Source organism: Pyrgilauda ruficollis, unplaced genomic scaffold (assembly GCF_017590135.1).
Source record: "Pyrgilauda ruficollis isolate IOZ18807 unplaced genomic scaffold, ASM1759013v1 scaffold201, whole genome shotgun sequence".
NCBI lineage: Eukaryota > Metazoa > Chordata > Aves > Passeriformes > Passeridae > Pyrgilauda > Pyrgilauda ruficollis.
Genome location: NW_024519319.1, coordinates 184,535 through 256,219, shown reverse-complemented (window position 1 = coordinate 256,219; position 71,685 = coordinate 184,535). Strand labels below are relative to the sequence as shown.

Here is a 71,685-nt window from a genome sequence, read left to right as displayed (position 1 = left end):
TGAAAAAACACAAGTCAGCTATCTTAGAAGAAAGCCACAGGAACCAAGCCAACCAAATGCACGGTCCAAGGACATAGGGTTAAAGGGAACACAAATAAGAGAACACCGGTAAAATAAATAAATTATGAACCAAAAAGGTCTGCCTTGGCACCTGGTATCTATGCACTTACACCTTTTTCCTAGCAAACTTTAGATAGCCACTACCCTGAAGCATCTGCTACTTTTCACACACTAGCAGTAAGACTCATCTGAAAACAGAGCTAGAGACACATTCAATTATTCAGCAACAGCTGTTTAAAACACTGTATCACAATAAACAACTGAACAAAAAAACAGATGGGAACGTGTTCATGTTGTATTCACTACATGGAACAGGCCTGTACATTATGGGAAAGCATTATGTCCATTTTTCATGGATTAGTGAATACAATAAACTTTAAATTATTATTATGCTCATAATTTAAAGAAAAAGTAACTGATCTTTTGGTACTTATCTGTTAATTTACTGCCTCAATTCAGAAAGAGTATTGACATTTTCCAAACAGTTACAAAATGTATGTCGATGGTACTGAAGCTTCATTTGAGGCAACAGGATGTGTGTCCTTAAAGTGGCTGCAATCTTCTGCTTAATTTCTTATCCCTGCTCCACAGGCTCTGGCTGGGGAAGAGGCAGGAAGAGATGAATATTCTGTTCTCAGGGCTGTCTTAGCATCTCTTGTCAAGTATTTAGCAAGGATCAGGCACATCCAGATACTTTTTCTTCTAACTCTACTCATTACCATTTCCCTGGCTTATTTACAATTTTCTGTCTATTGTTGCTGCTCAAACACACTCTTCAGTCTGTCTTGCACACATTCACTTTTAACTAATGCTGAGACTTTGCTCCCACAGGCCACCCTCTGCTTTGCCTGTAGCAATCAGATTTTCAGGAGTGTTTGGGATCACATGGATCCCTGCAAAAGCACAGCTGATATGGTAAATAACATGGAAAATCTCCAGTACTTTTATGTTCCCTTGTATAATATTGGCCATCTTCAATCAGAGCTTCAGAACTATGACCTTTACAGCATTAGAGAAACTCAATAAAACATATACATGTCACTGGGAGCTTTTCACAACTAACCCAGAGCTAGCAGCCTGTACTGGCTGGACTGTTGTCAGGAAATTACAGGTGTTCTACCAAGGATGTTTGCATTGGCTATAAAAAAGTACCACAAACTGTGCTTGTTAATTTTGACTTTATTTTAAGACAGAAATCAAAGTTTTCTATTTCCTGTGTCCTTGTTCTAAACACCTGTGCAGCTGAGTCAATTCACTTTGTTATGAGTACCACAAAAACTTGGACATCTCTGTTCCTGGTTTTCACTTCTTTTTTTTATTAACAAGTCTCATTATTATTGCAAAGCCCTGTGCCTGATTTATTTACACAGGGTAAATTATACTATGTTCAGATCCACAGATAAAATTTTCATGTTAAACATCTGCATGTTAATTATAATATAAAAATCTCCACAAGCTCCAATGGGTTCCATGGGAGGCTGTGATGCCTCGGAGATGTTTTCAGCCTCTTCTGTTAAAAAGACACCTGGAGGATGGGGAGGATATGAAGAAAATAAAGCAAGCAACCAGCTTTAAACAGTTCAGGGAAACTGTCTCTGGTTTTGCAGGAAAAACAAAAAAAAAAAAAAAAAAAAAAGTTTTAAATTTCTCCAGCATGGAAATTTTCTTTAAAGGAAAAGGATTTCAATGAGCACTGGTTCAAAATATACTGGGAACAAAAGACACTCATACTTCTCTAGAACTTGAGGCCCCAAATTGTGAATGAAAACTGCTAGGACACAGAAGAAGAAAGGAAGGTAAGAATGAAATAAGTGAAAACCAACCTGAAATGCGGAACGATAAAAAATATTTAATTACCTCTTTTTGCAAAAAGGTTCCCATAGCTACCTTACGAAAAGCTGGCTTATGAAGGAGGAATTGTGTAGCCAGCAACTCCCTCTTAAGAGGATGCTGCTCATTTCCCCCACTCCCTCCCACTGTCCACTCATATGCTGTTATTGGACATAACTGCTTTTATAATTTACACCAAGGCAACTACTACAGTGAGAGAAACCTGCACCTGAAGAGCCTGAGGCTCTTCACTGCTTTAGAACAGCCATCCTTGTGACAAGCTAGGGACATTTTCTTGGTTATTTAAAAAATTTATTCATTATTGAATAATTGCTGCAACCAAGAAACAAAAGGCCCTCTTGGCGATGTATTAGCAGTGCTTGAGTTCTCCATATGGATCACCCAGCCGCAAACAGGGTGCTCCAAAGCACTGGCAAGACAATTACTACTCACAGTCCTTCATTAAGGATTAAGAAGTGCTTCAAATGGTGCCATGACTTTGACAGCACTTTAGTAAAGGAAAAACATCATGCCTGGCTAAGCCAGAAAGCTTGTAAAATGGCCACACAGACAAGACCTGTAAGGTGACTGTACCTCCACAGTTCCCTGATGACACCACTCATCTCACTGGGATGAGCTCAGCACCGCCAGGTGAAATACCTGGCCCAGTCCTCAGCTGGGCAAAACATGGGGACAAATCCTGGGAGTGTGGACAGGGACTTCAATCTCATGTTGAACCTGTACCTGCATTACAGAATTAAAGTTCCTCTCGAGCTCTGCAGCTTTCCTTAGATCACACAGATTTATGAGCCCCACTAAGAAGGTGATGAACAATTGCTTTTTACTTCCTAGAGGCAAGCTCTTTTCTGGATATGAACCTAGTGACTTGAATCATGCATGTTGCTGTAACTGGCACTGCTGATGTCACACTTCACTTTCTGATGCTTCCTCCCTATTATTCTGAAGAGGAAGGGCAGGGGAAATCCTGTTCACATGTATATTTCAGGATGATCTTTGCCTGCCTGAACTCACATACTCAACATCAAATTCTAACATTTTAATGCGGTGGCTCAGCCATGTTTGTTGTAATTAAAGTTTAACGAGTTTTTAAAGCAAGATTTTAAGTTCTACATTAATATTTCACAACATGCTGCATTACCTTGTGCCATGCCCTACCAAATACTTTATGCAACTTGCAAAAGCCTTCTGCTCAGCCAGATACTGCAGTTCTCCAAGACACAGCAAAGCAGTGACCTGTCTCCTGCCCTAGGAGAATGCACTCCTTCACACGGCCCCTTAGAGCCTCTACTGGCCTTATATTACAGCCAAAAGGTTTGTCCTTGTAAACTGAAGCCTTGGAAAACAAACTACAAGATGACATTAAAAAGACACGTCAACTTATGTTTTATACCATAAGGATATTTAATCAGTGATGACTGGGCCAGGATCTGCTACTCAGAAATCATACCCAGCATCCAGACCCAGCCATGCCATGTGCTCACACAACTTCCATGGAGATTTCCCACCCACCTCTTTTCTTCCACAAAATTGATGAAAACAACCACCACAGACAGTGGGACCTTAAACTTTACATAAATAGCCAAATTACTCCATATCCCCTTTGTGAGGAGAGTTTTGGCAAGAGGACTTTCTGCCTCCTCTGTCCCACAGATACTGCACACCAATTATGATGAGGAGGCAGTGTTTTAGTATCACTACCCCTCTTGAGGGCCAGCTCAGGAATGCTGCCTAAAAAGCAGAAGGGAAGGGCAGGGAAGAGCACACAGCCTGGGAACAGGACTCCGGAGGGGAGCCCTGCCAAACCTTTATCAGCCTCTGCCACTCTTCCCAGGTGCTCAGAGGTGAAGATCTGCTGAACCCTTGGCCAACCACAACACAAACCCACAAATTAAAATGGGACCTAGAGGCCCTTTTAGCTCTTGCCAGAAGGATTCTGGGGACCCTATGAGGAATTTTCTATAGGCAAGCCCAAATTAGAGGTCTATAAAAAACCACATGCATATTTCATCGGCAGACATGCAAAAAACACCAATAAAAACTAAGCTTTGCCATACCAAGCTGCTTCCTGTAAGACTGAGACTGTCTGGTGAGAAAAGCTGCATAATAAATGAACTGGATAAAATGATCATCAAAGATCAACATATTGATGGACTCATTTGGAAATTAATTAAATCCATACTGATGAGTCCAGCACTTTGTTTCAGCCAGTTTTGTGGAGGAGGGCAGCTTTGATTAATGCAATGATTACACTGAACTTCAACCTGCTTAATATTTTATTTCTTCATATTCTTGCCTCTGTTTGAAGGCAATGGCTTGTTAAGCATGGGTAATCACGCACTGAGGGACTGCTGCACCACTTGAGACAGGTTTCCAAGAGAACAGGTTACACCAACTCCCTTTTGGGGCAATCCACACCTGCTGCTACAGTTTATTAGACTACTGGAGAGGTACAGCATCTTCCTGAGCTGGAACAGTTTCCTAATATTGTGTAAAAGAGCAGTAAGCATTTTCTTCAAAAATGCCAAATCTACCTGCTTTAGGAGTCTTCCGAAAGTTAATCTGGCAGTCTCAAGGAAGCAATCCAAATAACATCCTCCACTCTTTCACTTCCAAAAATATTATCAGCTCTGTTGTTTTCCTCCGCCTCTAAACTGACTAAACCATTTCCTAAAATAAGGCTACAACTTCCAATAGAGAGGTTCATACAGTCACGGGGATAAACCTCCTCCATCAAACAAACTGAACAAAGTTATACATTAATTATTTCACATGCTGGAGATCATCAGGAAGATAAGAACTCAAGTACACATAGGACAGCAAAACAAAACCTGACTGATTACAACAGAGAATGAAAAGCCATTGCCCATGTCTGCCGTCACAACATACTGAGCTCAGCAGAGAGATGCACGTGCACACACACACACACACACACACACACACACACACACAAGTCCCCTACTATTTCAGTATGGAAATCAACCTTTCCAAAGGGTTACCATGAAGATGTGTTCCCTGCAGGGGGTTATTTCATAACACTGTCCATGAATCACACCCCACAGCAACAGCACATACTGGCTATTCGATAAGATGGACAATACACCTGACCAGGACAGGAATTCCCACATAAGAGTTAGCCACCATTAGGGGATGACAGAAAGCACTCTGAACCATCTCTGGCATGAGGCTGACTCTTTGGCAATCTACACAGACATTGATATGCAGCATAGAACAGCATCTGTAGCTCGAGCTACCTAATAAACACATGGGATTGCTTGAGTGAGACATCTTAGTTTTCAATTCAGCCTTCCAACAGAATTTAACCCAGTGATACAACATATGGCCACAACTACAATGAATTGTCTTGCATTAAATTGGTACGTGTCAAAAAGTAAACTACTTTTCTTCAGAGATGTAGCAAGGTAAAAGAGAAGGCAAAGAGAGTGGTAAGACCTTTCTGGGTTAAGTATTGTGAAGACGAATTTCACATAGAAGTTCTCTTCTGAAAGGTATCTACTGTCAGAGCAAGTCCTTGGAAGCCTCTTCCACCACACCTCTCCTTGCAAAACAAGCTTAGAGACCCTGAGATAAATACCTCCTTTTTGTTAATACTCCAATACAAGAGCCAAAGATTGGAGGATAAGAAACCTTCTTTTAAAAATTGTTTTTGAAAGAAAGAATTTCAGAGACCGGTGAATGGACAAAGATTTTGAGAATTGTCAAAATCTGCTCCATGCTCCCTGTCAGATTTTCAGCACACTAGTTTGGCTAAGTCTTTTTGTGCAGTTAAGTGTCCCCAGATAGGACAGTCACAATCAAGTCATACATCTTCCCAGAATTTGCCATGAACAGTTGCAGCTCTCCTGTTCCAGCAGCCAGTGCTTGTCAATGCTGCAGTAACCATCACCACTGCCAACTCAATCCTCACTCACTGCTCCAGCAGCAGGACAGCTTGTGCAGCCTGTTCCAGAAGCCATCCATCACCTTGCAGAACTGTGTGGTATCTGCAATGCATCGACAAAGATGACGCAGCCCTGAAAACCACCACCTTGGCTGACAAGACTCTGCCTGCTTGGATGCTTCAAAGAGAAAGGAGAAAGCACTGCTGTCTCCCATGAGCTGCTTCTAATTTCACTGAACGTTTCACAGAACTTGGATGTAGGATGTAACTGAGCTCATGCTTCTACAGCTTTCTGAATAAGATTGGGAAAATGACTCCCCATCAGAGCCATATCACAAGAAAAATGTAAATGCTGTACCCATTTAAGAAATACTGTGATTTTGTCTGTCAGAGGTTTAACATTAGTCCATCTCATAGAACAAAATGAGGTAATCCTTATGTGTCATCTATCTCAACAAATCCTCTTAGAAACATATATCGAAAGCACTTCCCATTTATGTCTTTTTACTTCTTACCTCAGATTTTGAGGTATGGATTTTATATTCAGAGCCTTAAGAAAGTTAAGAACATTAACTTGACTTATCATGAGCATACATAGAAACAGACAGACAAGATAGACACACACAAAAAGACTGATTTCTTGTTTCACATTTCCACAACTTTCTGTTAGTGGACCAAAAGACAGAGTGAGGGAAAAAGATGCCAAAATTTCTCCTAGTAGCAAAAGTGAAAAGTTTGGAGAGATTTAGAAGATCACTCCTAGTGGAACATTACGACCTGTGGAACAATGAGGCTCTTCCACAAGCATTAGAATTGATTGTTACAATAAACAAAAAAGTGCCACTGCATATTCTTCATGTGCAAGAGCGCTGGCACCAAATGAAGCAAGCTCCTTCGCTCCGATCACTGACTGGACACCTTATGCAGAAGATTACTACAGTTCTCTCATCTGGTGCAGAAAAAATGCACACAAGAAGCTATCAGGATTCCTCTTGAAGCTGTGCCTATTGGCCATCAAGGTCATTGTCTCTCACTTAGGACAGTCAGAAATATTCAGTGAGTTGCCATTAGCGAGTGGAAAAGGGTCCCAGAGAGCTGGGAGCCTGCAGAAACTTCCTTTTCTAACAAACCAGGTTACCTGGGGCTCTTCTGTGATGGGAAAGAGTAACTTGGTCTGCACATGCATCTGTACAGACACACACAGAGTTCCCCAGTGATTTGGAGAAAGAACAGCCACCACCACCCTCAGCTTCCCAGGCACTGTGCATCTTTGCTTTGACTTTCAGCACCCCTAACTCATTACTTCTGTTTGATAATCTTTCTTGCCTTATAACATAAAAAAAAAGCTATCAGGTCTCTTGCTGGTTTTGCTTATGGCTTAAGCTACAGACTTGTTCTCTACAAATTTCTACAACTTAGCTTTTCCAAACAGCAGTCCATATTCCAGCTTTAGTGTGCATTTTTACCTCAAGCTTTGTATCTGGGCTATTCTAGTACAGAGCATCAAATAAAAGTGAAACTTACCTTAAGTTAGAAAAAGACTTCTGCTCATTGCCTTCTATTCTTCACACACACCCAACACCATTCAATTCACTTGAAAGTAATTTCCTCTGTGTCCAACAGAAGCACACACCGTCACCCTTAATCCAGGGCACAAATCACACACACCCACAGGGGCACACCCACAACCACAGATAAGCTACATCACACTTCCTCTTGCTGCATTAAAGTCCTCCTTTTTGTTAGGACATCTTACTAATCAGCATTTCAGCACAAACAGAAAGCTCTCATTCCAGGACTGGGAAAACAAACCCAGCAGAGAGTCTGTCTGTTTTCACAAGGAAGTGACAGTCTTCTGTCTTGCTCAGCTGGTGGAAACTGGGCTTGCTTTTCAGAGGCATCTCAAATGTATTCAAATACTATATTCAAATATACCTGAAAAACTGAGTTCTTGGCCTTTTTTACCTTAAGAACTATGAAGAGCTGGCATTTACCCTGAACCAGAGCAGCATGCATTTGACAAGGTTATTAAAACAATCTTCCTGCTCAGGCTTGAGCCTGTGCCCTCCAATTTCCTTCTCCACCTCAATTTATCTTCCTCCAATTGAAATAATTGTTACAGCAGATGAGGCTTATCAAATTTATCAAACAAAAACAGCAGCTCCTACATCCACATGAACTCAAATGGAAGGCATTCATTTGCATGCCACTCCTCTCCTTCCCAATTCAAGAGGAGAAAGATCTCCTGGCCATTTATTTCAAGTAACAACTAATTTGGTAGGATGTGAGCTCCCCACTATCTCACCAGGCAGGCTGGGACTGCTCATCACTGAACTGGTTCAGAACCATCCATTTGTGTGTGCAAATGACTGCAGCCTCCATAGCCAATGCTTTCATTGCCTGTACAAATAACACATTTTTTCCAGTAGACTGCAGGAATGAGAGAACATAAAGCTCCTCAGGACCTATGGTCAGTGCCACATCAGGACTTCAATTTAGGATTTAGGCTCCTCCACTATAACCCCTATGCTTCCAGACAAAAGTAATGCTCCTTTGCAATGATATGTAAAAACTCCTGCTTTCCTCCTGCAGCTCCCAACTGATCTGAGTTTTCCTCCTCCACATGCTCAGATCAGATGCATTCTCCAGAGCACAGCTTGTCTTGCACAGGCATCCCCCCAGGACAGTGCTGAGTGCACACACAGACCTCTGCAGGGAAGAGAATCCCTGCAGAACACAACTCATTTTTGTGTGTTGGACACATGCCAAATGTCCCAAATTGACTCAGGAGGAGGAAATGACCATCACCACCAGGTCAAGAAGGTATTTCAGCGCTGACTTTCCAGTTCACACAGCATTTGCTCGGCATTTTTCATCACTTCTCTGCAGCTCTGCATGCTGCTGACTAGCAAAGGCAGGGGTTGAAACTGCTATGCCAGGGCTTGTTCCAGCTTGGCAAATTCAATTAAGTACAGCAGAAAAAGTTCTCCTCTGATAGAGCCAAAGATTCTTTGGCTAAGCTGGCTAAATCAACTGCTGTTTCTACAAATTACAATCCCACCATTTTCGTCCTCACTCTTCAGAAGTTTATTCCCTGCAACTCACCCCTTTTTATTTATTTTTTTAAGGTGTAGAAAATACAAAGACTACACAAAAAAGATACTGAGGGTCCTACACCTACCACGTCAGTAAATCTGATAGCTCCAAATCTGCAGTATATACACACTGCCAAAAACCTGGAGTCCACAAATGGACTATAAAGAACTTGGCTTCTCAAACTCAATACTCATTTTAGATATAATCATAACACAGCTACCTAAAAGTACTTGATGCAAATTTTTCTTAAACAAAAACCTTTCAATTTTTATCTGATCCTCTTAAGCTAATGACTGCACTTCTGTGAAGCTTCTGTGTCATTTTGTATTTTAGTGAGAATCAAGAAAGTCTCAGCTTTGGAAATTTAAAATTAACTGAATGAAAATCATGGGCTTCCTCAAGCATATTTCCAAGGGTCCCATATAGGTGTTGGGACTTGACACCATGGCACTGCTGCACCTAAAAGGAGACAGAAGTTTTTCTGCTGCTTGAAAGGAGTTTAGAGGTAGCTGGATGAGCTCACTCCTGGGACATACATTTGATGATTGAACCATCGAGAAAATCATCAGCATCAGCTATTCAAAGCTGAGTAGATTACGTATCTGGACATGACAAGCCCTTCCTTGGCAAACTATTTAAATTCCATTAAACAGCCAGGTAGAGGACCTAGGAGCCTGAATCAGAAGAAGCAGCCTGTGTTTAGACTGCCTACTGTGGATCAGCTCTCATCTTCATAAAAGAACTGGGTACCCCCTCATTTAAATTAATCCTATTGACCAGGAGTGCCATTTTTCTGGGCCTCAGATCTTTGTCAGTAGTGTTTTCTACCCTTCAGAGGAAAATCTGGCAAAGGGACAGACTATCAGCTCCTGCAGCAGAAAGCTCAGAACAGAACCAGGCCACCACATCACAGACAGTCATTTACTCCTTTAATTCCCTCCAAAAAAAAAAAAAAAGAAATCCTCTTTTCACTGCTGCCTGCACAGCACTGGCTCAGGCACAGTGCTGCGAGGAGAGCCAGGGCAGGGAAGCAGAGCTGGTTGTGTTGCTTGCCAGCTAACGACTGTGTTTCCTTCTGCCCAGCAGGGCAGGGAAGCCAGCAAGCCCCTTCTCCCATGCCAGCCCCCAGCACCGAGCCACTTGCCAGGGCTGGGAGCAAGTCTGGAAAACAGGTTAATTCCAGGAACAGCCCAAAACACAGCACTTCAGCAGTAGGAGTGCCAGTGCAGCCTGCCAGCTCTCTGCCAGTGGCTGGCAAACGCTGGTTTGCTGGAGAGTGACAAGATGCCTGGGATGTCTGCAAAGGCAAGCCCTGGGCTGCTGTGTGTGGGGGCAAAGGGAAGGCGCTAGCTTCCTTTGGCTGCCACCACAGCCTTTAATATAGCATTCAGCAGCAGCATATTAACTCACTTGTCACAATACAGCACTTTCAGCCCCATTTCTAGTGATGCTTCTGTGTACCTACACAGCTACAGCAGCACACCAGTCACTCCCCTTAACAAAATAGAAAAATGCACTGTAAGAGTGTTAGGAAGGACTGCACACCAGGAGAGCAATGCGCTAAACAAATGGGCAGGACCAGAATCCAGGATCTCTTTATAGTGCTGGAGATCCTGTTCATCTCCAGCTGTAAACAAGAAAACTGCAGTTTTTCAGGTATATTTGAATATAATATTTGAATACATTCAAGATGCCTCTGAAAAGCAGAGGCTTTACTAGTGACATTTGCTAAGTCCTGCAGCAGGACGCCTTCCTGCCCTCCAGACCTGGATTATGCAGCTCTGTGCTTCCTCCAGTAGTTATACATAGAAATAACCCACTAACAGGTTAACAAACAGCACATAAATAGACCATATTTGCCAGTGTGTCTAAGCCCTACAGGTCGACTGGTCACTTCATTTAAGAGACTCTGCAGCAGGCTCACTGCAGGAAAGCAGGAATTTCCACTCTGGATTGTAGGGGCAGAATATGTTCAGCTGTTTTTCTGCTGTTTTTAAGGGAGCATAAGACAAAACTTCAGCACAAGAGAAAAATCAAACGAAAGCTGAACATTATTTCTTCTCCTATCTGTGCCTTATATGCTGATGTAGCAGAATAAAGGCAAACAACCTGAATGCAGCCAGATGTTGCATTTCAGAGTTTGGGTGGGGGCTGAAGAAAAGAATAGAACCCACTCTAGGGATCAGCGCATGCGTTCTGAAATACAAATATTTTAGAAGACGCCAACACATCACTAATGCTATTTGGATGCTCAGCTTGCCTGAGGGAGGGCAAAAGGGAGTCCTGCTATTAATAAACTGTGCTTAGTTTTGAAATTTAGACCTCAAATATAAGGACACAGCAGTTTTCAAGAAAAAGACCCCAACTCTTTCAGCATGCAAGCTGCATCACTTCTCTACCAAAACTTGCTTTTAGAAACAGATGGCAGCCTGCAAGACCTACAAATCCTTTGTCTGGAGTGGCAAACTAGACCCTATTGCCCATCAAAGTCAACCGTCACATTGTGAAGCACTGACCCTAACAAATCCATTATGTTTCTTTCTACCACAACGCTAAACCAAACAAAATGAGTCAGACTTACTAAGAAAGGGTGAGGGATTTTAAATCCCTTTCCCCACCATCCCTGCAAAAATAAAGACAAAGGGGAGAGTCTGCATTGACCCTCCACTGATGAGCCCTGCCATGAGAGCTGCCCCCTTGGGCCAGGCTGTCCGAAGGAGGATGGATTTGGGGTTGGAGCATTTATATGGCACAGTGCAATGGCTTTGGGATCACCAGGCTCTGAGAGTCAAACTACCCACACAGGCAAAAGTGAATATCCCAAGCAGGAAAGAAAAGCCTTTATGCTGGCTGAATAATTAGGTCTGATGTGCTTTGTAGTTTCTCAGCCCTCCCTATCCAGCTCTGCTGAAGTGCTGAGCAGATAGAGATGGGGAAAACTCTTCACAGGTACTGCAGGGAAGAGAATATAAAGTTTTTTCTTGTCTGCCAACTGAATTCAGGCAATGTGAAGACACAGGAGCTCATATCAAAAAACTGCTATAATCTTCAGTCAAGGGAGAAAACAAAAGAGAGGCCTACTGAGGTGGTGATGGATGAGGCGATGATGTGGAAAGGATAGAAAAGCCTTTTCCTTGCTGTGGCTATTTGGTGCATCTTGACACACAAAAGGAAACACCCATCAATGGTACTCTCAGCAGACACCTCCCAGCAAGAAATACTTTTATCAAAGAAAAGATCTCTCTCAATAGCAGTGGGTCCAGTTTATGAACAATTCAAATCACTTTCATCTCACATATCAAAAAACAAGAGACAACAAGAAAGTCAGCATCCTCAGAGCAACAGTTTGGTTGGATTCTTCACACCCTCATAAAAATTGCTCCCCATCCCCCTCCTTTACTGGTTTTCTTCAGCATAAAACAATCCCTCAAGGACATGGCAACAACGACACTGAAATTCAAAGCATTGAGATCAAACACACGAAGCTGATGCTCATTACAGCTAAATTATGTCACCTATCCAAAGGCTCAAGCTTATTATTTAAGACAATACAACAGTCATTAATCACAGCCATTGTGTACTGCTCGAAAGGCGTCTAGAAAGCTAAAGAATACAATGGAGATTTATTATGCTACAGCGCCAGATTTAATTACATGGTTTTCTCCTCAGCATCTCACCACTTGTAGTTCACCACCTGTTTGCACCAGAGGACCTGAAATAAAGACGTGCTGCCCTTGCAGCCAGGCACACAAGAGAAGCTTGTGCTGCACTCTTCTGTGGCTGCTGTAGCAGAACAGACCATTCTGGGGGACGCTGGCAGCCAATTCACTTGTGCTGAGCTACTGTTTTCCTTTTGAAGTTTTAAATTTCCAGCTCCTTTTCATATATGTGCATATGCAGAAAAAGCACACCCTTGAGCCCATGAGCAAGGAGAAACAGGTTGCTGTCTTCTTCCTAAAGCTGCAGCGCAAAGATCCGTGCCCTTACCACCACAACAATGTATTTAAGCAGTATGTCTGTCTGCTGGCAGCCCTCTGAGTTTGCATTTTCTTCTATAAATATTTAATGTAGAAGAACTGTTCATGTTACCCACTTTGACCAAAGTGTTTTGACAGCCATGCTTGCCACATGACAGTGATGCTCTATTTAACACTGCAGCTGCAGACAGGAGGATTTGGTTTCAGTTTTATACAATATTGTGAAACTGATGACCTCCTACAAATAAACCACTTAATACATTTTTAAGGAGCCGAATTTAAATGCATTAGCAAGACAATTGTCAGTAAGCCACTACAAGAAAGAAAAACAGAAATTTAATTCCTGAATGCAAAAGCCTGCTTAAATTTAACTGCAATTCCTTTCTTATTAAACCTATTCAGACGGTGAAAATTAAAGACAATCTAGTCTGCAAAAACTAAGCAGCTTCCTGAAACTGTTTCTCTTATAGCTAGAATAATTCCCAAACTTTCCAGACCACATCTTGTCATCAGCCCTCAGAGGCCTCTACACACTTTTAATTGAATACACACAGAAGATGATGATGGCTCCGTAGATCACTCGGCTGGCCCCAAGGGAGGTTTGGTCCCAGCCTCTCTCTAACATAAAAAGACTTAGCATGGTCTAGCAGCAACTAACCAAGAGTCAGTGTTTCACATCTGAAGGTAGTAACATTTTTTTCAAGTAAAGAAAAGTCAGGGAAATAAAAAGGCCTAAGTAACCCAGCCAGACAAACCCACACAAATAGCTCTGCTACTGTTAGTTATGCAGAAAGGCACTTTAACATGGAATCACTTAAGCACAGTTTGGAAAAAAATATGTAATATAACAGCAAGAAACTGAGTCAGCAACGTTTATCCTTCCCCACATCCCCTGGCCCCCGGGGGTCATCTCAGTTACCCAGGGGCTCATTAATGCATTCATCTGTTACAAGCTTGCTGGAAGCATGGAGCAATGCCACTTTGGTGTGAGCAGATTAATCAAGCACAGATTGCCAACCTTCCACTGCAAGGCAATGCCATCTCCTTCTAGGCTATTTCAGCAGGCAGATTCAGCTGGATATTGTCATTTACTTCCAAGACAACTCATAAATGCCAAGTGATTAGCCATCCCTTGCAGCATCTTTTATTGAGTTACTCAAAATTTAATGCACTTAATACAGTTTTATGACTCCTAATGCATCATTAGCACTTTAATATATCAGACTACTGATTTTTGTTCTTGACAATATCATCAGAAAGGTCAGAATAGCATTTTAAAACAAAGCATGAGGATGAGCTGGTTTGTTCTTGAATATAGGAAGGGGGAAGATAAGAAAAGAAAAAGATAGTAAAAAACTCTCTTCCCCAGCATATTCTGCTTCTGTATCTCCCATTCAGTATATTTTGAAAAAATACAGAAGTGCTTTTCCACAGACACAGCTCTGGATGCAATAGTACCAACATAGTCAAGCTCCTACATCCTTTCATTGAGGTTGAGGAAGGACTTGGACCCTGCAAACAACCATCTGAGAACTGCTATTTATTGCCAAACATAGCTTTGTTCCCGCTGCCTGTTATCACACTGTAGGAGCTGAGACTGAGCAAAAAGGACTACGAATGACAGCTTTAGTACAGCTGTAGGTTTTCACAGGTATTGGTGAACAGCACTAGGAATTATGCAACAGGATGGCAGGACAGAAATCATGGTACTCTCATCTGCAGCTCCTTTTGCTCACACAGGCCTGCTAGCTCAAATAGTCCTTCCTTCCTTCCCCCTCAATACCAGGAGTTACCTTTGCTCCCCATCCCACCAGATGGGCAGGAGGCAGCAAATGCTCAGCTTGGATCCCACTCTGGGGCTGCCAATTAGCCTGCCAGGACACCCTCATGGAGGCGCCTCCCTTGCTTTAGAAAGCGCTGTTGCTTTTCCTGCAGCCTTTGTACTATTGTGTTGCAGCATACGTCACAGCTGAGATGGCCCCACAACACACAGAGTATCACCAGACAATTTCAGAAGGCTTTAAGCACTTGCCCAAGCAGAGTAACACCACACCACATCAGAAGGCTTCAGGCACCTGTCCTTACAAACACCATGTCACTGCAGAAGGCTGCAAGCATCCACCCCTCTTGTTCTTTAGCCCAACCTTTTACAGTCTTTACCTTACATGCTTTACACCTGTGTGCCCTCTGTTCCTGTTGTATTCCATTTTGTTGAAATGGTATGTCCTGTCTCACCCCTCCAAAATGTATGGTATATTCTAAGCCTGTGGTCCTGCCCTGAACCATCCTGTATCTGTCATCCCATTGGCCCAATGTGATTCCGCGCCCACTTCAATTCCCCTCTTAAGCTGTGCTATAAAATCAGTCGAGTTCTTAGCCCTTCCTCTCTCTCAGCCTCTTCCCCTCCTCTTGCCCCTTCCCTCCCCTAGGCTCCCCCTCCTTCCCCCCTTTTCCCTCAGTAGCCATGCTGTTCCCGGGGTTGGGACCCCAAATAAACCTCCATCTGATCAGCACCCTCAGAAGCCGTATGGAGTCTCCTTGCCTGCCCGCTGCTGCCAGCCAACTCACAGCCTAGGGGGCCCTCTGGGGACATCCCCGGGGTGCCCCACCTCAAAACGAACCGCAACATGTTCCCTTTGGTGGTTGGTCAGTGCACCTTGGCATTCCATGTCTCATTGCCTTCAATGCTGTTCACCTGTCCTGCACAGCTGTAGCCCATTGGGAATGAGGCTCTGTTGCAGCCCCACTCCCAATTAACACAAACTGTGTACCTACACTATTGGAAGGTTAATTAGGATCTCTGCTCTAGCTGCAGAGACTTCACAAAAAAAAATCCACTTTCTTTTCCATTCCATTTCTGACAAAATTAAATTGACATGTGCGCTCAGAAGTTGGTAGATAAGATTGGGGGGAGGATAAGATCAGTTGCGGGGGGGGGGGGGTTGTTATTTTAACTTTATTTTTAATAAAAAGGAAACAAGCCTGGTGTGATCATGTTATCAATCACTCAAACTGAGTTTTGAGTGTGATAACACTGCACTATTAACAACACAGATGGTCTGCTTAGTTAGCATCAGCTTCCCTTTTGAGTTATTCAGTGCATCACAAGCAATACTGGGACACGGTCAGAAGTCATTGTCACAAAATGCTGACAAAATATTAACCAATAACTGAAACCCAATACCGATTTTGAATTGGAGATAGCTTTCAGATCATTATTACCATCATATATGATCTGTATCTTGGACACGTCGTCGCTGCAATGACTGCTCTGAGTGATGCACTCTCAGCTCTGGGACAGACCTAAATATGTGCCTTTTCTCCCTGGTTCCTGGACAAATGGCTCTTCCAGTGCCAGCAGGGACCTGAAGGCAGGAGCATGAATACATCCAGGCCCCCGGACAAGATGTTTTGTCATTCTTATTCCCGAAGAAAGCACAAGAGCTGAACTAATTGGGGCCCCGAGCTCCTGGGTCACAGCCAGGGCACCCACGCCAGGGACCTCGGCTCTCTCTCACCTGCTGACAGGGACAAAGCAAGGCTGAGGGGCCTGAGCTCATTAAGCACGGTTTTCATGGGAAGTTCAGCCCACATGAGGCTGGAGGGGTTTTTTTTGTTGTTGTTGGGGTTTTTTTGTTTGTTTGTTTTGTTTTGGTTGGTGTTTTTTCTTTGTGTGTTACGCTGAGCAAATTTCAACAGGGCTCTTTCTTTCCCTGTTCAACTCACCACCCTGTGGGCAGCTCCAAGGAGAGAGAAACAAAGACATGGGCATAGAAGTGTTACTGACAGTAAGTTATTACCCAGAACTGCTATTGTGAAAGTTAACATCATCATTCCCCTTTCGCTAAGTGCAATAGCACACCACGATTATAGATGCCTCACCCTCATCATAGATGCAGATGTTCATATTTATACTGAAAAAAAAAAGATTACTTAATAGCATTCCCTAAACCAGAATTCCTTAATTCTTAGTCATTCCCAAATTTCAGACACAAACACTAGACAACACATCCCTGCTTGAATTAAGAGAGTCAAACAACATCTGCTATCATACTCACTAAAGCCAGAAATTTTATTTTTGCAAATATATTGTATAATATATTTGCAAATATGTTGTAAGAGAAACCTATCTTGAACAGCATCATCTTGGGAAAGGCTAAACACCTAATCCATCCATGCTGAATAGCTGCTATCCTGATTTCCAGAGATAAAGGTTCTCCCTTAATAGATTCATAGCAATAGTAGTTACAGACAAAGGCTGACAACCCCAAAAGGGGTGTATTAAAGACACTGTAACATCATTCTTCCTGGCCCTGATATTTCTGCAGTACTTACAAGGCATCACGTACAGCAAAATACACCCTTTACACACAGCTTTACACACATCTACCATCAGTCATTTTTATAAAGCACCTGGCAGTTTTCAAGCAACGTGAGTCATGGCCAACATTTAATCTTCACATCATCACAAAATTTTAGGGGGTTGGGTGTTTTTAGTGTTTCTGTTAGTTTTGTTTGGATTCTTTGGTTTTGGGGTTTTTTTAAACAAAAAGTGAGAATTCTTCCTCAAATACTTGGTGCTATATATTTTCGTACGGCTATACTGGAAGAATAAAAGTGGGAAAGCACAAAATCTACATTACAAAAAAGTCCCATTCTAGAAACAGTGCAGCAGCCCTTTATCTCTTCCACACCAGCCAGCATCACAGCTGAAAGAAAGTCTGTGTTAACAGAGCTGGTGTTTTGTTTTTAAGCATAAAATTGTTCTTCATTTTAAATTCACGTCAGAGTATTGCACACCATAAAACAAACAAGAATACCAAGTGGGAATGCTGATAGAAAAATAGTATTATGTGAATAACTAACTCATCAGCAAATCCTCCCCTCCCTCAACAATGAAAAGCCAAATATTTATTCAATTGAATATTGCATTCTTTGCTCAAATACTTCATAATTTGAATTTAAAACAACAAATTTCAATTTTCTTTCCTGAGCATCTCAGGGGAGACCAGAGCACCCAGCAGAAGGTATTTACACATATCTGACTGGATTAATCTCGGCAGCAATCTGGAGAAAAACCGGGAGAGGGGGGCTCTTAAATGATTTACACCCTCCAGGCAGGCTCCAGGTCAGTGAGAACACAGACTGCAGAACCTGACAGACACCTGAAGTCAGTGTAAGCAATACCTATTTGGACCGTGACAGCAGCATCCTCCTCCAGAAGGCTCCAGCTGGTTCCAGCTGCTGGTCAGTCCAAAGCAAGCTGCTTGGCCCATCTAATCAATATTTAATTGAGGAATTGCCAGATAAGCGAGTTCTGGGTTTCATTGTTTCATTACTGAGAGCTCAGCCCTCTTGTGTTTCAGTCACAAGGGACTCAAAGCACCTCTGACACCTGGGCAGCCTCCTGAAAGGAGCAAACGTGGTGATACTTGATTTTCCCTTGGAACTCCAGTTCCTGCTCCCACAGGTGACATGGCATGGCACCGCGTGCCACCGCACACCAATCCGCTTGTACGTGCAAACAGCTCTGCATGGAAATGAGCAGAGGTTTATAGAGATGCTGAGGCAAAAATGCAAATTTTATACAAATAATTTCAGTCATCCATGAAAAGCAGCAGCCACTACACACCCATGATGGTTGAGCTTGGCTCTTTTTTTTTTTTTTTGTTTAATCCTGTCATTGTTTACACAGAATGGTGTTTCAGATTAAGCCCCCTTACCCTTCCACATGTTAAGTCTTTAACATGACAAGAGAATACCAAGAAGGGGGTGGACAGAGGATACTTCTGGCTTTCATGCTGTGCAACTTACCACTTACACAGATTCAAAGCATGATTTGACTCCATATCAAGCTTGATATAAAGCTTACTAGGTTTTCTTTTAAGGGCTACTAGATCCCAGAATTATTATTGCAATTTGATGGTTAAAATGACTGTAAAGCAAACTCAAATTCATGCTCCAGGGTAAGGGGGGGTGCTTACTCTACAAGACAGACATATTTAAACATTGCCTCTAAACACAAACCAAGAACAGCTGACATGTTTGTATGAAATTGTGAAAGCTGTTCTCCAGTGAGAGAACCAGATTTCTTTACAGATCCACCAAAACCAGACCCCTCACTGCAATATCATACTCTAGTAAGAGTTAATTTTGGTACCATCACTTGAAGCAGGTCACTGGCAAAGTACTTCAAACTACAGACTCTTCCCATTCCTATTCCTCTTTCCCATGGAATACTCTTCCCATTTCACTCTTCAAGCATCTGCTTGGACATTTTGATGTTATTTTTCATGGCTTGGGTAGGCACGGAGGTAGAAGCAAAACCTCAGACCTCAAAGGAGAATGGCTTCATGTTTTCAGCCAGGCATCTCCACCAAGCCTAGGACACCCTAAGGAGAGAATCTTCAGCTGATCAGACAGCTGATTAAAAATGATCTTTGACTCCAAGCAACAAGCACAAATGGAGTTGTTTATATTTTCATACTGGTAATGTAACAGAAATTTCTTCCAGCCATGCCTATATCTGACACCTCAGCAGTCTATCACACATTAGTCATCTCCCCAGAATGTTTCTTTTACTATGATGACCCATCACCATGTCTTCCCTAATTACTTTTGGGATTATCTACATGGCTAATGTGATCAAAAAACCACAGTGAAGGCTTACTGTTTTTTCCTCACCAAATTTGATTTTCCTCAATGCAATTTTTCCTACTGTATATATTTTTGCTATTTGCTGGTTAAGAGGTAGATAATGAAAAAAAAAAAAAAAAACCAAGAGAACAACAACAATTGTAGGCTATTTACAGTCATGAGCTATATAGAGATTCACATATTCCACACTGTTCCTCTCCATGCACACCAGAGATGGCTCAAGAAGAAACTCTTTCCACATATGTAAGTGGCCCTACACGATCTCAAACAGCACCAGCCAAAGATCACAGCATTAACTGCACAGAAGTGCACACACACTTTGTTTTTTTCCCCTTCATTCACATTTCTCCTTGACTCCAGCCCTCATTGCAACAGACCAGAACTGCAGCAGGAGAAGTGTGCCAGCCACATACCCAGTGCCAGCCCATGCAGAGCCTCTGTGGGCTGTACTTTTGCCAGCATGTTTTAGGGACAAGCTGGCATTAAGGACAACTTGATTAGTCCATGACAAGCAAGTGAAAGAAGGAAGGCAAGAGAGCCCTGATGGCTTATGTGAAGCTCAGCCTCTCCTCAAACAGCTCATTTTGGAGTTATTCCTACATGGAGCTCTGCATTGGCACAGGCAAGCTGTGGGAAGGGTGTCAGGGCACTGGCATAGCTCCTGCAGCACTGGGAAATGGCTCTGGCGAGGACACAGGGAAACAGCTGAGCAGAGAAATCAATATTAGAGTCACGCGCCGCCCTGAGCAATTCTGACATATTTATGGTTACTGCTCTTCCATTTGCAGAGCAGTGGGCATCGCCTTCCCCCCGATGCCACCATCCTCCAGCACCCTGAGGACCAGGGCAGAGGTGGACACCAACACAGGAGCCTCTCCCCTGGCAGCAGGACCTTGACCTCAGGGTCACACCAACACGTCCATACCCTCCCCACCAACACACGGCCATGCCGAGCCCAATCCAGCACTGCCGCGCTCCGTGAGATGTGCCAGGTTTGTCTCCCAGAGCTCCGTGTCCCCGGCACAGGCTGTGGGCCACGTTTGTCTCCCGGAGTTCTGTGCCCCAGGCACAGGCTGTGGGCCTGGGACCCCATCTCTCCACAGCCACTGCCCCACTAAGCCGTGAGGATGGGGCCAGCAGTGACTTCAGGCTGCTGCGCAGGAACAAGATTAGGGCTGGATTTAGGTCGTCCTTATAAAGGACAGCGGCTCATCCATTCTTCCTGGCACTGCTTTGACTACTGCTGCAATTACAGAGTGTGAAGGAAAAGGGCTGCCTCCTGCAATATTGACGGGGCAGTTCCTGGGATGCTCACTGAAAAAGCCCCCTCACGTACACTATCACACCTTCTTCTCTGCTACTGCAACAGCCAAGCCTGCAAGAGGCTTTAGTCTTTCTAAGTGGAAATCAAAACAGCAGCTTATCTGGCAAGCAAAGTACAAGAAATTCTCTTTCGTTTAGCATTAGCGAGTCAGTGCTATTGATAGGAATAATGATGTTTTTCCAACCCAATCAGTGCCTTATTTTCAAAGGAATACAGTACAAAAACTTAGATGAAGGCAAACGTATAGCAGCATAATCACATCAGGGCTGGGCGAGCATTTAAATCCAGCATTTCTCTGGCATATATACAGAGAGAGAATGAAAGTGCTGTTGCTGAAACACAGCACTACATCACAGCCATCAGCAATTCCACAATGCCAGCAAGACAGTTACTCCTTATTAAAGGTTATTGTAACTGGAGATCATACTTATCAATAATAGTGACAGTTCTTTATAAAAAGCACTGATTCCTTTGGCTGCAGAAATCCTCCTATAGGAACTAAATCTTTAATGCATAATTCAGATTTTTTTAAAATAAAATTGAAATCTGTGGTATTACAGTGGAATTCTGGTTTCCTCCAATAGCAAAAAAAGAAGAATGAACCATTACAGCAATTACCCATGCCACCACCTATGAAAATGTAGACGAGCACAGAAACATTATTTCTGTTTCAGCATCCAATTTGGTTTCCCAAAAGCAGGGATTATCTCCATACTCCTTTAACTAGAAAAGCAACACTTCATATATGCAGAACAAGATCTGGTTTCACATGAACAAAATATTAACCCAGCTTAGATTTTTATCAAACAGGTTTCCTAAATGAATACACAGTATTTCCCTATTATTATGACAGTTCACAAAAAATGACAGTTACTGCAATAAGCCAGCTAGTCCATCCAATCCCTAATCTATGAGACTTGTTTTGTTCCAGCTATAATGTCAGAAGATTTAGTGCTGCATTTGAGCATCACTTCTAAAGGGGGGCTGGAGAAACACTTGAATTCCATTACTCCCACAAGCCCTACAAAGATGAGAAATCCTAAGCAATCAATCTCAACTGCTTCTGAGGAGCAAGTTAAGCTTTGTTAACTTCAACAGCATAAACCATCTCTGCCTCTACTTCACCATTCTCACCCACATCCAGGTTACTTAATCTGGACAATCCCTCCAAAAATGCTTTGTGCACATCTGAAAGTGAAAAGCAAAACTTCTGTAGCCTGTGTTTCATTTGCGTAAGTCATGAACAGGAATTGCAACTGATCAGATATTCCTTGGTAAAGGGAAACTTAGTCTATTTCCAGCAAACTAGGAAAAAATCCAATTGCCTATTTTCAGAAAAGCCATGCACAGAAGAAGTTGTATGACTGTAGTAATGCTGCTGCATTTTCTGGCAGCGCACGTCGCGCACAGACTTGGCACGGAGGAAGCGCGAAGGAGAACAGCACAGGCGGTGGGGAGGCTCTGCGAGGCGTGAGCACGCAGGTGCCAAGCACACACAAGGACAAAAAAGTCTTTTAGCTTTCTAAAAATAAGAGCCTACTAGATAAGAAGCACAGTTAGCCAGACTGCAGCATGCCCTGTTTGAATTTTAACATTTCATTGAAGGCAAATTAATTACCAATATGTGGATATCTTGTAGGGAAACACCATGAGGCAGAAGAAATGTGCATTTTCCCCAAGACATTTAGCATTTTTCCCAAGACATTCAGCATTTTCAATGAGCATGACCAGTATCCACTCTCTGCTTTGCTGGCCATTAAAATAAAGAATTTGATCTTAACAGTAGAGTAATGACAGTTTTCAAGCATACACTGAATAGGACAGTAAGACACTGAATCTTTACACAATGGCCAAATATAGACAGTGTAATGTAACATTTACAGTTCATGTGTGGAGAAAAACCCTACAAAAATCTTATAAATCTTTTCACACAGCAATCAGGCAGACATAACTCCACCAATATTCACATTCTAAGACAGAGAAGGCATCGTCCAACACGGTCCCTCAAGTCCCAGTTCCCACGCTGGCTTACTGCACCTTCTCTTCCTCCAAACTGCACCCACAATGGACCAACCTTCCAGTTCAGAACAAAACACCCATCCCTACTTTCCTTCAGAGCACTAAATTACTTCCCCCATTAAGTATATATCATGTTCTTTTTAATTGAGTCATGCATACTCTGGATTTTTCTAAATTGTAGTTTGTGACACTCAAACAAGATACTACAAAATTTAACATGTTCCCCAAGCAAATGGTAAAAGCTGCTACAGCCGGAAAACCTTGTGCCCTGCACTATATGAAATTCACATAGTATCACAAAACATATGATAGAAATAATTTAATGAACAATTAGGTCTTTTTGTTAAATGCAATGTTAACTATTTACTATAACAAATTCATTTGAGCATATGCAATTCCAAGGCTGATAGTCCCAAAATGGCTTTACCTGAAAGAAGCAGGCATGAAGAGGAAAGTGAACTGAAATTTGTTTTCCATCAGTCCTGAACACGACAGAAAAGCTCCCTCCACCCTACTTTAGTGGAATTCAACAGAGCACTGAAACCAATACTGAAATTTTCATGCTTTTCAAGATATTTCACATCAAATACCCTGCTTTTATGACCTCTCCAACTATTAAATGCCAAGAAATCCTTAGACAGTTCCTTTTCTCCTTCAAATCCCTGGAAAGGGCCTAGAAAAGAGTCCCTGGGGAAAAAACAAAAAACGGGTTTTTTTCCCCTCCATCCTTGAGTGAGAGCTTTGTGATAAGGGCCACAAGTGTTTTGACAACATCATAATCTACACACAATTTTGCTATGTGCCTGGATACACTACCAAGTTGAGCAATAGGTAAACAGCTTTCAGCTGTTCAAAATTAGTTCACTTAAAAACCCCAAATCAGCCATCTGAAGAGCCAGCTGTGCAGCAACTCACAAAAAAAAATCTGTACCAGAAAACACTGTACATGCAAAAGACAAAAAAATAATCTAAGCAAAATGAACTGTTTGCTTCATGGAAAATTCTCATCTACCAAGCTTATTTTAAGCCCTGAGCATCCACGCAGTCGAAAAAGAACCATAAACCAAAATATTCTCCCCTAAAAGCATGTCAAAATGTTATACAACGATAAATGTTGATTTTATTTCATTTTCTGAACAAACCTATCAACACTACAAGAATCAGAAAAGCAGTTCTTTGCCCTGCTTTCATGAGTAACACTGAAACATTTCACTTGTTCATCATCTTGCCTGATGCAGAAGATGAGGATTTTTTGGTGCTTTTTGCTGGTTTTAATTGAAGAGAGTTTTTGTTGAAGGAGATTTTGGGCTTAAGGCAAGGAAAGCCTCCACACCGGGGAGAGTCCCAGGCTGTCCCCAGCCAAGGCAGGGCACAGGTCAGGGAACTCCGGGTGACGCCAGAGCTGACTCACAGGCAGCTCCTCAGCACACCCTGTACCAGGGTGAACTGCCTGTATATCTGCAGATGCAGTGCCATCTCAAATCCTCGAAGATTTTCTAACTTCTGCTTCTCTTTTCACAGGAGAGGCCCTGGGGCCTCCAAAGCAGCAGCAGAGCTCCTCTTGTCCCTTCTCCTGCTCCTTGCCTCAAGGCAGCTCCATCATTCAGACCTGGGGTGAGCAGGGCACTTTGTGAACACTGGCTGCCAAGGGATTCACGGCTTTGGAGATAAGCAGGTTCTTGATTACTTTTTTTTTGCTAAACTGGGGATGATCTGTGCAGCAGCTTAAGTCACAGCAACTTTTCACTGATGCCTTGTGACTTACCTCAACAAGCTCTTTAAGCACAAGGACAGCAAGCTGTAGCTATCACAGCTACATAACACTGAAAGAACAGGGTCATTTACTTCTACAAAGAATTTTAAAAACATTTTTTGAAAGAATAGCCATTTGTGGGTTTCCTGAGATAGAACGGACTTTCTGCTCCCCCAAGCATCTTTCTCCCCACCCACTACAGCAGAGAATTCCGTTGTAGTACCTTGGTTTTTGAAACCTGTAACACAGATTTCTAGATGGGCTCTCACTACCACCTGCCTACAGCAGCATTAGTACTCCCCAAGCTTTAACAGAAATGTTTTCACAGCTACATCTCAAACCAGAGTTAATTTTTCCATGGCTGTATTATATTTGTGGCTCACAGCACTCCCTGTTCCTCCCCAGCATTTCCCACTGCTGAGCTCCCAGCTGATAGCAGAAAGCTCGTGTCACGAGTCCCTAAAAATATAACATTGCTCAGTGGCAATGTTAAGTCCCATCATATTTCTGTTACTCCACTTCTTCCTTTATCACATCCCAACCCTCCTAGGGTACTAAGAATGCCTCCCAAACTGGCATTACCAAAAGTGTTTGTATGTCCAAACCATATTGCTGGACCTTGCCTAGTTGAAACCAGTTACAAAGACATTGCTTCAAAAATTACTACTTTTGTTAATTTCTCTTTGAAATTATTCACAGCTGCACTGTATTTTCTAAGTGGGCATATCCTGTATGGGCCAAAATTACTTTCTTTCACTGAAAAATGAAGAGGGAGATTACTTTAGCTTTGAAATCTGCTTAGTGTTGCTGGAGCAGTTCAGCCAAACCTACTGAATGACCACAAAAGAGAAGCCCTGTAGTCAAGGCACTACACTTCCACAAACCCACCACACTCAGGCTGTCCTTGAGCTGTGCTCCCCAAGAACACAGCTGTGCACCTCCCTGGGAAACGGTGGAAAAATCAGCAAAAGACAACTTGGAAAGTCTGGGTACATCAGAAAAAGCACGGCCTACCAGCCAATACAGCTTTAAAAATAGCTTCTTTTCAGATAGATGACTCAAAGTTTAGGTAGCTGAAACCCCAATAGGTCTTACCATGCAAATCAAACCCTGTACACCATCAGCTGGGAGGTGGCTCCTGGGAGTCAGGAGTTTTCTACTAAAAGCAGCAAAACCGAAAACACACAGCTGTGGTCACAAGTACATGTGAAAAAACAAAGAGATGAAAGTACATTTAGCTAACGCTTCAACTTGGAGTCCCCAGGGTTACCTCCATATAGTAGTGTGTGTTCACTTCCAAGGGTAGAGACTTAGTTACCCTGCTTTAAGATAAGGCTCCTTGGAAAGTTGTTCCTTGGAAACATACGTGTATCCACCCCTTTCACTGCTGACAAAAACATGAACTTCAACCAGTGTACATTGACCAGTGATATAGATCATCGTGTCTTTCTCTTACACAACCAGAAGGCAAGGTACTTCCTGATGCAATAGCTGCAGAGACCTCATTAGGATCCCATCCTCAGGATCCCACTGCCAGGCAGAAGGGCTCACAGCACCTTCAACACACACAGCTCCTTTGCCTGCAGTGAACGCACGGGAATGGGCAAACATTGGCACTTAAACACTTCCAAACTCATAACTCCGTGAGGAAATGCTTAGCTTCCATGCAGTTAAGCCCTATTATTAAGCCTGAAGCTGATAAAATTTTATATGTAAAAACCTGACTTAGTTTCTTTCAGGTAAACAAAAGTGACATTGAGGAAGAACTGCTGCCTTATGCCAACATAATCAGCTCATACCCAATCATGAGCCCACCAAAAATAAACATTTTAGAAAATGTGTTTGAGCCTTCAGCAATAGTTTTGTTCCTTTTTATCTATAACGTTTCTGGGGTAGAGGGGCAAAGAAGAATGCGGGAAGACTATTTCTGAATAGACATAAGGTGCGAATAAACATAAGAAAGATGCAATCCCATTAATATATTCAGTTCTTCCCAGATCCCTCCCCCTCCTTTCCAGTGCAGAGACTGAAGAAAACGCATCTGCCCCGGCAGAAAGCTCGGTCATTCGGCTCCCTCCAATTCCGTAATCCTGGCTTCCCTTCTCCTCCAGCGGCACCCCGCTGCGCCCACTCGCCGGGGGCTGCCTGTCCCCGCACCGGGCCAGCGGGGTCAGCGGAGCCCGGCCTGCGGGGGACGGCGCATCCCGGCGGCCAAACGCTCCGCACCGCCCGGCGGGAGCCGCCCTCGGGGGGATGCTCCAGCAGCCCCTCCGGAGGATGCTTTATCCTCTAAAGTCGCTCCCTCCCTGGGGCTCCCACCGGCGCGGCGACCCCTCCTCCTCGGCCCCTCCTCGGGGGGAGCAGACATTTTGAGGCAGCGCATCCCGAACGCCGCCGAGCCGCAGCGGTGCGGGCGAGGCCTCCGGGGCGCCGCTCACCTGCCAGCTCGTCGGGCTCCAGCCCGCTCTCCGCGTCGATGCCGCACAGCACGAAGTAGTGGGCGAAGCGGCAGGGCGCCGCGCCGGGCCCGGGGTTGCCGCTCCCGCTCATCCCGCCGGCGCTCCCGGCGGCGGCTCCGCTCCGGCGGGCGGCCCCGCTGTCAGCTGAGCGGGGCGGGGACGGGCGGGACACACCGCGCTGCTGGACCGCCCCCGCGGGGCATTTAAACCCTGCGCGGCCGCCCCCCTCCCGCACCTTGGCCGAGCGTTCCCGGCGTGTCGGGAGAGCCGCGGGCGCCTTTGTCACCCGTTGTGTCCGCGATCCTTGGCATACGCGGTTAAAGCCTAAAGCTCCCCCGCGTGTGAGCAGGAGAGGTTAGCTTTATTTAAATAAAGCTGGAGACGGTGCCACTTCCTATCGGGAATGTCTCTTCCCCCCCGCCCCAGGAGGGAGCTCCCGGAGCCCCGCTGCCGGAACGGGCCGAGCTCCGCCCGGCGCCCGGGCTGCGCTGAGCGCTTCCTGCGGGAATCCTGCCGCGGGAAACGGCTTCTTCTCCTCCCCACCCCATTGTGGAAGCAACGGCCACCACCCGCGGCGGATGGCTTTGTGCGGTCTCCATCCCCGCGCTGTGATGGATTGCATCCGTACCACGTTACGGGAGAGCTATTTCTTGGCTACTCGCACTCCGTTTCGAGGCAAAAATCTAAAATGTTGCTTCGTTCGTAGTTTACTTAAGATTTACTAGCCATTCTGCTGCGTCCAGAAATAAGTCAGCATTATTTTACCCCAGCTGCTAGAATCCTTCTCCTTAGGATCGTCCGATGCCAAAATACTGGCAGCTCTGTCCGCGAGCGGCACCTACTTTTAAAGGGGCAGAGATGATTCTTTTGAAGTCGTAACTTTTTCTTCTCCAAAGTGATAGGATCCCCCTATATGTCGATAATTCTGGATATCATAATGATATCATATCATTCAGTGTATTCCAGTATTCTGGATATCATATCATTCAGTATTTTCACTTTTATCCTTTTGTTTCATCTTTTTTACTCTTGGTCCATGCCACCTGTAATAATTACACTCTCATAATTTTCTTACTGTGGACTCCCATGACCCCTTTATTTTACATCTTAGCAGTGTGAATCACATATTTTCTTTTTATGGTTTACATTTGTTCTTGTTCAACAAGTGCCTTTGATAAGAAAATGCCTACAGGGAAACTGATAATCCATCTACCTTGTGTCATTTTATGGAGGCACATGGAGTGACTGTCTGACCTGGAAGCCACCTAGGTCAGCACCTCTCTCTCTTTATCCCATCAAATTAACAAATTTTATTCCTATTTGTTTCTTAGCTTCCTCTAGTGTTCTTATGAAAGCAGACAACAGCTAAACTATTTTTTTTCCTTTCCTAATAATCCCAATCTCCAATTAAAAAAAAATTAAATTAAAAAGAAGACAAATAGTCTCTCACAATCCCCAGTTCTTATAGCTGCAGCACTCAGTAACTGCCTGAACATTTCTGGAACTGCAGAGAAATTTCCCTGAGACCAGTAAATTTCTCGACTTTGCACCAGAGCTAGATTGTTTTATTTAGTTTGGTTTGTTTATTAACTTGTATGTCTTTGCTTATTCAGCTTTAGGTCAGATGGTAAGAGCTTGACAAGTCAGTCTCTGACTCTCATTCAAAACCAAGTGCTTATATTGTAGGTATGTTTGTTTTTTGAGGCCCAATGGCATGGATGTCTCCAGGAAGTCCAAGACAGAGGCTTCATCAGCCTCTCTAAAGGATGCATGAGTTAAGGCTGCTTCTAAAAATAACCCAAAAATTAACACAATGGTTCTGACCTTTTTACCTTAAGTAAAAACCAGCTGCTAGCTGGTTCTAGATTGCTTTGGTTTAGCTGTCTTCTGTACAGGGCATTTTTTTCTTGAATAAAGTTCAGTGCATAGACACCTCAATCTCAGTAAAATCAGTACTGCATATAGCATTAAACAAGAGGAAAAAGCACAACACATGGGATTGAAGGTGTAAAATTAATAAACTCATTCTTTCTGGGTTATCTGTGAGGTTGAGCTCCCACTTCTATACGTCCAGCTGCCACAGACATTTTTTTGTGGGGGAATTTTGTGGGGGCACTGACTTGTTCTCCTAAGGCAACTGATCTTCTGGGCACAAAAGTCATCCTAATGAGGCCACTCAGATCTTTTGCCAAGCAGTGCCAGCAGACCCAGCTTGCCTGGGCTCTGGTAAGCCATGTGATTTCCTCAGGCGTGGATTTTCTCACCTAAACCCCTCCACCTAAGTTGTTCTAATATTTCCCTCCAAGCTGATCTAGCTTTAGATACTGCATGCAGCCTTTGGGTGTCTCTTTGTCACTCTCATGGGTTTTTTCCCACCTCCATCCTGGCTCTCATCCCAAGGAATCTGGAACTTTTATTACATTTTAGCAGAACCTAGGCATTTTGGTTGTCCTTTCACCATCCAAAACCACCCTGTGCTGATCACCAGTGCCTCCTTAAAAAGGCTGCCCTTCTTTCAATACTACTGCTCTACTTGTAACATTGAGTGCTTAAATTTTACAGAAGTCACAGCAGGTCCACAAAGGTGCTGTGGAGCTTCTTGCAAGAGTGAAAGGAAAACAAGAGATGAGGCCTAAAAGCATCACAAAGTGCTGCACATACTAACTAATCAGGCAAATGCCATGAGAAAACATTTGTACAGCCTGGGAAGCAGCAGTGCCTGATAGGATTGCGCCCTGAGACATATCTAGGATGATCAGAGATAACTGGCTGGGATTATGAGTATTTTTTCCTTTCACCAACAAAAAGTGTTGAAGTTCCACAAGGGACTTGAATAGGATGGGTGTCCTCTAATCAAATTATATTGACAATAACCCCAGGCAGATGATGTTTGTCCCTGGCACAGCAGAGCACAAAGCAGTGTCAGAACTTCTTCTGTGTTGCTCCAAGGAACAGGGATAAGGTGGGACTGAGGATTTCAGACTAGGACAAGCACAAAAAACTTACTGGCGTAGACCAGATCTGCCTGTGACCTTTCACTTTGGACTGTTCTCCCGTGGCAGCAGCTTTGTTCCTTCACCAGCTGGATTGCCATCTGTATAACAAAGAAAGGGAAGGTTTTTGGCTTGGCAGATTTGTTCTTCTTCCTTAGGTACTTGTGTCTCTAGTTGCCATGAATATTTCTCTCAATTCAATTTGGTTCAGGTTTCCCTCTCTGTAACCTCTCAGTGAGTTTTTGCTCCTCAGAACCTGTTAATTTGAACTGGGTCAAATGCTAACAAGCATGTCAGCTCCCCCTGCCCTTAGGATCTGCCATAAAAGATCAGACCATCAAGCTCTTTGTCCTACTTCTGCAAGAAGCCAATGCCCAATGCTTCAGAGAGGTGGAAAAACCTGCTATTTAAAGGTTACATCCCTTCCCCTTGCTGTGACACTGTTGCTTCAGTTTCTATTTTCTTCATCGTTCTTCCATGAATTGGAAATCATGCTGCTGTGATGGATTGCTCACTCCTCCACACAGCTCCACAGTTCCCTCTCTAAGATCTTTCACAAGCTGCCAAGTCACATTGATTTTCCATTGAAAGCCTCTCCTGTTTTGCTCTTCTATCTACGGGGTCATGAGATCCTGTAGGATGGAAGGAAGGGAAACCACTCAGATGCAACACGAATGTTGGTAATGCTCAGGACATTTCAACCCCTGAATGACTTTCAGTGGAGCAGTGTTGTCAACTCCTTCACAAGGAGCTGGATGTGAGTAGTCATGGGATAAGGATGGGTTAAGGATGGACTGTAAGACTGAAATCCAAGTCATTCTGGCACAAAGTGCAGAAGAGTCTGTAGCAGAAGTTGGGAAAAAAAAAACCCAAAAAAAACAACAGCAGAAGATTTTATAAAGAGGTTCATAAAGAATGCAATTTTCATTCTCTGAGCTTATGCAAGAACACTGCTTAGAGCATTGGAGAAGTGTTGGCTGCCGTAGGGTCTAAACCCAAATAAACCATAAGGCATAAAGCAAAGAACACTTCCTTCAGCCCAATCCATCATTGCTTGGGAAGCAGATACTACAGGCACATATTCTAATGTCTTATCAAATTATAATACTATTAAAGCAAGTAGCTCACCTTCTATAACTGCCTCGTATCTATACAGACTAAACTTAAATAAAAGCACATGGTTTTCCTCTGCCACATTGTGTAATTATTATTCATCCAGCAGACTTACAGATAAAGTAAAACATGATTACTTTCAGGAATCTCTGCCATAGAACTCTGAAGCTCCAGTGATTTAAAATCTGAAGGTTTTAAATCTCTAATTTCCTATTGCAGCCCATTGCATTTTATTAATTTTATGTGCATTCATCATATGCATGCCCTTGCATTGCAAACATATATAGATGCATTTAGATGCATTCCACTGTTATCTGCTTTCTGAGAATCCTTGAGGGAGAGGTTTCATGAGGAAACTGAAATTATGCAACAGTTTATTTCACCTTCTTCCCCCTCCTTCCTGGGGCTGGCTCTGTGCTCCCACTGCTTCCTTCACAAACAAATCTGTAGCCTTGTCTGCCTCTCCTGAGTGCATCCAGTTCACCATCAGCAAACAGATCCCAAAACACAGGCAGGGATGGAACAGTGTTGTCCGTTTTCATTCACATCACCATCATGCTGCAAGCCAGGCTTCTCAGCATGCAGCTCAGCCCTCTGCTGAGGAGGCAGCTCTGCTTCAGGGCTGGCCTCTCTGGCCTTTCAAACCTCCCCCCATCCTGAATTGGCCTCCTCAAGGGTTTAGTTTTGGAGTTTTGGAGGGAGGAAGTGAGAGCAACACCCCCCCCCCCCCCCCCCCTCCCCCCAGTTAGATAGGGCACACAGAGGTCAGACTTCACACACCGCCTCAGAAACCACTCCTAGGCAAGTTGCCAAGCCTGGTTTCTGGAGGTTTGTGTCCTTCACCACCCAGCTTTTTCCTTTCCATGTGTTCAGTGGCATTGTATGGCAAAAATCTGTGGTGATTCCTGCCATTTTCCTCCACTTCTGCCTGTAATTCTACACTGAGCTTGTGAGATGCACCTTCTCCTGCCAAGCAGGTGGGGCTTGCTCCAGTCCCTCACTCCATGAAGTCAGGAGAACGATCATATGCAACCATTACCTTTAGTATGCCAAGATCCTTGGGTCAAAGATCTTGTTTTGCTCTGAGTAAGGTACACTTCCTGCTCTTTGGATGTAGAAGACACACAGACCATTCCCACTGCTACTGAGATAAAACCTAACAAGCAAAGTACTGCTTGGATAAATCAGTAGCATGTCATGCACTAATGGAGGTGTTGTGCTGGGACCATCAGGCTAAAGCAGGAACACAGAGATTTCCATCTATCTCTGACAGCATCACTCGCTGCATGACCTTGGCCAAATTGCTTGTAACCTGACTTGCAGAAGCCCTTGTGCAAATCAGGTCACTGTGTTTCAACTGCCCTCAGGAAAAGAAAGCAAACACTGCTCGAACATCTGCCAGGCACAAAGCTCTATTGTTGCCCAGGCTGGCCCGATGGCGTTGCACCAGGAGGCAGATGCACCTCTACAGAGTCCCTCCAGCCACGCTTCCCAACACCATCATCTGCTGACAGATGCCTTTCACACCAGGCCTGAGATGAGGCAGGCATTCAGTGAGGACAGCAAACCTCTATTCTTCATTTCAAACTAATTTCTGCTCTCTGCTGAAGGTGCTTGTTTCCCTGCCTCCAAACTCCAATTCCTGTGTTTTCACTGCTCCAGGACCCCAGTCCTTTACAAACTGTCTGTTAAAGGACCTGAGAAGGTAGAAGAGTCTTGCAACATAATATAGCTGCCCACAAAAAGCATGAGGAAAAGGATGTGTGCTTCTTTTTAAAGCACTAGATCTTCAAAGGCACATATTGTGGCAAGGAGAAAGGCATGAGGGGATCCTGGCAAGCTCCTTGGACCACATGCCCACAGCAATATTGTCTGCAGTGGCAGGGGTTCAGGCACAGCTGTGTCAGTGGTCTGTGCTCCCAGTTAGATGATCTCTGGCACTGGGAAATCTTCCAGAGAAAATACGTTCAAGCTGTCACATCTACCTGAGTAACATCGTTGTGCTCAAAGCCCAGTCACCAATATTGCCTGCCTTTGTCTCAGTTACCAAAAATCAGTTAAAAATCAATCCCATGTCTGCCAATACCAGTGGAAGCACGAACCAACCCCACGGTTTCAAGTGCTCTGGACAAAATTGTCCATGAACAGCAGGTAATCCCTTTGTCAAAATGCCTTTGGCATTATTACAAATGTAATTAGAGTCTGATTCCAACTTCCCTTTGAAGCCTCATTCAGTAAGAAGTGCCAGACACTCTGCATCTACATTACAATGCATCCTAGCACACTCGAAAGCCCAAGGGCACGCTAAAGAAATCCAAAGCCATCGAGTCCATAGCCAATATACAACATGCAATCAAGGACGGATGAAAAGTATTTCCTGCAATGAATATGCATTGTGAATTGTTATGTCATTTAGCAAGGACTACCTTTGCTCTGTCCTCTGTGTTCACGTCATTGCAGTGTTTTTGGTCTGAATGTAGAAGCAGTTCATACTAATCAAGGTTCTGTTTCAATTTCCCTACTAGTGCTTTTAGCAAAAATCTAAACATTTACATCCACAGGTTCAGCCATATCTCTCTGCCACTTATTCCTCATGCCAAAGAACAGCACATATCCTTGCAGTATTTGCTGCTTAGGAGAATTACTACTGACAGCAGCCACACTGCAGCTTTTCTGTGCTGACTGTGCTGCTGGAAATCAGCTCCGAGCTCACACAGAGGAGCTCGACCAGAAGGACAGAGATCAAAGCAGTTTGCTTCTCCTTGAAGATCATATTTCTTAGTGACTTTCTTGCAAAGCAATAGGCACAACTTCTTTAAGCCCAGATCCATGCTGAGCAATTCCAGCAGTTCCCATCAAGCACATCCTTTGGGGGTGGGAGCATTTGACTCTGCCTAATGTGGCAATGAGCTAGTTCAGTACCTCCCTCCAGGCTAAAATTCAGCTGTTACTGGGAAAACCCAGTAAAAAGTATTTTCCGAGCTGAATCAGAGCCATTGGCTTCCTGGTGCTCGACACTATCTGGCAGGGATGAAGGCAAGAGATCACCTTTGCTGCCAGGCACTGTCAGAGTATCTGGCAACTCCAACTCTGATGTCAGCCCATGGGTGACATTGAAGGGAGCCAGACTAGAAACAAAAACTTGGGATAGCCAAGGGGAGGGGGATGGCTTGCTGGGGGGTCCATGAATGGACTGGGCAGGACTAGAGACCAGCCCTGCAAGACATTGCTTGGGCAAGGACTGAAAGCCCCAGGGGTTCGGAAACAGGGTCCTGGGCTGTGGCAGGGTGTGGAAAGAACCAGGGCCAATAGGACCCATCAGTGCCTTCAAGGCTCTGGCACTCAGCACATGCAGCTGAGATGTGCTCCTTTCAGTGGTGGAAGTGCTTACGTTCTTGCTGGAAGATAACAGAACTGGTAGGCTTCATTATTCTTGGGCCATTTACACATATTGAGGATTAGTTCACCTGCAGGTGCTCCTGCTCTGGCTCCCCCAGCACCAGTTTATGGTGCCACAGCTGAAGAGGGTCACAGTGAAACTGCTATCACAGTGACAGAGCTGTAGGGTCATGGTGACACTGCTGCTTCCACTCAATGCAGCTGCTTGCATTGGAGCTTGACACCTCAGCTGACAAAACCCAAGACGTGAGACTGCACAGCACAAGGCTGGAGGTTCTCTGGTTCCCTTGCTCTTTGGAGCCCTGGGAGCTGTGACAAGGAGGTGTCCAAGCAGCTCCCCTGCAACCTGCCCAGCCTTGCAGGTCCAAGCCGGAAGCAAGCTGCTGCCAACAAGCCATTTTAGGTGCCACTGCACCATGTCTTCTGCTGCAGGGAACGAAATTGCAGTGTACTGCCAACACACTGAACTTGCAGAAACTTGAGTTAGACAAAGACATTATGTATGGCCTAATGTCAGCTTGAATTGTTTTGCAAACCAAGCCCATAGAATAGTTTAGGTTGGAAAAGACCTTTGAAATCCTCTAGCCCAGCTACTTGTCTATTCACAAGTGTGTTTGAAATCTATCGATACAAAAGTGACAGAGCTGCCTGTATCCTGAAGGAGAGGTATGCCAAACACCCCATTTTAGAGGATATGCTGCATAAGCATGGGTGAGAAAGCCAGTGGAGCTAACGCTTTGTAGGATATCAATGAAAATTGAGAGGAATTTTAAAGACTAAGTTTTTTTCAGCTCCTTATGACTTTTAGGTGCCTCCATGTGCATTAACAGCAACTATTCTGTCCTTGGTCACATCCAACTTCAGTTTCACCCTGTTCATCACATAAGGGAGTTGGCTGGTGTTGCAGGGGAGTTTTGTGTCCATTCCTTTCCTTGCAGTGGTATCACTTGATTTCTGTGTCCTCTGGATACTACTGCAAAATAATGACACAATAGCAAATGTCAGCCAAAAGAGGAAGCATATTGTGTCAGGTCCTTGGCAAAGAGCTTCATTTAGATGCTGTAGAGAGTAAGCACCACCTGTCTGTCTTGTCTGTCTCAGACATCCACTCTTTCCTCTGTCCCTGGGTCCAAATTTCTGGCAGACTAACATGTGGAAGGCGAAAGGAAAAGTTCTACTGGTGCCAGGATCTGAACACCAGTGGAAAACTAGAAAAGTTGAATGGTGAAAGCAAACCAGGTGCTGTGAACTGATGCAGCTCCTTGAAATTTGATTTGCTTACCTTGCCCCTTGACACCAACTGCTGTTAGCATGATCCTTAAAATCAGATGACCAAAGGTACTATGATTTCAGGATTTGTTTCTGGAGCAAGATGGTGCAATTACTCTACCTGGACAAAAGAGAAGAAATTAGTCAGAAGAAGAATTTGTCAAAGACCAATCAGAGGTTTAAACACAGGAGTGAACCCAGCCTGCCTGGCAACACAGAGAGCCAACACTGGGAAGCATCACTTGCATTAGGGCCCCAGCTGGTGGTCATGATCTCATGCTCCAGACTAAGTGTTGGCTCAGCTCTGGTCTTTGACATTGTTTTTGCCTGTCTGGGAAAAGCTAAGGACTAATATATACACTGAAATAATGAGATTTGCATATCACCCTTCACATGGAGAGAATGTGGGACAAAGCCACAGGGAAGACAGATGGGATGGGTTTTACTGTCCCAGGAAGTCAGAACGGATGAGGTCATGAAGAATGATTTTGTATCATTCAGGAAAACTTAGCTATTTGTTGTCTGGAGACCAGACAGAGACACTTCTTGGTGCCTAAGCAGCCTTTTCCCTGGCTGCCCATATTCACTCAGCTTCCATCATCTTTCAGGGTTTTGCAGGAGCCACACACACAAAAAAAAATGCCTAAAACAATTACATAACCCCCAAACAAAGGCTCTGATGCCAGGCACAACCATTACTCAGCTGATTATCACAAAATATTGCTGTGACCTGAAACTCAGGAGCCCAAGGGTTGGGTCATTACTGCATGAGATATATGAGAACAAAAGTCCCACTAGCTCTAGGAGACTTCAAGAAACAGGGTTTGAAAATATGAGCCCTCTAGTTTTAAGAGAAAAACAAGTATCCAAAAATGGACCAAAGAGAAGCACAAGCCACCTGACTCTGTGCATCTCTCTGATCTCCATTCATGCTAAAAATGTACTCTTGTGTCTGACTGCACATGAATAAATCCAATCAGCAAAGGCCAAGAATACTTCAACCACAGACATGAACAAAAGACAAAATCAAGAATGAGCTCAGAGATAATAGTTTTCAACTTCTCACTCTTAGCAACAAGGCTCTTGCAGAGTAGAGATTTTCTGTGCTAGCAACCCTGAATCTACAGCAGCACAAAGGTCAGATTATTACAGTTTCTCCTCACTTCATCTCACCTCCACTCTGAAAAATAGCTGCACCTTACAAATTCCCCTTCTTGCCTCCACTTCTAGAAGGACTTGATGCCTTCATCTCTGCTAGCTGCTGCTCCTTCCTGCTGCTAACCTAATGCAGCTGGTAAAGCAGTGGGGAAAGGTAACCCTATGAAACGCACATGTAGTGGTTTCAAGACAAATCACAGGTGATATGTGATTGTTGTTATGTTAAGATGCCTATTCTTCAACTGCAAAAGATGCACTGTTATTCTAAAATTGGATTGTAGCTGAAGGCATGACAGAATAACTGAATTGCCTCTCCCTTACCTAGTAGAGCTCTCACCTTCAATTTTAGCTTAGCTACTTGCACCAGCTACATTCTGATAATGACTTGCTTCCACAGCCTCTGGGCAACCACAAATTGAGACTGATGTGCAAACCCTGACTGTCCATATTGAGTTGCTGGAATGCTTTTTATGCTGTGGTGCAGGATTCATTTGGTGTGTTCTGTTACCCCCTAAAGTTATAATGGTTCGGTCCTGGGATCCCCCTCTCCCCCTCCCCCGGAACCTCTCCCTCTGAGTGTCACTTCGTTCTCTCCTCCCCTGTTTGTGACTCATATGTAGAGCAAAAACCACAGGATATTGCCTTATAGATAAGTGAATACACAGATCCTCTTCATTTTCTTTAGTTAGATTTGTTGTTGTTGTTGTTTGTTTGTTTGTTCCCCTGGAGTGAATAAAAGGCTCTGGATTTTACCCCCGAGGAGGGTCCCTCCTTTCTTTCTTCTACTTCGCCTGCCTGTTGCTCGCTGCTGCCCCTTGCTGAGGCGCTCCCGGGACGCCCCGGCGCATCTAGGAAGTGCCCCCCCCCCCGGCTGTCGGCTGCGGTGCCTTCGGCTCAGCTGGTGCAACCTCCTCCCCTTCCCGGGGGAGTAGAGGGACTCGGACAGCAGCGCGGCACTTCTAACAAATCAACAATCATCCATTTTCCCCCTGGTGAATTTCCACTGAGGTCTTTTCACCACAGCAAACTGGAGCAGCTGGCCTTGTCACCTGTACCAGCTGGAAGAGTGACCTGGGGAGGTTACTTGGCTGCTGAACCACTGGTCTGCCTTCCTTTGAGTTTAACCTTTGTATCTGTGAAGACTCATGAGTTGTGGTCTTGCTAACATGAAGGTAGCTCCTCTCTGCCTTGCCTTCCTCTCTGTCCTTGGGCAGCTCCATTTCTTTGTTATTAATTGGCTCAAACAAGATTTCACCAGACACTTGGGCAGTTGTAGCATCAGCCAGTAATCCCCTAATTCCCTTGGACACCTGGGAGTCCCTTGTGTGCTACTCTACAACTGCATTTTGCAAGTGTTGCACTCCTCCATGATACACCAAATCGATGCTATGTGGTGATCAAAGACGTCCTTGTCCTCAGAGCAAATTCCAGCACACTTCTGGTACTTTGCACAGGATACCAGAAATTGTAGCTGAAATTCTTAAGATTTCACCATTTAAAGCAAAAAGCCCTTGGAAATTAAACTCATTTTCTCATGGGTGGATGACAGGCTTTGATATTTTGCTGAAATAATCAGCACAAAGCTTGTCCTGAAAGGTTAACAGGTTCACCTAGACTCTCACAAGAGGCACAGCAGCTATCACTGATATTGGGGCTTTCTAATGTCACACTAGGAATTTGTACAATCACAACTAATTACTTGTAGTTAAATGACAAAAATTTCTGGTTCTAACAACCCTGCCAGTGTTACTGGGAAGCAAAGACTTTACCCCTACTTTTTCACTTAAGAAATCTCTCAGCTGGGAGTTACCAGACAACTTACTTGAGAGGCTGGAACCAGATGATCTTTAAGGTCCCTACCAACACAAGCCACTCTGTGGTTTTATGATTCTATCTTTTTTTACTGGCTTTTCAAGTGTGATGTTGGTCTTTATTAGACAGTAGTGACTTCACTGAGGTTCACATAGCTACCAAGTAAAATCATAAATCAGAAGTTCAGAAAAACCAGGTCTGAGAAGATACTTGTTAAAATGTCAACCAAAGGGGCTGGTAATCTAAGTGCAAAAGCTTCCCTGAGAACCATGTCAGGCATAAAATAAAATGTGCAAGGTAGAGTTGTACCATCACCTGTCAGCATCCTGGCACCATATCTTACATGGCATCCTGAGCTGATGTTGATAACATTATTGAGTTCTTTATTCCTAGCATGATGGTGAATATCTAGAGGGCACAAACCCCCATGTTTTATTCACAATTTTTATTTCACAAAATATTGCATGTTTTCTTCACAATTTTGGGTGCTTTTAGTGTTTTCAATATTTACCTTCTTGGAGAGGACCAGCAAGATCTGCCAAAAGACCTTTGAAGCCTCACAGTTCCCCTAGGAGCCCCAATAAATAATGTCCACATTAAATAAATAATTTATTTGGTCCACACCAAATTAACCACAAAGGTCCAGGTTTATACAATTTGAGGGATCATTTCTAAAAAGACTGAGTGTGGGTCCTGCTTCAGAAGAATAAAAGGCATGCAAGTATCCCTGTCTGTGGATGTGGATTCCAGGCTCCTTCGTGTGGCAGGAGGACACCAGCTTCTCTCTGGATCCTGGTCACTCCACAGCCCAGCACGCAGGGGTCGCCTTCCCCCGGCAGGCTGCAGATCACCCGCATTTAAAGGGGAGATCCTGGTTTACAAGCAGCTTTCCGACCCTGGAGAGTACATTTTCATTGTAACAAGCTCGCAGATCACTAGATGGCCTCGTAACCTCAGAGATTTGGGCAGACCCTGGTTTGGGCTCAGGAATCGCCTGGTTTAAGCCCCTGGCGCCCCAAGTGCTGCAGAATCATGACCCCGGGCAACGCACAAGAGCCTTTCAAAAACGCAGAGCGAGAAATTTGATACACTTTGTCCCACCGGGAAGGTAGAGAACCTTTAGAAGCTGCTTGTATTCCCTAAATCCCAGCAAATGGGATTGGAGATGGAGCAGAGACTAAGTGGGAGCTGTTGAGAGTCGCAGGGGTCTCAGAGGGAGGTGAGCCCGTTTGGGGAGATCTCTGTGAACCTCAGAAACTGGGGAATTGGAGGGGATGCAGGTGGGTTTGGTTCCTTGTCCTGCACCAGTGAGTCCCAGTCACCGCCACGTGAAAATGTGGCCACTTCGAGGCCTCGGAGGAAATACCAGCGTTTGTAGGTGTAGGTGTGTCCTACCTGCCACCGAGCTGTGCCTTCCTGAGGGACAGCAACAACACGGGAAGCCCCCTCTCTCCTGTCCACACCGGGGAGGGTCTGGGGAGAGAAGCGAAGGGATCTTTCGAGCAGCAAAAACAGGAACGGGACGGATGGAGCAGGCGGGACGGGCACGGCAGAGGAGCGGGCAGAGGTCCCGCTCGCCCGAGGGGCAGAGCCGGCCCTGGGCGCTGCCTGCGGTAGATGCTGCTGCTGTCCCCGAGAGGCTGGAGAGCTTTCCCTGGGCCACACTGGATTGACAGCGCCCTTGATCTGATGCGTGAAGGGGAAAAAAACCCCTCATTTTCCCTGCCGTTCGGCTGGGGCGTGTGTTATCGCTCCTTTTCCCGCGCGGATTTTTATCAACGTTTTTAAACACAGGGCTACTTCGCATTGACGCACGTCTTTCAGAAAAGCCTTTCGAACGCATTAGGAGCGGAGCAAGCCCACGGCACCGAGCAGGGCTCCGGACTCGGAGCGGGGCAGGCGCTGCAGGACGGGAAAGCGAAGCGGCCCGAGCAGCAGCGGAGGCCGCGGCGGCGGGGCCGGTGCTGCGGGCGCTCCGGCGCTGTCGCTTTAAGGGCGGGCGGGCGGCGGGAGCGCGGCCCGGCCCCGGCGCAGCGGCGGCGGCAGCAGCAGGTACGTGCGGGCCGGGCGCTCCGGCCGGGCCGGGCAGCGGGCCCTGCTGTCCCCTTCCCCGGCCGGGAGCTGCCCGTGCTCCCGAGGCCTGCGGCCGCTTTGCCGGGCGAACGGCGAGGGCGGCGCGGAGCGCTCGGCCCGCGGCGCGGGCGGCGATTGCCTCCCTCGCAGGAGCGGGCGTGGGTAGGGCTGGCATCCCCCGAGGGGAAGGTGGGCCGGGGTGGTTGGGCTTTGGACGGCTCTTGCTGCCAAAAAAAAAAAAAAAAAAACCCCAAAACCCAAACCCATGGGCGGGGTGGAGGTGAGGTTTTTCTTATGTGTTTTGCTAGGTTATGTCTTCCAGTCCAAGTTCTACTTGCCCACTGATTTATAGTAAGATGGGCAGACCAGTAGTGTCAAATGCAGAGATATCCACCCTGATTTATTCCGTGTAAGATGGACGGGCCAGGAGTGTCAAACACAGTGATATCCATTCTTTTATCCATCCTGATTTTATTCCCTGTAAAATGGATGGGCTGGGAGTATCAACCAGGGATGTCCATCCTGATGCCTTCCCTCAGTAAGCATTTAAGCTCAGTTTGGCATCTTGAGTGCTGAGCTCTTGGCAGGTTTCTGTACCGACGATTAATTTCAGGAGACTAACCATTGTGACAGGCCATGCAAAATAAACACTACAGGATCTCAGCCCTGCTAATTTGCAGCAATTTGTGGAGAAAAGCCAGCATACAGCATTTGCTGACAAGATTTATCTCTCCAATTGATTGCAGTTAACATCATGCTTCCCTTAGGCAGATGAGGATTATAGAGCTCTGCCTTGAAGAAAGAAGGCATTTGCTAATTACATTCATTAATTACATGGACTCTGCTGAATGGCACTCTCCAGTGTAGAAAAATGTGAAATATTTGATCATGTGTATTTATTTGTAATAGAAACATAAAGCCTTTAGCCAATGATTGAAACAATGATTTAGTGGGAGTATCAGCCTAAAAAGAAAAGTGTAAAGTTCACAGCTTAAGTGATGAAACTAAAGCCAGTACTTAAAGCAGAGGCCAGCACACAACAGAAATACAGTTAAACACATATGAATGTTATTCTAAAGATACAGACAAATAAAGAAAACTGATCTAATTAACTGACATATTCTTCCTGTTGTCCCTTTGTCTAGTTTTAAGGACAACCTGCACAGCTTGAAGTTGTCCGTGATTCTTTTGTTGTGAAAAATTGTCGGGGCTGGGATGAAAGTTGTTTTTCTTCATGCATTATTCTGCTGGTTTGTGAAAACCACTGCAGAAGACAGAAAACAATTACAAAACAACAAGTCCAGTTTCTTGTTTGTTTGTACTTGCAGTCTTGCTGTTGTGGAAGCACAGGCCCGAAATGCTTCTCTGGTCATCAGTTTCAGGAGAGGTTCAAAAGCAAGGAAGTCTGAGTTATTGAAAAGAAATTAGAGAGCAAGGTGAGGAAGGAAAAAGGATATGGAAATACTAATGGATGGGTGAAGGAGATCTAAGCAGGGAGGCTGGAAAACATTTCCTCTTCCTTCAGGCCACTACTTGCTGAGTGTACTCACAGGATAAGCACAGGAAAGGCCCAGGGTCTGCAAGAGAAGGCGAGTGAGGAAAGTTTCTTAATAAAGTGCTGAGAGGCTCTTCCTTTGCCTCTCAGTGCAGTACTGTGGCTCTCCACTCTCCATGCTCTTGATTCTTAAATGAATTTAAACTCTGACATACCAATCTTTGATTCTTCTTCACCGCCTGTGTGAAGTGTACTACACACCTTGAGTGGCGTGACAAGGCCATCCAGTAACTAATGTATCACCCTCTAGAAACTTAATTTAAATGTGTTAGATTCAGTTTCTCTCTTCAGACATCTTGGAGCATGTTTATATAGTGTCTCAGAGTGGGCTACAGGGATGGAGATCTGCTTTCTTCTACAACTGACAGCATCCACATAGTCTTATGGAGACTATTGCACCATAAGACTAACCAATCCTTTAAAATACAGGCTGAAATGCAATGAATTAGGGCTACTCTGGTTAAGATGAGTTTTGGGTTTTTTTTTCTGTTTTTGTCAATTTTGGAGCTGGCAGATTGATAAATCTTAGGGAGAGAGAGGAATTCCTTTAATTGCTTGCCTTTAAAAAAATGCTTTTGTATAAAGATGCATCACCATTATAAAACTGGTAATTAATGGTGTCTCTTGAAACAACCTACTGTTAACCACTGCTATGTCCACTGCAATGCCAGAGTCTTTCTGAAAAATCTGAAGATGCAGTGGAAGAACCCTAAATGGGAGTAGATTGCTGTGTGTATATCTTCAGGACAGAGGGAGAGAGATGTTAAAAGGTTGCACATTCAATTTTTAGCTCTATCAGCTGTGCCACTAACTGGTGGTTTCTCACTGGATGAGTTCAGAGTCTTCTTCTGAATGGGTCTCTTAATAGCTTATTGAATACCACTTATTTCAGACTTAAGACTGGGCAGGGGTAAGGCACAAGAGCACAGGGACCTACTCTTCCTAAAGTCCCTGGTGGTGCAAAGCCTTGAAGTCATTGAAGAAACATCACTTACATAGCATTTTTCTCCTTTCAGGAATTGTCATCTATCACTATGAAAAACAACATCCTGTGAGTTAGTTTCAAGCTTTGTGCCTCATCAGTTTCTTCGGATAAGCTGTGCTCCAAGCTCTCCTGAGGAAAGCTGGTGTCCTTGGGGAAGCATGGCCTTGTGTGGTTGGAAGTGGCTCCTCCTCTTGGGCAGGCAGAACACCCTTGCCAGGGTGTGGAGAAGCAGGAGGGGCTCTCTGTGCTGGCAGCGCTGCTGCCACTGGAGCGCAGGCAAGTCTCTGGACCCCGAGGTGAGAGCGTTTTTGGAGGAGAACACCGAGGTCACCAACAGCGGGCACCTCACGCCAGAGATCCGGCTGCGCCTCCTCACCCCCCGCTGCAGGTTCTGGAGAGAAAAACCTGACCTGTGGCCTTATGGGGACCCGTTCTGGGCAATTTACTGGCCAGGAGGCCAAGCCCTCTCCAGGTATGCAGCAAAATTCACCACAGCTGAAAAGTCCAGTGTGCCAGGATGTCAGACCTGGCTCTGTTTGTAGCAATTCCTAGTGATGTGTGTTTGCCTATTATGGGTGCATTATCCATCCTCCTCTCTGCTTATACTGGAGTGTCCCAGTCTCTGCTGGCTGGCAGCAAGTTCCAGCACCTGTTGTGTAAAATAACTTGTGTCTTTTAAATAGAAATTTGTTATAATCAGTGGCCATGCATGTGCTGACAACAGGGCTGAATTTGGATCTATGGAAGTGCTGTGCAGATGCCATCAAAACCTAGTGAGGTGTTTAATTCTATGACTCCAAACAAGAGGATTGCTATTTCGACATAATGTATATGGGTTTTTTTGTTGGAGACAGACAGGAGTGTGGATGTGCCTCTGGTCTGTTGAGAAAAGTAGTTTAATGCTGATGCACTTGGAGTGTTGGTTAGCCTGAATAACTCTCCTCATCTAGGATTCAGCAGCCTTATTGTCTGTGACTTTTTGTGGCTTTTAGTCACATCAGAAGGCACATTCTGATTTTGGCTGCTGACTGTCAAAAAGTCTTTAAATGTTCCTGATTCAGAAGAACTAGAGTTCTTTTATTTTGTGAAATCAAATCTCTCATTTAAACAGCAGAAAAAAAAATCTTAATTTTTACAGCAGAGAACAAGCTGTCAGAGATTTCCCACATAGATGAAAGGGAAGAATCTGAATTGGGGCGTTACTGTTTTTCTGCAAGAAAGCATAAATAAGAAGGCAGTTTTGACCAGGTAAAAGATGAGTCTTACTGTTAAATTATGAGTTGATTATGTCATGTAGATGAACTAGAGTGCTCCTAAACATGGGGTATATAAAATAGATTAGTTAATCTCTTAATTTTCTTATCGTATTATTTATATGCTCAGATATTTGGGTAGCAATAATAATTATCTGGCATTTCACTACTTTATTATCTTACTGTTTATGCACTGGTTTGATGTATTAAATAATGTCAGAAATCAGTTGCATAATTTGGAAGAGTAAAAAGGGAGCACAAAAACATATGGTTACCTCCATAACTGTCCTCCTGTCACAGCTGGCGTTTCCACAGCATCAGGAATCTCCTATTTCGAGCTACTCTTGGTGTAATCCAAGATTCCTCATTGACCCAGGAGGGCAGAGACACTGTGTGCACTGTGCCAGGGGATACAGCAGCATCCAGCTGTCCTGAGCTGTCACCACAACCAGCAGCAGCAACTCAGTAACCACTCAGCTGGAAAAAAGGCACTTGCAGCATCACCCCCTACACAAATTGCTAATGGAAAGTCATGGCAAATCCCAGCGGGGCTCCTAGAAAGGAGAAACACAGCACTTCTGTGGAGATCCCACGCCTGTCCTTGGTCCTGGTGGTAAACTAGGGGCTGTACATAGGGGAGTGATGGCCTTAGGGGAATGCTGTTAAACATCTGAGATGCTGAGCCTCAACACAAATATCCTGCACTTGACAAGCTTACTAGGCCTCTTGGTGCCATTCCTGCTGGTGCTTCCAGGCCCGGACATTTCCATCCATCCATTCCCAATGTACACCAGTCTTAACATTTCTGTGACAGTCATCTGCACTGGAGTCCCCCTGCAAAAGCTGTGCTTACCTCTAGCCCTCTGTGAAGAGTCAGCCATCACTCTCCCTGTCACAAAAGATAACACAGCTGTAGAATCCTTTCTTATTTCTACTTCAAAAGAAGTTATGGAAAATGGTAGTAAAATTATGGCAGTTTGCAGTAATTCATTTCACCCAGGGCTCTTCTCCCTGACACCTGGGGCTTTCCCCTTTGCAGCAAATTGAATTTCAAGGCAGTTGTTCAAGTTTTGAACCCTCTGCAATAGTTATAATATGATTCATAGTATTTAACAATAACTGCTACTTGCCTTCTGTCAGTTCTCCACTTCCAGCCTAAAGGTTTTTCAGGATTTCTCTTGGCAGGTGTCAGCAATTAGATGAAGATACCCTTTCTGCTCACCACAGCTCTATTCTTTTTCTCACTGCTACTCAGGAACAACACTAAGCAGTCTCAAAGTATTTGCATCTCTATCTGCATGGCTCAGGAAAAGAAAGAGGAGAGAGAAATTCCTCTTCTTCCAAGCAGTTGCATAAGCAGTGTTTCAGATTGGTGGGTGGGCACTATATTCACTGTGAACACATCATGTTTTTCAGTCAGATTGCTTTTAATTTCTACAAATCCTTACTTCACTATTTCTCATGCATTCTGACGAATTCTCATTACCTAGATGTGTCTACTTACCAGTTTGTGTCCACTTAACAGATAAGCTCACCTGTCAGAGAAGGAGCTGATTGACATAAAATGTTGCTTACTTGGCTGAATTTCTTTTTGTTTGTGGGTGGGGGAGGACACTAAGGGAGAAAAATTATGGTTCTTGATTTTTATATCATCTGAGACAAATAAGGAGTTTTGTGGCAGCTGCACATGTGGAACAGTGTTAAGGCACCACGCTTCATTATATGTTTGGCAAGAAACTCTTATGCAGTGTACTGTAAACCTGAGAAATTTGCATGATCTTGTTCACTACTTTAACAGCTTTTCTTTTTCAGGTATATTTTAGATAATCCACGTGTGGTTAAAGGGCGATCGGTTCTGGATCTTGGAAGTGGATGTGGAGCAACAGCAATAGCTGCTGTGATGAGCGGTGCATCCCAAGTCCTTGCCAATGACATTGACCCTAGTAAGGCTTTTTTCCATCTGTTTGTGAAGATACTTACTAATTTTTAAAGCACCTTTAACATGGACTTTTCTTTGCTCCATTTGGGAGAAATTCAAGTTCCAAACAGAATCCTAAGAATGCTAAAAAGAGGAATAGGTTTTGCCAGTACTGGAAGCTGGGTTGTACCAGCCTCTCTTGGCCCAGGTATAACTCCATAGCTCCTTAAAACAAACAGCAAACTTTCTGTCAAGTGTTGCACATACACCACCACAGCTGGTTTGGATGAGAACTCCAAGGACAAGCAGCAAGTTGGCTTCTCCGTAGGACCACAGCATTTTCCTGTACTTTCAGGTACATCAGGGCCTAGATTTTGCCTTTTTCCTCTAGGCTTTGTCTTTCCATAATTGACTTATGAATACAGTTTATTAATAAATTAATTACTCATTAGTTAGGAAGGAAGTATATCCATAGATTAAGGCAGTTATTATATTCTACTTCAATTCCATTATTGGTTTCCAATGGTATCCATTCTAGGAAAACGTCTTCCCTATGTCATGATGTAACGAGAACAAAATTTCATCACTTCATGCTAGATTTTGACTCATAATAAAAACTGTGGAAGCCCCCTAGATGGGATGAACAACATTTAAGAGATGAAATTGAAAGATTTCATCACAGAAATATGCAAGAGGGTTGAATGGCAGAATCCTAAAATGTAACTTTAATTTTCCTTTGACTTTTCTTCAGTTGCAGGAATGGCAATGATCTTGAACTGTGAACTGAACCACCTGAATCCCTTCCCCATCACCATTAAGAACATCATTAATTCAGAGGCTGGCAACTGGGATCTCATAGTTCTAGGAGATATGTTTTATGATGAACAACTTGCTGATGGTCTGCATCACTGGCTGCAGAAGTGCATCAGGATTCACCAGACTGAAGTGCTGATTGGTGACCCTGGCAGGCATCAGTTTTTAAGCCACAGCATTCGCAGTCAGCTGCACAAAGTTATAGAATATTCACTGCCTGAGTCTACGAGACAAGAAAACTACGGGCTAACATCAAGCATTGTCTGGAGTTATCAGCCCTCAAACAGCTTAGATGATTCTTGAAGCTGTCTTTCTATGGGATTTTGTCTCTCTTGATTGGCTTTCTGCAGGTATATAACATGAAAATGGGAATTAAACAGGGAACATTATCTGTTAAAGTAAAACAGCTTACTGTACCTTCACTGGACTGATTTCAATCATACTCAACTGAGGCTTTTGCTCAATTTGATGTAAAAGCTACATGCAAACTGTATTCAAAGGGGCCTGCACTGAAGTGCACATCTACAGACAACTTACGTGTAGGAGTTTGCATGCTTGATGTTTCCCATGTGTATTTGTGTCTTGCTGACATTACTGTGAAATATTTTGGATGTCCAGCATACTGCTGTGGGGAGAGGGTTCTGACTGAAGGACTACTGCACTGTTTCCACAGGCTTCTGCAGCTTATTTATAGAAAATTTGTAAATACAGAAAATTATTGCTGTCCTCCATAAAATTCTCCACTAGATTTTTAGCTCATAATATGCTCAACTTGAAGTGCCTTGCTCTTTTTCTGGCTATCTCTTCTGAATGTTAAAGTAATTAATTTAAATCTCCCCCTTTCCCTCTGTAATAAAAATTTCCTCTTCCTTGAAACTGACAGAGTGATTATGTAGGAGTTGTGCCCAAATCTAAACTCTGCTTCTTGACTGCCAGCCAGTGTAAAAGCTTTAATAAATGGAAAATTAATAAACAGTACCAGCTACGGGGTAACTTCATTCCCTTGAGAGTAGGGTCAAATGATCTACAAATTATCTACATTACCCTTTGCAAGGGTAAACCAGGCAACCTGTCACCTTGGGAAGCTGCTGAGGGATGAAGAAGTCTTTACTTCTGTGACAAACAGAGGGTAACGAAATAAAAACAGGTAATACAAGTCTGATATAATTATTTTGCTCTTCTCCTGACGAGATGCTGGACAAACTCCAGGATCATTCTCAGTTTTATCTGCCAACTAAGAACCAGCTTCATCTACCAAACATGATAAAAAAAAAAAATCTGATCCTCAGGTAAGATGCTGGAACTGTGGCCATTTGAAGAAGAAACCAATCTTTCCAGAGCAGTCTTACAGGAAGTGTCAACTTGAGCAGTCAATTATTGTACAAGTAGTGATGGGGAGCTAGTAACTGCACCATAGACCACTGTGCAGTGATGCCACGTGCTGTAGTGAAAGCTTACAAATGTGAAATAGTGTGTGGTACTCACTCAGAAAACAATGGTATTCATGAAGTAGGAGGTTTAGGAGCACAGTCAGACGTACATAGTTCTATAATCCAACAAGTTGCCAGAACTATCCAAACAAGCTAACTTCTAAACTTTAATCTTCGTAACAATATGCCAATATTCTGCAAGGCTCACAACAATAACAATGTCCAAACAATAGAGAATATGAAGTGGCAAGCACATCCATGAGGTTCTTCTCCCACTTCACCCAGTGCCTGTAAACATCTGTTGAAAATTACTGTGAACCAAAAAACATTCCAGTAGAGTTATGCAAATACTAAAAACATAAGCTATAACGGTGAAGGATTTAAAGTAACTTACATTAAACTTTCAAACCTAAAATTACAGTGTTACCTCACTGCAGTGTTGTACAGCTTTTTAAGCACCAGGTAAGGATGTACCACTAAGTTACACATTGAAAAGAAGCTGTAGGGGAAGATGGTAAATCTACAGGCACACTTAAGGACACAGTACAAGCTGCATTTGCCTTCAACATGACAAATACAAGGTTATATTAGCAAGGAGAAAAAGGACAACTTTGCCACTGAGGTTAGCAGTAGCATTGTTTCACAGAGCTGCCTAAACAGTTGTATGATTCAATATCAAAAATAGTGCAACACAGATTTACTGTCCAAGAGTTCAAAAGAATGATGGGCCCTGATTGATCCCAGGGGTTCCACAAGGCATAACAATACACAAAAAAAAAACCACAAAAAAACCAACCAACCAAACAAACAAAAACAACAACAAAAAAAAACCACCACCACCAACAAAAAGAAATAAAATCAATGGTTTGCACTGGTGCAGTTACACCTACAGGGATCACAGGAAAATATTCATCACTGGGCGGAGCCATGCAACAAGAGTAAGGGATTTAGGTGCTGGTCTTGGAAAAAATACACTTTTACTGACACCTGAACAATTTTTCTAAATAAACCATTGCACTTTCATAAACCATATAATCAACAGAAGAACAAATATTATTGTCAGACATCATAATACCATTTAATATTGGCAACAAAAATTACCCTCCATGCAATTAGACCTGAACTTTAAATAGATTAATATAAGACTGGTTTATTTCTGCAATGCTTATGTGTGGCTATGACAAGAGTTAAATGGTAAACATATTCCTTATGACTGCCTAAACTCTTTAGGTTTCCAGACGTCATCAAACCCATGTTAGACCACCATAGCTAAACCCTTCTACTTCCAGATCCAGAGGATAAACCCAGTGTGCTCCATTCCCTTATAAAGCTAAAATGGCTGGCATTAAGGAGCTTAATGCAGAAATCATAGAACTCTGACTAGAGGTTATGCTGGTTCAAGAAAGCCAAGGAACATGACTTATAATTGAGATGAGAGCACTGCTCCATTATGTAATAAACTCATGCTACAGTTCAAAAATTATTTTTTAATACTACTATAACTGAACAATAAATGTATTGATATTTTCAGCTTCTGGGGCCACTGGATATGTAATGAACTGCATACAGCAGAACACATACTCTACCATCCTGAGATTTATGTGCTCAGACACTACATTTGGTCCTATTTCATTCACAGATATGCTTATGAGTACCAGTGTTTTGTTCCCTAAAAGGATTTTCATGTAGAAACACAGGCAAAAGCCAGGGCAAATTAAATATTTGCCCATGTATAAAATCCTGTTTTTGGTCACAGCTACTACTCTGAAATTTGTAAAGTCACCATAACAATTCCAAAGCAAGTTTATGTTTACACATTCACAGGCTCTACATTTGGATGTGTAAAAATTCAGCAAGTATTTGATGGTAAGTAAGAACAGAAACCTGCAGCATCAGTAACATCAGAAGAAAGGTACCTAAGTTTATTCCAGACCTAGCAAAGTACATGGTGAAAGGAGATTCTTTGTTACTACTGAAAGTACCTTTGTATCACTGTTAATACCACCTCCATTCACCAGTTCTGGCTGTTGACTTTTGTTAGATTCAACTCCCAACTTCACAGACACTGCTATGTGTCAATATTACATTTGAGCTGGGTACTTATAATTTTAAGTACTACGCCAGAATACAAACTCAGAACACACACTTACCTAAACTGGGTTTGTGGCTAAATTGCTAAAGGATACTAAGTAGCAGCCAAATCCAGCACTTCAGGAAGCCTGAGCAACGGCCCTAGATAGTTTAACTTTCCTCTTAATGAAGTGTGATCAATGGGAACACAGACAGGGCTCCAAGGAAAGACAATAAGGAAGCCCAGGCTCACGGGCAAGGACTGGAGTGGCAATGGAGACCTCCAGTGGGAAGCAGGAGGGATGCAGCCTGGTGGAACAAAAGTCACCAGGTAGTTCTCCAAGGTGCTTGTTTGCTGAAGGAGCTCTCCACCTGTAAACTTGACACTCACATGAACAGGATAAATAATCAGTAAACAGTCCATGTTAGTTGCTTGATTTTGTTTGATATGATGAGTTGCTCTAAAGCATCTCGGGACCGATCTGAAAAAGAACAAAGGAATTTCTTGTTATTTATTCAGAATATAAAGGTGGTATTTGGAATAGGCACACAACACAGTAAAGGAATTCTATGTCTGCTATTATACTTCTTTTGCTATCACAATATCACACTTCAGATGCATCTGTAGTAATCCAAACCCTCTTGGTTCTTTTTCCAATCACCTAACTGTAAAGCATCACCAACAAACAGAATTTTAAACACCCACAGGCTGTCCTACTCCATTCCACTGTTTCTTGAATAGATGATATTCTACACTTTTGGAATATTAAGATGCTAATATTTTTCTGAAGTCTTTGGGTCTTCATCAGCAGGCTGAAGGGGAAAAAAAATACAATTTCCAAACAAACAAAAAAAGTCCCCTCTCTGAAGATTGCTGCCACATTTCAAAGCAAAACTCTCACCCTGCTTTGAAAAATCTCAGTGTACGATGATTGTTTTATCCAGTAAGTTATTATTTGTTTGGGATTACTTATGGAGTACAGTGTGTTTTTCAGAAAGCAAGAAGGTATGATTAACAAGTAATTATCTTCTTGTGATTAGATCTACCTGTTATCAGTGGGCATCCATGGAACAGAAAAATGTGTATCTTGGGACAACAAGTAAGGACGGCTTCCACAGCAACGTCGGTCAGATTAACACAGCGCTCCATGTGGATCTCCTGTTAGGAAAACAGGAATGACAACAGCCTGTCAGAGCACCCAGTGTTTTAGAGGCAAAGCTTTCCATTGCCCAACCCATTTCAGAGATCATCAACCAGAAGGAATTATGACCTCAGTGCATTGACCTCATATATGGTCCTGTACAGAGCAGAAAAATACCCTAAAGAAAAATAAGACAGCTTTTCTGTAGAGTCTAAACTAAAAACATAAAGTGTAAGAGCCTGAGATGAGAGATGTGGGACTCCAGGCAGCTCTTCAAAATGCTGTTTATTGTATAAGAGATGTTACAGCAGTCTCAGGTCATGGGTAGCAGACCCACACCTAAGGCTGCCAGCTACACCTTATAGGCAAGCCTGAAGCCGCTTTAATTCTGGTTACAATGCATTATATATTTTTCTTTGCTGAGCATCTTAATACATAACAACCAATCAGCATCATACACAATACCTTTATTGTTACCTATAGCCTATCACAACTATCAGTTCCATATTACAGTCATTATTATCCAACTACATGAGTTAGCATGTTACAGTTTAAGCTTGAAATTGTTTTTCTGTTTTCTTGCAGTGGAAAATTCTTAGACCTTTTTTCTACTTGCCACATCAGCATGTTTGTTTGCCTACAGTATCTTTCTTCTTTTCCTAAGACCTATTTCTGCTTGGTAAAAACATCTTTTTTGTTTGTGGTCAACATATCCTTTGGTCTAGTCATAAAACCTCCTTCCAGCTTGACTTAACCTTTGCTTTCTTAGTTTTCCAGTAACAACTGGCTCAGCAATTCTCACTTTAGACATCTATTGTTCTTCTATCAAAACTTGCTTCCGTCTCTAGTCTGTTCTCAGGTTCTACATTCAGAGAGCTATCTGTCAAGCACACATATCTGTGAAATTTTCTTGTCAAACTTTCATCTTTTCCAATCATTATTATCCAACTACATGAGTTAGCATGTTACAGTTTAAGCTTGAAATTGTTTTTCTGTTTTCTTGCAGTGGAAAATTCTTAGACCTTTTTTCTACTTGCCACATCAGCATGTTTGTTTGCCTACAATATCTTTCTTCTTTTCCTAAGACCTATTTCTGCTTGGTAAAAACATCTTTTTTGTTTGTGGTCAACATATCCTTTGGTCTAGTCATAAAACCTCCTTCCAGCTTGACTTAACCTTTGCTTTCTTAGTTTTCCAGTAACAACTGGCTCAGCAATTCTCACTTTAGACATCTATTGTTCTTCTATCAAAACTTGCTTCCGTCTCTAGTCTGTTCTCAGGTTCTACATTCAGAGAGCTATCTGTCAAGCACACATATCTGTGAAATTTTCTTGTCAAACTTTCATCTTTTCCAACATCAAAGGTGAGTTTTCCCAACACACACATAGCACTCAAGACATCTGAGTAAGCTCTTCAACGAGATTCCATGGTGTTCGAGTTCCATCACTTTGCCTATGACATTCTCCTACCAATTGGTTGTCCAGGAGAACAGAACCCAGATTAAATTCTGGTGTTTCCCAAATTTTCCCAAAACAGCCTCTGCTGAAGTTTCTGGTATTTCTATTTATCCACATGGCTCCTAAAAGAAATCAAAGAACTTATTCAAGATTAGACTAAACCCTGCTCTTTTCTTAATTTCTCTGCAGCTGTACAACTACTGCCTCTTGTACATGCTAGGAAAAGATGAAAAGCAGAATAACAAAACAGGTTATTACCAACTTCCTTCCCCACCTCTAAATTTCCTTACCTATCAATAAATATAACATATAAGAAAAAATGCAGAAAAAAGACCATCAAATCTAGTGAAGTTAGGATTTGGTAAAATATACTTTGGAGATTGTAGGATAAAAGTAAAAAAGCCATTGTCTTATTGCAAAGTCTTTCCAATTTATAAACTCCAAGGATCTTGAAAGAGGACAGCAATGAAAGACAGCCAGTAAAAACCCTCCCTCAGAAGTAATAGCTATTATAATTTTAAAATGCAGGTATTTTCCTTTGTTCACCCCTTTGTTATTAGGTTAAGTCAGTTACCTTTAAATTATTTGAACATGTTCCACTCACTAGTGCTACAACGCCATCATCTGTTACCTGAGGGAAAAGCCACAATGGATTAAAGTTCAATTTTTTCAAGCACAGCTATTTAGATGCAAAAATCATATAAATTTGATCACTCCCTGCAGTCAATGAATACACTTAACACTACAGTATTTTCTTCCCAGCTAAACTAATAGAGAAAATTATCCAAAGTGGTTTTTTTTTCCATTCTATTAAATACTGTCTCATCTTCCTGCCACCTGATCCAGCCTGGCTTTCTGCAAGGATACTTCCAACTGTGTAACTGCTATTTCTGCAGCTTCCTTGTCTCATTTAACAGTGGGTACACTAATATGGTCAGAGCATAGCACTTTAAATGTATAGGTTTAAAAAGCACTTCTGCTCTACCTAGACCAATTGGGGTTGGGGAAAAAAGTAATCACAGCAGAAAAGTTAAAAAAAAAAGTGTAAACATGTAGTTACTGAAAAAGCTTTTACCTCATTTAAAATACACCCAGGGAAACAGCTATTTTCTATAAAGGAAGAGAGGCAAGGAAATAAAAAAGCAGTGAAATAAGTCTGGAGAAATAAGAGTTAAATGGCATTATAAATAAAAATTACCAAACAAAATATTAAGACTCTTTTGATACCCTACTTCTGGAAAAATCAAAAGAAGAATAGCATCTAAAATAAGAACCTCCTACATGATTTCCAGACTGACATTTCATTGTGAATGTTCAGTACTGGACTCACATTCAACATAATTACTCACCATCAGTGTCAATTGAACGCTACACTTACTGCAAAAAACCTTTCCCTCGCTTCATTATCTCCCTGTAATTATGAAATATGTTACAGGATTGCTTTTGCAGCTTGTCTCCCCCTTCTCATGCTAAACACTGCTGTTAAATCTTCTTCCCTGCCATTTCTGACATTTAAAATGTCATTCTTTCAGTGTTGACTCTGTAGTATAACTCTGACAAGCACAATCACTCCTAAAATATCATTTAATTATGGAGTGTTTACTCCTACTAGGGGCTTGTATTGTTTGACATCCTAGATTATTACCCACATCAGTTTGTCCTAACTGAAAGCAGGCAATAATCTGTCCAAGATTCTACTTTCTTTAAATGGAATATTTTGGATTACTTTACAACTTAAAGAAAATGATTACACTAAATAAATACACTAAAAAAAATCCCAAGGTAGATTCTAACAGAAATTTATCTTTGGTTCACCATACATGCTCCAATACCAAAACGTGTATTTTTCCAGTCACTAATAAGCAAAATATACCTTTCCTTTTCCTTAAGAGGCAGAAATTAGAAATAAACTATGGTCTTAAATCTTGTCAAGAGTAAAGCTACAGGCTTTGAACTTTAAAGTGAAGTAGTGAAGCTACAAAGCCCCTTTGAACTTTATCATGGCAATCCTGAAAAAGAAACAACGAAAGTCAATCAGCCAATTGCCACTGTAGCTACCTGAGTAGATGAGAAGTCCACACTGTGAAGAAATTTGCAGTTTTCTCCTAGTGCCTGCAGAGATGCATCCGTGATGCCTGAGCAGCTGCCCAAGTTCACTATTTGCAGGAATTGGCAGTTGAGTGCAAGAGCCAGAACTCCTCTGTCAGTTATATCACAGCACCTTTTGAAAGAGGCTTCACGCAGGTAGGGAGAGGATAAGGCCAGTGCTATGACTCCTGCCAAAGAAACAACACTTGAAAGAGTTATTCATTCTCTAACATAACCACCATGCTGAGTCCAAAGGCTCTGGAACAAATTTTGAGGGAGGAAAAATTAAGATAAAGTGGAAAATATGTTGAGCATAGCACAGTTTTAGCAGAAATCTAGCAGGAGAGTAACCTGATAGCTCTCTCCTACGATAATTGGTGCTCTAGGCCTGAAATTTACACTGCTGGAGAGACTTTTAATTAGTACTGGGGTAGCATTGGGGATTTCTTTTTTAAGCAATATTTACCCTAGATATAGTCTTTGCAATTTATTCCAATCTAATAAGAAAAATACGCCAGAAATAAGATCCCAGTTATCTGTGCACAGATAACACACCTTCTGAAGTAATTCCAAATCTGTTCTCCTTGCAAGAATTTAAGTTGATCTTTTTCAGCTGCTTGCAGTGACAAAGTTGCAATAATGCCTTATCTGAAATATCACAGTCTCGGAGATCCAGAGACTCCACAGCAGGGTGCAATACCTGTAATGAAAACCCACCATTTCAGTCAGACTCTGCTATGCCATCAAACATGTGCATTTTCATATCAAATACTCGTAATATTAGACATCACATAAAAGTTTGCAATAGAGGGTGGGTTACCAGTCCTCGGAACTAAAAACTAAAGAAAATCTGGTCTATTTGTGCAACAGTTCATCTCCTACAGCATAAACTGTTTCTGTGGCATATGGAGCAGGAACGCATGAATCCTGCCACTTAAACAATGGAAATACAATCTTGGTGGTTCACTTGCTACATGTGTACCCAGCACAATGCCCTCACACTTGCCAGTAAAACTTTGGGGGCAGAAATCTGCATTGCAAAACAAAAAATACTGACTTTGATCAAAACTTCAACCTGCATAACAGATAAGAGTGATATTTGGAAGGTATTTTCCCCCAAAGTATTGTTCTCACCCACACACTCTCTTTTGCTCATAAACAAGCACTCTCATTACCACACCATGAAGAGGTACCAAATTCTAATTAAATGGGATCTTTCACTCCCCCAAGACCCAGACTGGAATTTTTGTAAAATCTTTCCCAAGAGAACATTTATGAAAGCTAAACCCAAAGCAGTGGAAGGCATCAGATTTTAGTAACAAAAGCCAGATACTCCCTTCAGCTTGTCACTCCCATCCTTAACTCCCAGAGATAGAAATTAAATTTCCATAAACTAGCAAAGATAACAGCACAGCTGACAGGACTGTTAAAGGCTTATTCCTCCTGTTGTTCACTCTAACAATGTACAATAAAGATATTAAAAGGAAAACTGGCTGTTTTGCAAATATATAAGATTTTGAGATAGGCAAAGGGTTCCTGGATGCAGCACACCAAAAAGGACATTTAAAAGTACAGGTTTATATTCTGTTGACACTTGCTGAATGGCTTTATAAAACTTTATGGTAAAAGGAATTCAGATTAAAGAGTTTGGCCTACATGTGGATGGCTGCTACAAGCAAAAAGCAGAGCAAGGGGGGAAAAGATGTATGGTAACACAAATTTGGACAAGAATATGGAGGTAAGAGATTAAATAAAAGTATACACAAAAATCCAGATTAACAGAATTTCAACTGAAATTTAAGCAAAATTCAAGCAAATTACAAGCAATTTCAAGCAAAATTCTTTTAAAAAAAACCCTGAAAAACAGAGGGAGGACATGAATAAAAATAAATGAGAAACTGTTAGCAAGGAAAGCTAAGGTATAATATGCTCAGGGAAAATGATGACAACTAAGGATATAATTGCAGGAGATTGCAGGAACAGAGAAAGGAAAAACACATGAAAAAAGAACCAGAGCAGAATTTCCCAGGGTCACATGGAAAATAGGCTCCAAAAGAAGGCACTGATGAACTGCTGAATGAAGACAAATACAGAGGAGACTTTAGAAAGAGAGAGCAGAAAAGTCTGTAATTTAAGGTCTCTAGTTTATTTCCAGACTAAAAATATCCTAATGGATTTTGTGCATTCATACACACACAATCACATGGCTTTAATTATATAATCTGTTATGATGTTTTGAAATTATTTCTTATTGAAAAGCTAGCCTAAACCAGATTTTGTCCAGTCAATTTTTCCAAAGAACTTGATTTTTACTCAAATGCTTACTTTGTGTATGCGCAAAATCATTTTATCTAAAGCTAAATTGCTTTGTTTGTAAGTTTTCCACAGTACTTCTGCCTCTAGTCTTGGCTCCACTGTCGTGACTCTGAGAAACTGAGAATATTTGTCTCTTGAGTTACAGGTCTAAGCAGGAATGCACAGGGAGTCATTTTCTGTTTCACCAAGGCCAACCTTTAGCTTCCTTCAATTCTCACGCCTCCCTTTGAGGCTGAACAAGATAACAGTAACAGACAGCAAAACAGATATGCCCCTGAATTTACAGCTGAAGAAATGTCATTAACTGGTGTCATATTGAAACACTGACACACATCAGTGTGCAAAAGGGATGGGATAATTTGAACTATCGATTCCTAGCTCTGCCATCATTATCTTTCAAGGAACCAAAATTTAAATAAATTATATGGAGATTGTGTGCTTAGTATCAATAGAATTCTACCAACAGAATTCTAACAAGCTGCTGAAATCCTTTATATAATATATATACATAATAAATTATGCATGAGTATCCCAAAACACACTTCACTCAGGAACAGACTGGTGTGCAAGAGAGAATACTTTTCTCTCCCAAAACAGACAGTATAGTTTTGAATGGATTCTTACCTCACTGATATTTGCATCAGTTATTTGCCCTTGCCTACTCATTAATTTGATCAGTTTATCCTTTATATTGGGTGGCAATGACTTAATATCTGCAGAGTATCTGGAAAGGTTCTTTGTCAAGCACTGAAGGCATCTGAAATAAAGGAAAGTTAGAATACAGTCAAAAAGAAGTATTACATGGCAGAACTACAACAATCAATCCATATGTTGTCATCTTCTGCACCCAGCTATGCTTCCCTCAGACCTTATCAGCTGCAGCTGTTCCATGTTACCACTGATTCAGCTGTTGCCCTTTGGGGTCAAGCTGATCCTTCTGTGAAACTGTTCCCCAAGCAGCTGAAGGCAGAAATCAGCCCCTCAACCATTTTTTCCTGTGTTTTCCTCAAGCTGTCTCTGAAATTCACAGTTGCAGTGTGAGCTGTTAAGTGTCTGATCTGAACGAAAATCCCCTTGACTAAAACTCTGAGGACACAGAAGCAACACTGCCAGAACAAGTGGCTGAGTGCAGGGGGCAGCAGCAGCCTGGAGTAATGCCAAATTAAATTTAGAATATAAGCACAGCTCTGGAGTCCCTACAGGCAACTGGTTTTGCAACAAAACTTTGTCTGGCATCAAAATGTCACCAAACTGCAGGAAATTGAACTCACACCAAATAAAAACTTTAAAGACGTCAAAATATTAATGCTTTATAATCTGAAGGATAGCACAGACTTAAGGCAGGAAAGAAGCAAAATTTCCAGCATGGAAGCACATTTTAAAAAGCCACTCAAGTTCCTATAGTGTAGTGAGACATAAACTTTAAGGAATTTAGAGATTTTAGAGGAGCTAAGATTTTAGTTAGAGATAAGCTTCATTGGAGTTAATTAAAATAAATGGATAGGCCTTGATGAAGTTAATAGTTAGTAGTTAACTAATAAGTGACTGCTTGTCAACACAATGTTTGGTTAGCTGGGTTTATAATGAAGAATATAGCAGCTGACAAATAGCTTTTAGTAACGTAAGACAATTGTGGGCCTCCTCTGTTCTCAAACCAATTGAAGACAGGGAATGGGAGGTCTACCAAGGGTTCATTTGTCATATTTGAATTGAAAAGGTAGAAAGGTCAGAAAGACTTCATTTACTTCCTCACTTTGGGACCCCTCCCCAAGAAAGGGACCACTGACCCATTTCAAGGAACAAATTGCGCACGCTTAATAGCTTTTGAACTAATTAGTATATGAAGCGGAGAATGGGATGTACCGAAGTTATGTTATAAATGAGAAGCTTGACTAGGCTGATATTCAAGCAGCAATCAATTTATTAATTAATATGGTAAAGTATGAGCAACAAAACTATCAATCCTTGAGTTGATGTTCATCTTCCTTTCTCAAGCTGCTTTTCACTGTTTTGTTAAGGTATCAAGATAAGCACATTTCCTTTTAATGTATTCTAAAGCTATAGTTTCAAAGATCCTTACTACAAGCAATGTTCTAAAATTATACTTCAAAAGGTTATTATTGCAAAACTCTTTAAGGCTTAGCTACAAGCAGAAAGTTCCTGTCAAACAGCAACATCCTTAAAGCTTTAATTCAAATGCTCCTAAATCAACTTAAGACTTAGAAAGGTTAATTGCGAACAAAGGCCTTCTTCCATGCTTTACTTCCTCAGTTATTTATTGGAATTTGTCTTTATAACTGTCCCATGGTCAGTTTCCACACATATCACAATGACAAATACACAGGTTGCCTGTATGTACCTGACACGAAACACAGCTTTGTATTCCACAGTTATGAATATGTATTTGTATTTTGGGTATTCAATACTTGTATTGATAGAAGGACTCTGTAATCACCTGTAAATTGCAGTGTGTATTTAGGAGCTATCCCCCACGCTGCCCTGAGTTGCAATAAACACACACTTTCTAACTTTAAACTGTTAGAGAGTTTTTGTCCGTCACACTTGGATATCAGTACTAGATCAATATCCATATTTTTTAATAATCAGTAGGATGAGCACCTCTAGCAGGTCACTGCAAAAGACACTGTATGGAGGAGACATTTCAAGCAGAACCTGGGCAGTTCTTGCCTGCAGACACCCCTATATACCCAAACACACACCAGGACCACCTTTCACTCATTCCTGCAGAGATGTGCAAGAATTCCATGCCTCAGTGACTGCTGGATGAACTCAGCTGACTGATCAACAGAGAAGCCTGTACCAAGCTCTGTCTCAGTACATATAGGTTACACCATTCACATTCTTTGTTTTGAGATTAAACACCTTATCTATATACAACATTCCTCTACTTGACTGCAGAAATTAAGAATAGTTGTTTACCTCTAAAAAAAAAAAATCTCATCAAAGATAATAAACACACCATTTATTATCATCTCTGAAGATCACAGATGTGAACCTGCTCACAGGCAGGAGCTGTGCAACATGGTGAGCAGAAAGCAGGGGCTTGTCTCACTAATCCAGCTCCAAAAGGGACCTCTAAATCTAAACCAACTGCTTAGCTGAAATCTGCAGAAAATACTCCAAACCCAACACAGATACATGGAAATCAATGTGAGCTATGCCAACTCTTACCATGGCATATTAAATTTAGCTTGAATGGTTATTAAGATTAATCACATTCTTTTCAAAAAGCTGGTTGATATTCTCATAGTACAATACTGATTTGCAGTTTACACAATTAATCATTTAAATTATAAAGCTTTTCACAGTAGTTCTACTTTATAGGAAACTATAAAACACTTATTGGCCACACCATGGCAACTATAATCTTATCTTCAGTGCTTTAAGGTAGGAATAACAATCTAACTGTACTCTTTGCTAGCTATTCTTCTCTTATCTTTCAAATGAAACATTTTATTCCTGTGCTGTTTCTAACTTCCTCTGGAACACAAAGGAATTTGACACTGACAGATAATGCAGAGAATAGAAATGTTCAGCTCCCCTTCAGAGTTGCAGGATAGAGCTTAAAGACTAAGTAGCAAATTATATAAAATATTAAAAAAGTAGACACACAGGATGCTAAATGTAGTTGCAACCAGTGGATAAACAGACAGTGAAAAATATAGTGGTTTTTGTGCAGAAGTTATGTAACAAGAAGCAACTGTGCATGTCCTAAGAAAGGTTCAAGGCAAAGTCACCCTTTGCAACACTGGGGACACCTGGTGACCACCAGAGACCCCTTCAGACCCTCTGGGACCACAACAGGACTTCCAGTGAGACGTGGATGCATGAAAATTAGTTCTAGGAAAGCGATGTTTATGTATTAGCTAGGAAGCATGCTTTAAAGAATATGTATGAGAACTATGGAATAAACATCTGGTAAAGTGTCACCAGTAGATTCTCTGGGACCAGGTGAAGCCAGGGACCCTCAGCCGTCCCTCCACACCCGGATCTGTCAAGGATCACATCCTGGTACCTCCCTGCCAAACCTCGTCACCCCTGTCGCTCCCTGTCACTTGCCCTGTAACTCCTCCCCAAAGGGCACCTCTGACAAACCCCGCCACCTCTCCCGCAGCTCATGCGCGCTGCCGAGCCCTGCCCGCACCCACACTGGCCGCAGCCGCTCCGCCACCGCCGCCAAAGGCCTGCCGAGCCCGGGCCCCCTCCCTGAGCCCCTCGCAGGGCGGGCAGGCGGGAGCCTGTCAGAGCGGCACTCACAGGTCCAGGAGGAGCCGGACTTCCTCGCCGGCGCCGTCCCAGCTCATGGCATGGAGCGGGGAATGCGGCGCGGCCCGAGGAACGCGGTGGGGAATGCGGGGACGCCGGCCCAGCCCGGCCCGGCGGTCGGTGCCGAGATGGCGGCGGCGCCCGGCGGGATGACGGGAGATGTAGTCCTGCTCCCGGCCGGCCTTGGGAGCGCCTCCCGAAGCGGCCTGGAGCGCTGTAACCCCCCGCAGCCGCCAAAACGGGGCTCTCACTCCCCATTCCCATAGCTTAATAGTTAGGAGAAAGTGTTCTCCCAGGCCTGGAATAAGTAGAGGGGAGGCTGGGAGCCTTCAGGCAAGGGCCACTGTGGTTTTAAGGGCTCTTTCCTCCTTACTGCCCTCAGTGGAGGCATTCCACAGCAGTTTCCTATTACCACATCCCATCCACAGCGATAAGAGCCTGCTGTCGGCCAGCTCTTTTGTCCTGCAATTATTTTTGCCTTTGTTTTTGATTTTGGTTTTTTTGGGTTTTCTTGGTTCTTTTTCCCTTCCTTTTTGTATTTCTGCTTTGTCTTAGGTTGCAAATACAAGATGTGGCTGGTGTGTTCTATTTCCATCTGTTAGAGGTTGGGCAGTTGTCTTTTGTTAATTGGGCCACCTGTTAAAACCAGCTAGGGCAGTTTTCTTTATCTCTTCCACAACCCACCCTACCTCCAAAATATTTTCTGTAAATGGGCATGACATAACTGCATGACATAACTGTGTGACTGATAAAATTACATCATCCCATTGTGAGATGCTGTGCCCAGGGGGAGGAGCCAATCATTCCTAAGTGGATATGATTCTGGGATTTGGAACACCACAACAGCCTTTTCCCACTGGATCCCCAGAGGAGCAGCTTTCTCCTCCACTGGATTCCCAGAGGAGCAGATTTCTTCTCCACTGGATCCCCAGAGGAGCAGCTTTCTTCTCCACTGGATCCCCAGAGGAGCAGATTTCTTCTCCACTGGATCCCCAGAGGAGCAGCTTTCTCCTCCACTGGATCCCCAGAGGAGCAGATTTCTTCTCCACTGGATCCCCAGAGGAGCAGCTTTCTCCTCCACTGTCTTCCCAGAGGAAGACCAGGCCCATGTGCACCACCAGTAGACCTTCAGAGGAAAACTACACCCTTCTACAGGATCACTGCTTCAACAGATACTGGTGCATGATGACGCTGCAAGGCCTACAAAATATATTTTTAGGATTGGATAATTAGAAATATCCATTAGTAGGTAATTGGATGATTCAAGTTGTACTATTATGGTGAAAGCTATAAAACCCCCTAAAGAAAAATTGCTTGTATGTGACCAGCTTGATTGTGACACCTCATGCACATAATTGAATATTTATCCTTGCAATGCTAAACAGTCATCATGAGCTAGTTACTGAAACAAAGGTCAACAGGCCAAACAATTTTTGTCTGTTAAAAACACATTTATTAAGCCGGCTGAGAGAAAGCATTAGAGCCCGTGCTTTATGCTCTGTTCCATATAGATTTCAGTGGGTTTATACAGCAATTTTACCACATTTCCCTCTTTCCTTTTTTGGTTAGTATTCAATAAGCAAGTGGTTAGGTATACATTCCATCAAGCTACTATATATTTAACCTATTGTTGATGCAAAACCAGCCAGTCTTCCTTATCTTTTACCTGTACATATTACATCCAGCTGCTTGTCTTCCTGTTTTGCCAGTTTTGGTTACTATATTTCTTTCCCATTGTTAGCTATTCTGTTATACTGAAATTAATGTATTTATTTTGTTAAGTTATAGTCATGCCAATACTTTAATTCACATCTGTTAATTACAATCTCCTGGTTCCATTGGCAGGCTTCCCTGGAGATCTCTTTCCTTGGGGTCAGGAGACATGATAAAGCTGTAGCAAACTGTGTGCCTGAGTGACAAACCTAAACAGCACACAGGCCTGGCTGACAAGCAACCAGTTCTTTTCCTATTTTTCACAAGATTCAGTTCACCACTTTCTCCAGCAGTGAATCTGGATGTAGGTAGTGTTATGAATGAAGTTATATATGCCTAATTTAATAAGCAACAAAATTGCATTCAGCAGCAATTTTAATTGAACAGAAATTTTGAATAAATTAATATAATCAAGTATATTAAATATAATCAAGCATATACAAAAATTTGGCAGTGATTACTTAAATATGATTAAGGTTCATATAAAGCATAAGCAAAACTGACCAGGATACGGGGAGGGCTTCTCATCCTGCTTCACGTATGAAACAAAAGAATCCAAACGAAACCTTATATACTGCATGCTAATACATATCCATCAATAATTTTCTATAAATCCCCTCCTATTTTTGATTTTTGAAATCTACATCACTATGCTGCATGGCACAGGCTCCGTTGTTGCTAGGCCAGGCATCTCCTGGCTTTTTGGTGGTCTTTTCAGAGGAAGGCTCACCTCTTCCTCACTGCCCTCCGAATAACCTGGCAGGTTGCATATGTGCATTAAGCTTTGTGTTATGTAAGTAAGCATTATGTTCCAAATAAGTCTCATTACTTTATAGATAGGACCACTACTTTAGATTCTATATCTGGAGTCATCCCAACTTTGCTCATCCCAATTCTGCTTTAGGAGTCGTCCCAACCTTGTTCGTCCCAAGGCTGATTCTGCTTTGGGATCTTGCTTATCTCAATACTACATCCTGTGTCCTGTTTCTCACATGTTACATCTGCAAAGGGCCCATCTGTTTACCCTTTATTACTTTATAACACATATTTTATAAAATATTTATATAGTTATGATTTAATTAGCATGAATCATATCCATTTATCACAGTAGTAATATATTCCTCCACTTCTCAGCTGGAAGTAATTAAATAATTACTAGCCCAGTGACTATAACTGTCTAACCTCAGGAGCTGCTTCTGAAGCAGGTCATGAACTGCCAAACTTCACACCCCTATGCTGTATCTCAAACTGGCATCAGATTATCCCAAGGAGCAGACACATGCTGCTCCTAAACTGGTTTGACTGCAGGCAGCTGCAGGAAGGACTTCAGCCACATGAGCCTGAACATGTGGAGAAACTGTACTCATAAAGCACCAGGCTATAAAGAGTGACTCAGGAAGTGCTCTAACATAGACTCTCTGCAAAGAGTGAGGCCTCAGCTTGTGCTGGTATGTGGGGTTGTTCCTCCCCAGCTGCAAAAAAGCACTTGCCTTGGCTGAGCTTCATTAGGTTCCTGTCTGCTGATTTCTCCAACCTGTCAGTTGTCCTTATTCAGAGGGACATCATGAGATTGCCAGATAAAAAATCATCTGCACCTTGTGGGCTAAAACAATGCTTATTCTTCAACCACCACTGGCCTATGGAACTGCACAATTTCTATTCTGCAAGAAGAACTGGAAAGCAGCTAGCCCATGTGCCAACTTCCACCAGTTCACCAGACAGGTATCACTTTGGGGTCAACCACCAGGGACCACCTAAGAGACTCCCAGAACAGAAGAATATGTGCATAAAGGGGAGGGGAAAAGTTAATGATTTCAGGGAAATTATTATCATATGTATGCTTATTCTGGAAAATCAATGAATATGCATGTAAAATACAGTATTTAAACAGGAGCTTTTATTTATTCAGCATGCACAATATTTCAGAGGAGATATCTCCTTGTGCATCCAGCATTGAATAAAGAATACCAGCTTCATAATACTACATTGGTTTTAAGGGAGTTTTTAAATTATTATTTTTATCCATTTTGGGCAACAATGAGTAACATCAATCACTATTTCCAGTTCTGAATCATCTACAAACTTGGGAGCATGCACTTTGCATGTCACATTATCAAGGTCATTAAGGAAGATGTTGCCTGATATGACCTTAGTATTGACACAAGGGACTGGTCTCCAGCTTGTCTTTGTGCTGCTGGTCCTTTGAACTCAGAAGCTGAAGCTGTTTCCAATCTACCTCTCTATATAATTATCCAGTTCATACTGGGCTGGATAGAAACCTAATCAAGCTCAATGGAAACCTGATCTAGTTAACATGTGCCTGCTCATTGCACGGATGTTGCACTAGATGACCTTTAAAGATCCCTTTCAACCCCAGCTGTGTTATAAAGACTAAGGCAAATACAGCATTGAGAACCTAAATATTTCTATGTCTGCTTTGTAGTGTGAAGTTCTGGTTCTGTTGAATCTCAAAAGGAAAAAAAGCACAAGATCCTTAAGAGAAAAAGGTGTTTTTATGTTGAGGTGAACTCTCTGTGTTTGGAGACACAAGGCTTGACTCCATGTTTCTCAGAAGGCTGATTTATTATGTTATATATTATAATAAAATACTACATTAAAACTATACTAAAAGAACAGAGAGAAAAGAAGGATCAGAAGGCTACAAAGAACAAGAATAGAATAGAATGTATAACAAAATCCTGTGACTGCTCACAGCCTTGGCACTGGCGGCTGTGATTGGTCATCAATTGAAAACAATCCACATGGACCAATGGAAGATGCACCTGTTGCATTCCACAGCAGCAAATAGTTATTGTTTACATTTCTTTCCTGAGGCTCCCAGCTCCTCAGGAGGGGAAAAATCCTAGGAAAGGATTTTTAATAAAATATCATAGCTACATTTCTAAAAGTTAGTCTTGCATGCCCCTGCAATGCTGGGAAACATGCAATGCAGCAGACCGGGACAGTCCTCTCTGGTGGAGCCACTGCTGTACAGTGTTCTGTGGCAAGATTCAATAACCCTATTGTTCCTCACATCTTTACAGTACTCTTCCAAGTAAAACAAATCCATCCGTCTCTTTCTGTACAAACCAAATGTTCTAGAAGGGTACACACTGAGGTTTGCTGAAAGCATTACATTTTCACACATTCCTGTGGGAACAAGCCCTTACAAAGAGCACACACAGACTGCATTGTTAGTGGCAGCACACGTTGTATGCTGAGGTTCAGTGATCCCTCATGCTAACATGTGCATCTCTGTGACCAAAACCTAGAACTGAACTCTGTAAGTTCTACTTGAAGTCACCCACCTTTGCAGTACCTTTTGTGGTGGCCCACTGCAGCATTGTTTTTTTACCAGGTCCCAGTCACATTCAGGTGTGAGTGCACATTTTCTATTGTGGAAGCACTTCTTATTGCCTTTTACATCCCTTGACCAGATTGGTTTGGTTTTCCTAGCTCATCCTTGCAGAGAGGCAGTTCCTTCTGAGTCACCTGTACTTATGTCCACCTCTTTTAACACTTCCTTTTCATGAGTTTCTTTCCTTGAGTTCAGTCAAGCTCTCCTTGCACATCCATGCAAACCCTCCTGCCATCCTTTCAGGTTCTCCTGCACAACAGAATAGGCCATTCTTGAGCTTGTAGAAAGTGAATTCCTTGTGAGATACAAAAAAAAAAAAAAAAAAAATCCAACCAATCAAAAACAGTCTTTCTGGACCTGTTCTCTTTCCAGGATCCTATCAAGTGGATTCACCAAAGTAGATCCCTGAACATGATGAAGCCTTTTGAAATCCAGGACAACAGTCCTAGCTTTTGCCTTCTTTCCTCCTTTCAAGATCCTGAACTCCATTTCAATGGAGTCCGTTTCCAGTGAAAAATTGGTTTTTAGTGTTGGAGGATGCTGAGATCAGCCTGACCAACAATCCTAGGTTAAACACATCACAGGGATGTGAAAGATGGATGTTTCCCGACAAAGACTGACACAAACAAGGATGTGAAAGACATATGTTTACAGAAGGAGAAAAACAAACAAGTGACAACATCTTATTTAAAAAAAAAAGCTGGCATATCAGTGACTAGCCTAGTAACATGTTGGAATACATGAAATAGAAGCCTCTCTGAGGAACTCAGAGAGAAAGGAATGCAAGAATTGAATTGGAGCCTTTAGAGAAATGGAGGTGTATTAAGCCACACTGACACAAAGTAGAAGTGTTAGTTTTAAGTAAGTAGAAATATCTTAATATTAGTAATCAGTAAGTAGAAATTATTAGTAGTAATCAGTAAGTAGAAATATCTTAAGTGCCTTAAGAGACTGTGTTAGCTAGTAAAAGGCCTGAAGTCTAATTTAAAGGTTAGTAGTGTTACCTTTCGCAAATTAACTTAGCTCCAGACATAACAAAAACATAGCAGAACATTGCTTGCATTTCTAGATAGAACAGATGGAACTATATGCGTAAATTGATAAAACTATTCACGTATTTAGATAAAATTATATGAGTAGATTTTAGATAAAAACTGACATTACTTTCGCACATTAGAATTAAACTCAGATTGGTTTAGGAAGAATGTTTTAGAATTGTGCTTTTAGCTGATTGGATGATTTATGAATAAAATCCCTGTATTGGGGTAAGAGAAAAAGTAGAAGAAGAAGAAGAAAAAAGTGTGGGAGCTGCTGCTGCTGCTTTTGTTCAAAACATTGGGACTCTATGCCAGAAAACTTTTAGCACTTTAATACTCGGAACTCCTTGCCTTCAAGGCTGATGTATTCATACAATAAACAATTTTACTACAACCAACAACTGCTCTTGTCTCTTTGAAGACCCAAGACCCATGATATCCAATATTCTCAACAGCAGCATATGATTGACATTCAATCACGTTGTGCTATAAAGGCATTGTCCCATGTTCCAGCAGGGAGGACTTGTGGGAATGTGTTTGGAGATTCCTCCCTTGAGTGGGGAGGCCCTTCAAGGTTAATCTTTGAGCCTGAGCAAAAAATTTTTGCCCATGATCATCAGTATGGGTAACACCAATCTACTTGGTAATTATTAAGATTTAGTTTCAAAGTTTAGAAAGCAAGGGAATCCTTTCTGAACCATGTGTTTATATGCATATACTTCGGTGGCAGCCAAGTTGATTATAAAATCCCCTATGTTTGTATAAGCCCTCATAATTTTCTTGATAACCTCATTCATCACATCTTCATTTGATTGTCATCCTCTCTTCCTCATCATTCTTAGTTTAAAGCTCTTACCAGCTTCACCATCCTGTTGGCAAGGGTGCCCCCCCCCCGCCCCCCAACTTAGTCCAGTGTATCCCAGCTCTTCCAAGCAACATTCAGGCCTCAAAGAGCAAACCAGATTCATAGAAACCAAAACCATATCATAGTTGACCAGCAGGGCTGAGGATACACCAGATGGGCTCTTATTCCTCTTCACCACCACTCCAGAGCTATATGTATCATATTTGATGCTATCCAAGTCTCTCCAGTAATTAGAGAGCATTTGATGCCCACATGAAAAAGCAGCAGGCATCAATAATCAGAGAGCCAGAGGGGCTTCTGCAGGCTCTCCACAATTAATCAGTCCCTGAAAAGCAGCAAAGTTTCCCCAGACAGCAGGTCAGCAGACCCATTCCGTACAGCAGAGGGATCAGCATAAAGGGAGCAGCCTTCCTTCTAGTGCTCCTGTAGGACTCAGGCAGTTCCCTTGGCAGAGCTCTCAGTCTTTTTTTACCAACCACAGCACTAAGCATATTTTGTACTTACAAATGTGCAAGCAGAGCATAAGTGCTCCTCCCAGCAGCAGGAATGTCAAGCTTCCAGCTTTCACCATCCTGAGAGTTTTTTACATCCCAGCCTGACAGAGTCAGCCTGCTCCTCCTTTAGTGCACAGCTATGGTTTCTTGAAGCTGTAGGGCCTCAGAGAAGATCCAGTTTCTTTCACAATCCCTGGTGATGCATAGCTTCCTCCTGCAGCTCCTTTGCTCAGTGAAACATTTCAAAAGGTGTGTCTCTCCCTCTGCTGCACACCAGCACCCACCTTCTGAAGATCTGTTGGGGTTGAGACCTCCAACATTACAGGGAAAGTAAGTTTTTCTAGCTGAGGGACAACAGCTTGTAGCACACCCCCACCACTGCCGAGGAAGTGTGTGCTGCTATGAGATAAGGCACCAGCCATTCCCACACCAAATGCCCCAAAAAGCCTGTGTGTTTTAGGTATCCCTCAGGCTGAGTGGGGGACCAGACCCTCCCTAACCAGTGCCAGCTGGAACAAAACCTCCAAGGGCCCCTTTAATCAAAGAAGAACTGACAGTTCTGCTAGCCCCGCTAGCCTTTCTAGAAGTCAAGGCCTATTGTCTATTCCCTACAGCATTAGGCAACCTCAAGCTTCCCAAATGCATCTTAGATGTCCCTTGACAGTGATCCCAGAGGGCCCTAGATCTAGAAGCACGAGCCCGCACACTGCTGCTCTCACTGTTCACTGCCTCTTTTAGCTGTGCTTAACAAGAGAGATTCTTGAGACTATTAAATTTTGTTAGCAATGGTGCTAGCTCTTGTTATTGCTCAGTATTAACATGACTGACAATTATGTTGGCAAGGAACAAGGTACCAGAGTGCTTGTTGGAATAATAATTTTAAAAACTCTAACCAGCTGGAAAGGAATATTGCAATATTACCATGATCTGATCTGACTGGCAGCCTGTGCTGACATCTGGATACAAAACAAGGGGTTGGGAGAGGACACAGCTAGGACAGCTGATCCCAACTGACCCTGGGGATATTCCACACCATATGGCATCATGCTCAACAATAAATCAGCATGCTGGGAGGAGATGGCTGGGGGATGGTGGCCTACTGCTCAGGACTGGCCTCAAGAGCTGGATACTTGATCCTATACAGGCATTCCTGGTTTGTTTTCTTTAATGATAGCAAGATAACACTTGCAAACAAAGCATTAAAGAATGCCAGATGGATTCTACATACTTAGTTGTGAAACAATGGCACACACATAACTAGTTCATTTTGGAACATAAAGATCATACTGTTTCCAATGGTTGTTATACAATTCTTGACCAAAAGTTACGTGACTCAGTGGCTGGCTGATATTCCAGCAGGGAGTGCCTTTCTCTCTTAGATATCCTTCAAGATACAGTTTTCTAATAACATAGACAGTGTTTTGCAGATGTGGCATCTTGACTATCTTTGCTCAAAATACCTATGCATAACAGACTTTCTTGATTTATGATCATTGAATAGATTGTGCATGCATCCTTGTCCAAGGTTTAATTTCTTTTAGAGATTATACAAACACACACACACACACACACACACACTGCTTTTGCATTACAGTTACTACTATTTGCTTAATTATGGCAGTGTTACTGTCATACTGATGTATCAGGCTTACCTAAATGTATTTGATTCCCTTCAGGTTCTGACACCTTAATTATGGCAGTGTTACTGTCATACTGATGTATCAGGCTTACCTAAATGTATTTGATTCCCTTCAGGTTCTGACACCAGAAGGACCTATGCTGAAGTAAGTAATTGTAAATCTGACTTGATTTGTAATTCAGAGTTCTGTTTACTGCTTAAGGAGCCAGGATGTCACTGAGCTGTATAAGAAAAAAAGGAAACATTGACAGAGTTTAAATAGCAGTAAAACAATTTTATAGTTTCTACTCAGTCTTGTTTGACAGTTTTGTTTTTTTTTCACTTACAAAATGATGGCTTGGTTATCCAGGCACA

General features: G+C 42.7%; 3 protein-coding genes across 9 annotated transcripts in view; 1 reads left to right on the top strand and 2 right to left on the bottom strand.

The window, feature by feature from the left end:
- Nucleotides 1–27,214, bottom strand: part of DENND5B (DENN domain containing 5B) — a 105,458-nt gene extending 78,244 nt beyond the window's left edge. For all 4 annotated transcript variants that reach the window (XM_041467183.1, XM_041467185.1, XM_041467184.1 and 1 more), the window contains exon 1: nt 27,074–27,214. In XM_041467183.1, the coding sequence (XP_041323117.1) occupies nt 27,074–27,185 (112 nt within the window). In that variant the 5' untranslated portion in view covers nt 27,186–27,214. The remainder of the gene's footprint in view (nt 1–27,073) is intronic.
- Nucleotides 27,215–40,814: 13,600 nt separating this feature from the next.
- Nucleotides 40,815–48,461, top strand: ETFBKMT (electron transfer flavoprotein subunit beta lysine methyltransferase). 3 transcript variants are annotated; one of them, XM_041467193.1, is made up of 4 exons: nt 40,815–40,890; nt 43,483–43,923; nt 46,517–46,647; nt 47,374–48,461. In XM_041467193.1, the coding sequence occupies exons 2-4, from the start codon at nt 43,610–43,612 to the stop codon at nt 47,736–47,738; spliced, it is 810 nt and encodes a 269-aa protein (XP_041323127.1). In that variant the 5' UTR covers nt 40,815–40,890; nt 43,483–43,609; the 3' UTR covers nt 47,739–48,461. The 3 variants fall into 3 exon arrangements, with proteins under 3 accessions (XP_041323127.1, XP_041323129.1, XP_041323130.1); XM_041467195.1 differs by lacking the exon at nt 40,815–40,890 and adding an exon at nt 40,943–41,073; XM_041467196.1 differs by lacking the exon at nt 40,815–40,890 and adding an exon at nt 42,326–42,347.
- A 1,396-nt stretch (nt 48,462–49,857) lies between these two features.
- AMN1 (antagonist of mitotic exit network 1 homolog) lies at nt 49,858–69,800 on the bottom strand. 2 transcript variants are annotated; one of them, XM_041467191.1, is made up of 7 exons: nt 69,703–69,800; nt 58,563–58,695; nt 56,178–56,322; nt 55,593–55,810; nt 54,109–54,165; nt 51,983–52,094; nt 49,858–51,417 (listed from the first exon to the last, which is right to left on the bottom strand). In XM_041467191.1, the coding sequence occupies exons 2-7, from the start codon at nt 58,602–58,604 to the stop codon at nt 51,344–51,346; spliced, it is 648 nt and encodes a 215-aa protein (XP_041323125.1). In that variant the 5' UTR covers nt 58,605–58,695; nt 69,703–69,800; the 3' UTR covers nt 49,858–51,343. The 2 variants fall into 2 exon arrangements, with proteins under 2 accessions (XP_041323125.1, XP_041323124.1); XM_041467190.1 differs by lacking the exon at nt 69,703–69,800 and adding an exon at nt 62,217–62,346.
- Between the last annotated feature and the right edge of the window lie 1,885 nt (nt 69,801–71,685).

Coding starts and splice junctions, on each gene's coding strand:
- ETFBKMT (XM_041467193.1), top strand. CDS start 43,610: ATGGCCTTGTGTGGTTGGAAGTGGCTCCTCCTCTTGGGCAGGCAGAAC. Junction 43,924..46,516: donor GGAGGCCAAGCCCTCTCCAG/GTATGCAGCAAA, acceptor TTTCTTTTTCAG/GTATATTTTAGATAATCCAC. Junction 46,648..47,373: donor TGCCAATGACATTGACCCTA/GTAAGGCTTTTT, acceptor ACTTTTCTTCAG/TTGCAGGAATGGCAATGATC.
- AMN1 (XM_041467190.1), bottom strand. CDS start 62,263: ATGAGCTGGGACGGCGCCGGCGAGGAAGTCCGGCTCCTCCTGGACCT. Junction 58,696..62,216: donor GTCCGGCTCCTCCTGGACCT/GTGAGTGCCGCT, acceptor CCTTTATTTCAG/ATGCCTTCAGTGCTTGACAA. Junction 52,095..54,108: donor CATGTTCAAATAATTTAAAG/GTAACTGACTTA, acceptor TTTTCCTAACAG/GAGATCCACATGGAGCGCTG.